This window comes from Eupeodes corollae, chromosome 2 (genome assembly GCF_945859685.1).
Source record: "Eupeodes corollae chromosome 2, idEupCoro1.1, whole genome shotgun sequence".
NCBI lineage: Eukaryota > Metazoa > Arthropoda > Insecta > Diptera > Syrphidae > Eupeodes > Eupeodes corollae.
The window spans coordinates 49,289,760-49,350,707 of NC_079148.1; the positions used below are offsets into that span (position 1 = coordinate 49,289,760).

At 33.1% G+C, this 60,948-nt stretch overlaps 1 protein-coding gene across 1 annotated transcript; it reads right to left on the bottom strand.

The window, feature by feature from the left end:
- Positions 1-5,671: 5,671 nt before the first annotated feature.
- On the bottom strand, positions 5,672-59,745 carry LOC129948088 (protein lozenge). The gene is made up of 5 exons (XM_056058909.1): positions 58,582-59,745; positions 46,755-46,994; positions 34,797-34,910; positions 28,740-28,961; positions 5,672-6,791 (listed from the first exon to the last, which is right to left on the bottom strand). The coding sequence occupies exons 1-5, from the start codon at positions 58,829-58,831 to the stop codon at positions 5,962-5,964; spliced, it is 1,656 nt and encodes a 551-aa protein (XP_055914884.1). The 5' UTR covers positions 58,832-59,745; the 3' UTR covers positions 5,672-5,961.
- Between the last annotated feature and the right edge of the window lie 1,203 nt (positions 59,746-60,948).

Sequence of the window (60,948 nt, forward strand, 5' to 3'; positions counted from 1 at the left end):
GAGGACGGGAATGTCTAGAGATACAAGTAGAGGTACGTGCTCCGATGCTGACGACTAACCTCCACTTTGAATATGATCGTTGATCGTGCGATCGAAAAATCTTCGTTCTCTGAGCTTTGCTACGACTCGACGACACACAGAACTACAACGACTAAAGTCGACGACAACGACGAACTTGATATCACGCCAACATTATAATGTCGCTGTCGATTTTGCGCTCGAATGATGATGCATGTCTGTCCGAGTGCGCAAGGCATGGCAGTTGGCAGTGGTGAGTGGTGTGTGCATGGCATGCACTTTCGGCTTTCGTTTGGCTTCAGTTGCTGCAGCTTTGACAAGGGGTTGTCTTACTGTCGCCATGCGACGACTTCGAGGCTTGTGTACCGATATTTGCGACAGATCGGTGCGTTAAGTGGCGCGTAATATGGTTCTATAATTGTATTTCATATTCATATACAAGCATAGATATACAAATACATTCATATGGAAGTAAATGAATTGAATTTCAGCTTTTCTATTCGTTTTTTTTTCTTCAAGATTTGATTGGGTCTAAAATATTGGGGCTTTGTGAACACAGACAAAAAACATCTTAATTCGAACAGTGGCGAAATAAATAGAAGATCATGAGGTTTTTCAATTTTTCCGGCTATACAAAATTTAATTTGAGCTATTGAAGTTTCCCATATTTAAAGGTTCCCTATGTACTAATCTATAAGTATTAAAAACTTAACTCATAAAAAAAAATCTCGGTTTCATAACGAATGCGCGCCGCCACTAAATGTCCACCTCTAAAATCAATATGGGAACGTAATGGTCCATTTTAGCCACAGAAAGTGGTTGAAAAAGAATTTGTATTAACTAAGGAAATCAAGTTTCATGCTAACTGAATTTTTGTTTTAAATGTGAATATCATATTTTATATTTTATCCACATATCAACCACAATACAATATGTGTTAAAGCAACAACTAAATACTTTAACAACAAAGATATACATTTAACTTAGTAATGCCTTATGCTTAACAAAAAGTAATTCACGTATTTGTAGCTACTGGTGTTTTTGGTAAAGCCTAAAACTAAATGTTCTTTTTTTAAAATAAACAGTATAAGGTATGTGCTATTAAAGAATTTTCAGAACAAACAATTTAGAAACTTCTGAACACTTCAAAATCAAGCGCACAAGTAGTGTATCACTTTAAAAATCTCTGGTAAATGACTGACTTACTTACTGGTTCATTAGTCATTCACTTCATAATGTTGATGATTTATCACTAATTGTCTAATTAGTTGAATGTTTTTGATAAAAAGTGTTATGATAAAGACTTAACTTTAACAAAGCATACTCAACCAACTGAAGAATTAATATCACAAACCGAAAAGTTGACTTCTTTTACAAGTAATGTTGATCAGATCGCCACAATACAACATTGTTTATAGAAAAACTAAGGAACTTAGCAGAAACTGATGAGTTTGTTGCTTAAAAGACTATCAAAGCTGAGATTTCTTCAATCGAAAGTAATAAACAATTATCAAACCTCTGCTAAATGACTGATAAGCAGGCATTTGAACTCAACAGTTCAACACCATCAACACTTCAAACTCAAGATTTATGATCTAAAAAGGTTAGTTTTAGTATTACTTCAGATTCAAGTAACAGTCTAGCAAATTTGATTGGAAAAGATCATTAACTTTTTCTTCACTTAAAACACTGGTAAAATCTCTAACACCGGTTGTAAATACTGAACTTATAATTATATAACAGAGTTAAATTGAGGAATCTTCTTTATTAACAACTCCGAGCTCTATTTTGAAAACAAAAAACTAAAACAACCTCAAGGAGAAAAATCAACTGGGAAAAACCCTCCTCAACAACAATTCAAACTTCTACATTAGGATTAGATTCCATAAATAATTCTGATCAGCCAGATGCAAGAAATTATTTGACTACTTCTTCTGTCAGTATCAATCTTACAATATTTCCACAAGTAGAAAATCAATCCAGTACTCTTTATACCAAACTCAAATCTTAACCAATATCTTCTTTAACTACAAACCAAGCTACTGATACTACTACCGATAACATTTGTACAGTCCAATTTTCAAAAACTGAAGATTCTACTGAAACAAAAACTACTAATGGAAATTATTACAATATTTACCACAACAAACAACCAGCCTTCAAAAACCATATATTTTTTTCACTTCCAAAACACGATTCTTCTTCCATTTTTCCATCACCAATCTCCACAGCAATACCGAATCTTAAAGTGTTTCCAACTTTATTTCCACGAACCACACAAAATAACGAACCCGCAGAAGCAAATATTTCTAACAAACAATTTAACTGACGTTCGGTTCATTTCGGTCCTGTTGAGAAGATATTGGGCGGGATTATTTCTACAAAAAGGTAATTCTAATTAATGACAGGACTTAACTGCTTGATCCTTGATTGATATCGAACAACGAGATCAACTTGTTTTTCACAGAACTTATTTAGAACCGAAACTCAACTAAGTTCAACTAACCTCAAAACTTTTCCAATATATACTTTACAATATCTTCCAAAGAAATCTAAAAACAATACCTTTCTTACGAAACAAATTGACTTTCCAAGTCCAAACATCAAAGTTACTTTAAATGACTTAAAGACTCTTACAATCTATTCTCAAAGCTTTGTAAGAAAACAATTCAGCAGTTTGTGGTTGCATAAGTTTCGTATCGTTTCCGATATTGGTGTTGGTATCGGTTTTGCTACTGGTATCGGAATTAATATTGGAATCAGTGTCGTAATTTATATCACTGTTAATATCGGTATAAATTTAAATATCGGTAAGGTTACTTTGAAATTGAAAACCTATGCTTAATTCAATATTGTAATATATTTTTATCAATTCATTGAACATATCTCTTTAATTATTATAATTGCTCTTCAAAAAGTTTTCGAGCAATGTTAGGAAAGAAGATTTTTTTAAGGAATTGTAAATTTATCCTAGAAAAAACATTAGTAACATCGTTCGGTTTTTTTAATAAAACTTACTAATTCTTTTATTTAGGTCATCAGACCTGTTAAGTCCGTTGGGTACCCCTTAAAGGGGATAGGGCGTCTATTACGCCTACGCTCCATCGTCTTAGGTTTCCGGAGATGTGTTTCAGTTTCAGCTCTTGCCAAGTGACGCTGATTTCTTCTTGACTGTCCTGCTCCATGTGCTTCTCGGTCGTCCAGCTCTTCTTTCTTCTTGTGTTAGCGGATTGCACTCTATTGCTTGGCCTACAATACAGTCGTTACCATTTCGAGGCGTATGTCCAATCCATTGCCACTTATAACGCCTTCGCATAAAAGAGTCTATAGGTTCCTGGCCTGTCCTTCTTTGAGAACCTCTGGAAATTGGGTTTGGCCAGAAAATTCCAAGGATGTTTTGAAGACATCTATATCGTATTCATAAAAGTTTGCAGCTTCCTTGTTATGGCGGATGTAACCTTCAAGGTGCTGAACCCATAAAGAAGCACAGATTCGACATTTGTGCGAAACAGTCGTAGCTTTGTTCTTTAGCTAATAGAATTATTCCTATTTGCGACAGCATACCGAACAGCGTCTTTGCTTTGCCGATGCGGCAGATGACATCTTGTTCGGTTCCGCTTTCGGTGCAGACGATACTCCTAAGGTATTGAAGGCTCTCCACTTTTTCCACGAGGACAATTTATTTCCGAGGCACATTTTTTTTTGCCGGAATTAATTTTTAGCCCTACGACTTCTGCTTCTCTCTCCACACTTGTTGTCATTTTATGGAGATCCATGATCCAAACGTGCATTGTCTGCGTAATCAAAGTGCTTTAATTAGGACGTCAATAAAAGGTTTCAGAAGATTGTAAGCAAAATATTGTTAAGGGTTTAAAAATGTACTAGAATTTGATAAACATTTATCAATTTAATAAGTGACTTCAAAATGTTAAACCTTTCTTTTCGTTTTGCTAACTAGTTCATTTCTTATTGCAGTCCTTGAAAATAAATAGAGCAAATACTCTTGAACGGACCTATTGTTGTTTATTGTACCATTCCATCCACTGTACTTATGTCACATGGATTTAGCCAATTGCTAAAAGTTAAAGTTAAGCAAAATGTTAAAAGACAGTAAGATGTTAAAATCGTTTAAAGTTAAGCTAACCATCTTTTAAGATAAGTAAATTGATGCAAATAGCTTTAACATTTTACTAGTTAGTTTAAAATTTTGCTCTAATATCTCTAATATCAAATAAAAAGTCTAATGGTATTTTGTCACACCATTTCAGTGGCCATATTCGTTCAGAAATCACACGGTTATGATTATTTGATTATTGATTATGATTATTTTGTGCCTTGTGTGCCTTGTATTGTTTAAACAAAATATCGTCAACGTCAATATCTTCCAATTCATGCCACAAAAATCATTTATTATACCACGGTATAATGCAATCCATTCACCGTAAGAGTTGCATTAATCCTATTCCCGAAATGAGGTCAAATCACATCACTCATCAGCCCAGAAACCTCACCAAACATAGAAAAGTTGGGAATGTATAGGTTTTTCAACAACCTTTCTTGGATTTTCTCAGCCTCAAACAGTGATAGATAAAAATGTGGATATTTTTGATATATTTCTAGTACCTAACAAATTTTTCTAGAAGAGTTCTCCTTCGAAGTATTTCAAAAGTGAATTAGTTTTCCGAGAACGTGACTGCAAATTTTTACCATTTTTGTATTGAATTATAACAATTTGAATGCAATGTTGACGCGTGTAGCGTTCCACTTGTAAAAATAACGCAGTATTAACTTTTCAAATGTCAAAAGATGACACTTTTAAAAGTGACAAAAACTCAAATATTGTCAAAGAAGTGAAAAGATTTCAAATTTCCTTTAAAAATTGATTTTTTTCGTGACGCATGGAACACGGTTTGGAATTGTTTCCTTGTTTTCCATTGTATTAGTTTTACTACGTAAACTATAATTGTAGAGTTGCAAATTCTGAGCTTATTATTTAAAAAAATTGAATTACTATTGGTGTAAAGAGAAGTAAATGTGCCGGAAAATCCAAATCTGAAAATTTGAACTTAAATCAAAAATAAATCCATTTATTTCGCCCCATGGAATGCAAAAACAAGGAAAATTTGTGTTTTGACAGATCTAGATCAAAAATAAACTGATTCAACTTCACCATTAAAACCCCATTATATATTAAGAACACTTTTTCATATTTTCTCCAGAAAAACTGATAGTAGCTACAAAAACAATCAAATGCTAAAACTTATGCTCATTTGGACCATTTTCAAGGCTCTTACGCCTAACACAATTATAGGAAAATTGTTTCGGATGTTTTTTCTCATTCTGAAAATATGATCAGAGAAAGAAGTACTAGAGGTGTAGATAAATGTCAAAATTGTCCAATGGCACCGTGTGTCATGCGGTGCTGTTTCTTTTTAGGGATTTTCCTTGTTCCTAAAATTAAAATATGTGCTCAGTGTTGGCGTGGTTCAATAGTCAGTTTCCTGCTTCCATTACAAAAATAAGATAGACAGCAAAACAACGTTGTTTAATATTTTATAAATTTTAATTTATAAATTTTCTTTATAAATCGATTATATTTTATTTTTGTAGGTATAAATAATATGAAAACTATTTACACTTTATCTTAAATAACTTATCAAATATTCGCAAAATACATATTCACATAAATTTGAATTAGGTATATATTAAAAAAAATTAACTAAAACATTTATAATTTTTTTTTTCATTTAATTTTAAACATTTAAATAATCTCTCCTAGCTACATTTTTAATTTTAAAAACTAAAAACTTAAAATTAAGTTTAAACTTATTACACTTCACACGAAATTCTTTATATCAGCAGCGGGCCAATTAAGGGACGTTCACACTTTCGCAAAGCACAAAAATCCTAATTCAGTTCGATCTCAAAATAATTCACTGACGGTCAGTAAGGTCGCCACACACTTCCTGGATCCACAACATCCTCATCGGTGCGATGTTCCTGCGGAACTTCAGTCTCCTGTTGTACTTGTACGTGTTGCGGGTGCGGGTGTGGGTGTTGTTGTTGGGATTGGGAATGCGTATGAGAATCAGTTCCTTCGTTACTCAACATCGCTGACTCATGATCTGATGTTCCGATGCCGATTTCAATGCCAGATCGACTGCCACCAATCGAGCTTATGGTTAGGGAATTCTCGGGGCCGAGATATTGTTCAAGCTTATCTGTGCTATGAAGATGCAGGTGGATTTGGTTTTGGTTTACAGTTGAGTAGAGCTGAGGATACAGAACCATTGTTGGTGCCGTATGCCCTGGATACTGAGGTTGTGCCGCACAGCTTCCGTACTGGTAGTTATTGTAGCCGTTCGACCAGTTGTTGTAGGATGGATAGGAGGGATTGAGAGAATCAATTTCAGGCTTTGTGGATCCGTAAGTTGGACTACAGATTGGCGGCTGGGTGTGAGACATGATTCCGCTTGTCGCTGCAGTTGGAGCGATTCCCGTGTGATGATACTCGGAGCCGGCACAAAAGGGTTGCATGTCCGTCAACACAGTTGGCAGATGGAAATTCCCGTGATGATCTGGTGCTGGCGGTGGCGGTGGTGGTCCTGGCGGAGGATTACCTGCTGTGTGACTATCATATCCATACGCTGCAGCCGCCGCCGCACTCGATGCATTCGTCTGCAGTTGCTGGTACGTATGATACGAACTCATACTTGGCGTCGTTGTGCTCGGCGTGTAGCCCGTCCAGTCGGCAGCGCCCATCAAATTGTTTTCTGCAAAGAAAAATTGAAAAATATTGATTCAAAAACATATAATTTTCCACAGCACGACAAGGTACTGTATTGGTAGGTATAGGTATCAATGGGGGCCAATATACTGTCGTGGACGTTAATAGAGCTATTATAACAGTGGGTATATCTTATTAGAGGTATAATTAATGGGTTTTGTCACCGAACGATGACAAGTCCTATGTATAGACCTTCGCAATTACCAAACGTCAATTGAGGGCAAATTAATGGCAATAGCGAGTGAAGTTGAAGAAGTTGTTTGTTGTGTTGCTCTAGCAAGTAATAGAGTCATTATACGAGTACTTACCTTTTCGCTTTGACTGACAAGAGGGTGGCTATGCGAAGGTAGACTGGACAGATATAGAAACGTTCTGTTTTGTGTTTAGAGAACTAGGGTGACTGATGAAAGGTAGCAAATAAATTGAAATACCAACTGACAATTTTGTTTGAGAAATTAATATGGAAGGGTTAATAAATTAAGATATTGATTTTAAAGATTTAAAACAATACAAAAGTGGTTTCATATAAATATTGGAAATAAATTTGAGTAGTTGCTTTGTTTTTAACAATTTTCGGATTGAAACCGTATGTAAATGTTTTAAAGGCTTAAATTGTTTTGATTACAGAACTCAAGGTAAAATATTTGCACTATTGTGAAAAATAAGCTTTGTTTGTGTGCAGTGAGTTCTTAAGTGTTTAAGCCTTTTTGTGTTCCATTTCTGTGTAAGAAAAAACTGTTAGAATGTCCAGACTTAAGCAATGTTTCAAAAATAGTTTAAAGTTTAATCAAAAGTAAGACCATAAAAAAGTAAGACATAATAAAAAATAGAGATCTGGTAATGTCATTGGGTCAAAGAATTCGACTTGAGAGTTCTTGATAATTTCTCAATTTGATAATATTAATAGACATGGTTAAAAACTAAAGAGTTCACTTCAAGTTCAATTGATTTATTTTTTCATAATTTATAATTACAATTTTTAGAAGATTTTTAGTCTGCTCAATCGACAAAGTTAGAAATTGTAGTTTTAAATTTGTAAAACACACCAAAAGATTATTATTTTTGAAAAGAAAAAGCAAAAATAAAGCCAAAGCTTTTCTATAGAAATGGTAAAGATTCATTTTATCTCGTTCACAGTTATGATGCGCTATTACATGTTTATCATGGATATCATTCCCGCCAAGAAATGTCTTTCTTAACTCTATTAATATTGGCCATTTATCGACATATTACACATTGAACAAATAATCGGCAGATCCTCACGAAGTTCAATCGTACTAGTTCGCCTCTTATTTTAAAAACTGCAAATATTAGCTTTTGAATAATATCAATTTTAAAATAATTTCTTTCAAAGATTGTGTTTCAGAGCGCTTTATGTGGCTCTATGTACTGAACAAGCTGCCTATGGGATACATTCGAGTCTCCATTTTTAGCGATGAGAATCTTTGACTTCCTTTCTATTGCAGGCTTGGACGTTAAAAATAAAATCTAGTCTGCAGTAATGTGGTAATTCTTTGAACTCCTTGAACCATAGACTTTTCTTTTAAATAATATTCATCGCAATTACTTTAGGTAATCTGTTATTATCTATATTAAAAACTCTTAAAAGTAAATCGATGTGCAGCCCCAGGGTTTTTTGGAAAAAAGGGTTAATGGCCCGGTTTCAATAATTATCATCTAGTTTGGTATATTTTTCAGGTAGAATCTTAACAAATTTTCTACCGATTCATATTCTCTGTAGCTCCAAACTTGTGCTGCAAACATCAATATACATTCTGCTATTGCAGTAAGCACTTTGTATTTTACGCCATCTAAAATAGACTCTTTAGCAAAACAGTTTTTCCATGAGAAACTTATGGCCCTTTTCGCTCTGATCAATTCGTCTTTAAAATGACTATCCTTATTCAGGTACCTAGTAATAAGTATAAATAAATAAATAAATTGGGTGGCGCAACAGTCCGTTGAGAACTAGGGCCTAGTGACTTACAACTCTCAACCATTCCTGTGTGCGAGTAATGTTGTCAGGAATGGAGGGGACCTACAGTTTATATGCCGAATCCGAACGGCTAATTTGAGAAAGCACTTTTTCATGACAAGAGTTACTCTTCGAGAATTTGTCAATTCCTCGCAAGAGGCAGTACCCGTGAAAAGACTTTAGATGACACAGGCAGGGATCGAACCCAAGACCTCTGGCATGACAGTCCACCGCACTAACCATCATGCCACGGGTACTTTGTAATAAGTATACCAATGTATTTAAATGTTGTCACAACTTCGATAGATTCAATGGTTGAAATGCCATTTTTCATTTCTATCCAATCTGAGAAAACCGTTTTTAAATACCATAGCCTTCGATTTTTTAAAAATTGACCATGAAATTCCACAACTTGCAGTATGCTTCGAGACGGTTGATCATTTTAATTGGAACGTTTTGGGTGATAGAGCTAAAAGAGCAACATGGTCTTCAAATAGGAGGGCTTTAATTGAATATTCATCAATAAACAAAGAATACAAATGAGGATTCAAGGGGCATCCCAGTTTTACACCAATTGTTATTTCAAAACAGTCTAATCTTTCATTGGCTTACTTCTAAAATAAAAATAAATGAAGTGAAAAATACAAATCTGTTTACAAACGTTTGTAATCGGTCCGATGTGTTAAGTTTCAAAATTTGACGTTTCTCGACGTTTCAAGGTCGAACCTAAATAAAAGGCTTCAAAAATGATGTCTGTAAGTGCGTGTGGACTTACGGTTGTACGTCCATACGTTCGGAAACCATTTTTTCTTCAGCATTATCAAACTGTCAAAGATATAGACAGCAAATATTTTAGTTTTCGAGACAATAAAACCAAAAGTAGCAGAAAAGTCAGCAAGAATTTTGTTTTTTTAATATAATAATTTTTAAAAAAGTGAACAATTTGGATGACCCCAAATATCCCTCGAACCAATAATGCTAACGTCTTTTTATATATCTTGACATGATATCAAATTTGTATAAGTTCAAACAACTTTCTACTAACGGTTATTTTTTAAACCAAAAACTTTCTCACCTCGAAAATTTTGCAAATAAAAAATGATATTATATTCAAAATAATTGTATGTACGTATTAAAGAATAACATTTTTGACATCTGGTAATTTTTTTTTTAGAAAAATTTAAGTGTTAGTTTTCTTACAAGAAAAAAAAAATACTACTAAAAGTTGGTAAAAATTGTTTAATTGAATTCGTTTCAAATTGCTTGGCAACAAAGCAAGATATTTTTTTATCCATTTTGGGTTTCAAATGCATGAGGCTGGAATTTGACATCTGTCAAGCTAAGTTGTTAAACCAGCTTTTTTTTCAGTTTTAATCCTAACATTTGTGAAAATAGATAGCTTAACTACCGCACAACGCATTAAAAGCGTTAAAACCTACTACAAAACTGCTGATTTTGCCACAGCCACATATCGTGCTTTAAAAGTAAAATTGTGAAAAAATTTGAAGAGACTGGTTAAAGATATTGTAGTTCCGTTCATCATCATCGTTTTGCTCATACCACTGAAAATATCGGAGCTGTAAGTCAAAGTGTTGCCGTAGACCCAGTCTCGATTCTTCGTCGTTCTCGGGAATTAGGACTGTTTTTCGGCGCATGGCATATTTTGCATAAACATCCACATACAGTCCGGCTCACACAACATCTGAAGCCAGCTGACCATTCACAACGTCTCGTAGATACGTGGAATGGGTGCTTGGACAACAGGCGGTGGACGGTGATTTTTCAAACAAAATTTTCTGCTTGAGGTACCTTTGTCACTGTTCGTCATTGTGCGCTCTCTGCTCTGGTGGTGTGATTGACCACCACTTCTTCAAAATGACTATGAAGACTGTCACCGACAATTCGGAGCGTTATAGTCATATGATAATCTACTGTTTTTTTTACTGCTATTGAAGTCTTAGAGGATATGCGGTTTCAACAAGACGGTGCCACACAACTCGAGCGACTATGGCTTTATTGCAAGAAACATTTTCTGGCAGCGTCATTTCTCGTCATGGCGATATCAACTGGCCACCAAGATTATACGATTTGACACCGCTGTACTATTTTTGTGGGGCAACGCGAAAGACCGTGCTTATGCAAATAAATCTTTAGTCATTGAGAACTTAAAAACCCCAACACTCGTCAAGTTATAGCTGAGATACCGCTAAATATGTTTGAAAAAGTGGTCAAAAAGTACCACGAAAGAATCGATGCTTGCAACAGTTCGCGTGTTGGCCTATCTACACAAAATTGGAGAGAACTGTTGTTCGATTCTAACATCATATTTTTTTAATAGAAAAATTAAATTTGTAATTTTTATAGGAAAATACAAATTAAAACAAAATTCTGCTAAAATTAATACAAATTGGTTTTCGACTAAAAATCTAAAAATATACTTTGCAATCAAACTTATGTTATCATATGGAAATTATTTTTGCTATGTTTTCGTAATTTTTTAAAACTGATAAGAAATGGTTTTCGACTCAAGTATTAGGAAAACAAGGAAAGATATTGACTTCAAATATTAATATTGTGATTAATATTTTGTTAAACTTTTATAAAAATCGATGAACGAGAATTCATTTAAATTGCTTTAGAAAAAACCACACGCCAAATTTTTTGAAAAGTCCTTTTTGCATCTTTTTAAGTTATTATCTGAAAAACAAAATTTACTTGAAAAGTAGATATATCTACTGGATCATGAGGCACAAAATAGTATCCCGAATGTAAGGACGTACGCATGCACACGCACATACCGATATCTCCCTAAAAATCTTTGATTTAGATTCTAGGAAGCGTCTTCAAACGAGATTTCAAAATAGTCAATACGACAAATTGGACCGACTACAATAACTTCCTATGCGAAGTTAATACAAAAAAAAAACACTTTCGAAATTCAGCATAGAAAAACCTATCTAAAATCAGTTTTAATCTAAAACTCCTTTTAGTCCTTTGACTCCACTAACACACAATTTTTGTTTTCTCTAATTTTTACAATATTGTTTGTTGTTCAAAGAATTTTCTTAATTAATATTTCAAAGACATAACATTGAAGATTGAACCCTTCCAAAAGATTTCATTATTTCTGTGCATTATTTCATAGATCCCGAAATAACACCGCGAATGTGAAGGTTTAAACTCTAATTAGCTTAAATATAATGAAAACATTCTCGTCTCTCTTCCAATGAAAAGGTATAATTAATCAAAATATGTTTGATGAAGAGTTTTTCTTTTTCCTTTTTCGTTGCTGTTGTGTTGTGTTGAAGAAAATGAATGACTTAGTTGAAAATATGACTTGTTTCGTACTTTGACTTTGGAAAATACTTCGATTTATTATGATACGAAATATTTTCTTGATAACAACTATAGGTACCTAAACAGCTTGTCATCAAAAAATATCTCCATCATCATTGGGGGGAAAATTCAACTTGTACGTAAATCTGTATCAAAAATATTTGTTCGTTAATTTTTTTTGTTTTCAAGTAATTAAGATTTCTAAACATGGAGCTGTTAAGTGTCACTGAAAGCCTTAACCAAAATGACATGTGTTTGGCACCATGCATAGGTAATATTTTCAATTAATTTCCCCTTTCTTCTTTATGATGTGTGGGCTATTTTGAAATACCTTTTATGTTCATAGGTATACAACACAAGTCTAAGATGTTAAATTTAACTTCATAGGGCAATTTAGAATAATGGTTTTTATTACATACATATTTGCGATAAAGACGTTATTGTCGAATAGTCTCGTAATTTTTGGGTAGTTGCAGTCAAAAAGTATATAAAACTTAGTCAAACATTGCAAGAATAATAAATTTGAGGAACTCCCTAACGCTAATGCTTTGTAACATGACAGTTCAAACGGTTCTATAGCAGATATTACATATGGGCTTTTTCATTAGTAAATAAATCAATTTGTTCTTTTGATCTAGATCTAGAAAAACATAAAAAACCCATATTTTTGAATTCCATGGGGCAAAACAAATTGATTTAAGAATAATTATGTAGATCTGGATTTTGTAGCAGCATATGATTAAATAAAATGCACCACGGAAAAAAAAATATTTGAAGGAAATCTGAATTTGCCCACAGAAAACCCCATTAGGTTACGTTTAACCTTTGCGGTACACATATTGACTCATTGTACTGAGGGCGTATCGGAGGTCTGTCAAGTCCCTCCTATTTTTGAAACGTGGACTTCTTGATTTGAGCTATATTTTCTTTTGTTTGCTTTAATAATCTAAGATTGAAAATATTAAGCACAAAGGAAAGAATTATTAAATTAAAAATTCCAACTTATTTCGAAGTATTGCGAAATTAGTATTTTCTGATATTTTAAAATATATTCTATTTAATTCCAAAATGATAATTTGATCCAATATAAAACCTAGATGCTGTGTCTTTTTTTGTCAACCTTCCTTGTACACCAGATTTATACCTGACTCATGTATCTTCTTCGTAGATGAAATCTTAACTTACTTAACTTGTTAATTTATTCAATCAATAAATTGGTTTGAGCTTTGAGCTTCTCCAAACCACATACTTCTATTCCTCCATTAACAATATTTGATGGCTGCTGGGGCTATAAACATTTGGCTACTTGTATACAATGATGGGATTATTCATAAAATCATTCAAAGCATTAGATTTTAGATTGAAAATATACATAGGTAGGTCGTATCGTCAATAAATGAGTAAACATTCCAAATATTAAAATTTTTTTTATAAATGTGATTGTCACCTTAAACTGTAACGTGTCTGCAAAGAAAAAGAAACATTATATTTATCAAACGACTAATGACCGGAAATACTTTAATCGAGTATCATCGACAACACTATGAGACAGGCGCTAAAATCAATATCGGGTTTTTGATCAAATTTAAATGCAGAAGGATGACAAAGACTTGCTTATCCAAAAGTTACACATGAAAAAAACAATAACTATGATGAGGCGACAAAAATATTAGGAAATTTTTGCTTTACTAAACAAAAAACCGTTTAAGGCGGATTGAAGATAATTCGATGAAATGTTTGACAGATTTCACAGTACCCGTGGCATGATGGTTAGTGCGTTGGACTGTCATGCAAGGGGTCTAGGGTTCAATCCCTGCCTGTGCCACCTTAATTTAAAAAAAGTTAATTTTCGCGGGTACTGCCTCTTGCGAGGAATTGACAAATCCTTCAAGAGTAATTCTTGTCATGAAAAAGTGCTTTCTCAAACTAGGCGTTCGGATTCGGCCTTAAATTGTAGGTCCCTTCCATTCCTGACAACAGTACTCGCACACAGGAATGGTTGAGAGTTGTAAGTCACTAGGCCCTGGTTCACAACGGACTGTTGCGCCACCCCATTTGATTTTTTTGTTTGACAGATTTCTAAAGTTTGGTTATTTTCGATGTTGCTTAACATGTTGCCCCTAATTAAGATGAAAAATCCTTTACTACGTTCAAAAATTTGTCGTTTTCAAGAGTAAATTTGAAAAATAGGTTGGAATGCAAGCCACACTGATAACTTTCTATCCATGCCCGTCTGTCAATGTTTTCTATGACTCTTACAAAAAATTAATAACAATATTTTAAGTGACACAAACGAATTATTCGAATCTTATCAGTTTTTTGTTATTTTTGTAGGTTTTCGAATGTTTTCTGAAAATTGTGGTACCTAACATGATTTGTCTAAAATATAACTAAAAATAATCAACAATATTTTGCATATAATAAAATAAGTTTAATTTCAATATATTTTTTCGTTCCCGATATTTGCAATTAAAAACCAATTTTTTCAATTTAAGCAGCATTTCTTGAAAGCCTTTATGGCTGAATCACAAACACGCTTCAGCTTTGGCTTCGCCTGACGTTTACGAGTTCAGCCATAGGAATTCAATGAATGCTATCACAATGGAGCTCCGACCTCACGTTTGTTTGACAATCGTAAGGAAAAGAACTTAATGTAACGTAATGTGACTCTAAACGGAAGTTCTAGTAAAATAATGTCAACAAACAAAATGTTTGCTCTTTGGAGGGAGGAAATAATAGAAATGTCATTCCAAGCAACCTCGAAGTAGGCTCAACGTAACGCAAACGAAGCCGAAACTGAAGCGTGTTTGTGATTCAGCCATTATTCCTTTAAAAAAAATCTTAGATTAACAAGAAAATTTTGCATAGAATGAAATAATTTTGAAGTCAAAAACTTAATTTACACTCGAAATATTTAAATGGAACATAACTTTTTAACAATTTTGAATTTTCTGTAGGTTCTTATTCATTATACACAAACTGCGGCTGGATTTTTATAAGACTATAGCTTGAATGCAATACCATTAATTTATGCTAAGATTTTCGAGTCGAAAATCAAGTCTTACGAACTTTTAATAGTGGTTGTTAGGTTCCTAGTAAACGTGATATGATGGTTAATAAGTTGGAGGTGTTGGGTTCGATCCCTGCCTGCGACATCTAAAGTTTTTTTCAAGGGTAATTCTTGTCATGAAAAGTGCTTTTTCAAATTAGCCGTTCGGATTCGGCTTAAAAGTGTAGGTCCCCTATCCCTGATAACAGTTTTCGCACACAGGAATGGTTGAGAGTTGCAAGTCACTAGGCCCTAGTTCTCAACGGACTGTTGTGTCATCCAATTTATTTCTTAGGTTTTTATTTTTTGTAAAAAAAAAAAATAATTATATTTAAATGCCAAAAAAACCTAATTTTTAATTTTTGGACACAATTTTTCTGGAGTTAATATAATTCTTGATTCTAGGTGACAAATATTTGTTTGCAGTTCTTTTGATTTTTAAGAACTAACCGAGTTTTAATTTTGTTTGTCAAAATTTTAAAATTTTATTTGTCAAAATTTAAAAAACTTGATATCACGTCATGTTTTGTATTATACACACAATTTAATATAAGTCGCTAGAACCGTTGTTGGTTCGTGGAATATTTATTTGGGTCAACCAAAATATTCAATTTTTTGAAACTGCTATAGTAAAAAATAAGCACTCACTAATTGTTTGAAAGTTCTTCCTGAATTTTTCGATGTTATTATCTTTGAAACAAAATTAATTTGAACTCGATACCTTTACTGGTTCTTGAAATTTGAACGACAAAAAATGGTATTTACGAAATTAACTTACGTACACTACACACGCACACACATACATCTCTCTAAAAATGTTGGTTTTAGATTCTAGTGACCTTGAAACGTAGTCGAGAATTAATTTCAAAAATATTTTAATAAGCACAGACAAAGTTTTGAACGGTTTTCAACGGTTTTAAATTTCATAATCATGGTGGTCAATCTCCGTTAACAGCACCAAAAAGTGAAGCTTCTTGACATAATTGGTAGTGCTGTCAGCTGTGGGCCTTGTCACCTCGTCTTGTTGGAACCACATCATGATCTCTAACTGTTGGCTAAAAAGATGATGTTTCTATGAATGTTTAGTAATTGATTTATTCGGATCGTCAGAAACACTGATGGCAGCAATATTTTCAGCTGAGCGTGCATTACAACATCAGTAACGCTTCCATTCTCTTGAAATTTCTTTACAATTTTACCGCTTTATTTACTAAAAGTGATTTCATTTTAATCACCATTTCTGTAGTAAATTTTCAGCTATAGGTTCTATATCTAATTTGGTTTTAAAAGCGACTAAATTAAATTGTTGTAGTACCCGTGACATGATGGTAAGTACGTTGGACTGTCATGCAAGGGGTCTTGGGTTCAATCCCTGCCTGTGCCACCTTAATTTAAAAAAAAAAATTTCGCGGGTACTGACTCTTGCGAGGAATTGACAATTTCTTCAAGAGTAATTCATGTCATGAAAAAGTGCTTTCTCAAATAAGCCGTTCGGATTCGGCCTAAAATTGTAGGTCCCTTCCATTCCTGACAACAATACTCGCACACAGGAATGGTTACGAGTTGTAAGTCACTAGGCCCTGGTTCACAACGGACTGTTGCGCTACCCAAGCTGGTTGAGGTCTTTATCCACTTTCATGTGCCACCTGAATCGGAGTCATTTTTACTGCGCGAAACGACGAAACATTGGAAACAAATTTTAAAATAGAGGACAAAACTATCAATGGAACTGGCAGAGTTTTTCTCTTCTCAGACAGAAAAAATAACACTGGTCAACAAAGTTTTAAACTTTTTTTTGCCACACGGACGTTTTTGATATTTTTAAAAAAATAAATAGTTAAACAAAATTTGTTGGCCAAAGATTTTATTTTATTGAGTAATTTAAAATATTGCGAAATATAACAGATCTTGTTAATCAAAACTGTATTTTTTTTTGATAAATGATTTAATAAATCTTAGATTTTCTTCCATGTTTCGCTTCTGGTTGGTCGCTTTTAATTGCCCAGCAGTAATCCGCTAACATATTTGGGTTCCATTTGCCCTAGTACGGCTTATAAATATTCCAAATGTGTTGATGAAACCTCTCACTGTGCTCGTTGCTGACAGGCACTAAATTGTCAGGAAAAAAATCCAATTGGAGTCTAAAAAGTGGATCTTAAGTGACATGTTGCAACCCAAAGCTTTAAATGTCATTAACAGCTCGCAAACCAACTCCCTGTAGCTGTCACTTTTGTGGTTACCCAAGAAATTTGCAACAACATTTTTAAAAGCCTTCCATGCAGATTTTTCTAAATCGCTTAGTTTTTAGACGTGGTCCTAATAGTTCTGATTTTTGTTTGGACAAATTTAGATTCCGAACTAAATCATTTAAGTCTCCTTGAGTTATGAAATGTGGCACGTTTGCGATTCTTTTAAACTCAAAGTCAACGTCCTCGTCAACACATTTAGCTGAAGTGGACGGGTGTGAATGGTCATTCTCAACAGACGTAGTTGCAACTAGTAATAGTTCTTGCAAGTTTTTACAATTACAGACTGGTCTTATAGCCGAAGATAAGTTAGGGTATATAACAGTATTTTTTCTCTTGTATTTTACCGTTTATGTCCGTGATCTCGCTGTTCAGTCCATATCATGGGTACTGCAAACTGCATAGGTCGTGCGCCTTTCTTCCAGTCGGTTGAATTTTTCCCACACGTTATGCAACAGACATAAGGAGCCCAGGGTTTGTCCTGATGGGCGACAGAAAAACCAAAACATTGGTGATAACACTCCAACACAAGATTCGTAAAGTTTCGTCTTTGTTTTTTGAATGTCAGTTCTCCGCAAACATAACATAAATAGATAGGATCATTGTTACACTTCCTCGCCATGTTCCCAGGGTTAAAAATGCTAAAACAATAAGGTGTTAAAATGCAACCCCAAATATTTTTAAAACGGTTTACTTGGAAGCGCTTCTATTAATTTGCTGCGTAGTACAAGTTTTGAGTTATACCGTATTATACAAAACTGAGGCTAATTGACATTTAATAATGAGACTAGATTGACAAAACAAAATAAGCTATCAAAGTTCGTGTGACAAAACCAGTGTTGACCAGTGTAATCCATAAATGTAATACTAAAACCTCAAACAACATTAATGACACAGTGGAGTTCAATATTTTCATATGCAACTAATGTTACTGAGATTGGAAACATTCTCAATATACTGGGAGAAAATAAGGATCCAGGATTTGATGGAATCAGAGCAATTGATATAAAGATCTTTAAGGATATCTTTGCTCTTATTCTATGCAAATTAATTAATTTGAGCATAACTCAATCAAAAATTCCATCTACTTTAAAAACAGCTGTTGTAAGGCCGCTTTAAAGAGGAGGAGCAAAGGACCAACTAAACAACTATAGGCCTATATCAATTCTTCCAGTTATTGAAAAATGTTTGGAAGGTGTGATTGCCAACAGGTTGCAAGGTTTTGTTGACAAACATGCATTGATTCATAGAAGCCAGTACGGTTTTCAGAAGGGTTAAAATACAGGAAAGTTACTTGAGTTTGAGTTTGCGAATTGTATCAACGAAAGTTTAGATAAGAGACATCACGTATTAGTAATATTCATGGTCATCAGTAAGGCGTTTTACACATTAAATCACTCAAATGTTATTGAAGCTCTAAGAAGAATTGGAATTCGTGGGTCTATGGCTGATTGGCTGACAGAATATCTGCAAAACAGAAAATTTTGTTTTAAAATCAAAGATGCTGTGGGTGAGAAAAAAGTGATGAGATATGGAGTTCCGCAGGGATCTAAACTGGGTCCAATTTTGTTTGTCTTTTACACTAAAGAATTGCTACGACTCTTCAAACAGAGTATTCCCCTCGCTTTTGCTGATGACATGGCTATTGTCGTTCACCATAGTTCTCTTGATACGGCAACAAAGATAATTCAAGAAGAATTCAACATCAAAAACAAAAATTATGCATATCAGAAGTCCACAGTCGGACAACCCAACAGATTTATTTATCGTCCTAACTAGATTTAAAAACAGTTTTGAGTGCTAAGCCTTTTAAAAATTTGTTTTAAATGTCAATCAATTAGAAATAGTCTTTGAATATAAAAACATTTTACTGACATTTAAATCAAATTCTTGAAAAACTTGAAATTCAAAACCATTTCGTTAAACTGGTTTCGTAGAAACTCTTTAATACTGGCATAAGACTTTTCTTTAAATACCAGCTTTTCAGATCTTCACATTTATAATTTATTTTTGCTAAAAGAATATATTTTTATCTGAAGTCAACTTAAACAAAAGGTAGTTTAAGCTCATAGATTCATTCCTTCAAAACTCACCGGAAACTCTAAAGATTTCCTTCTTCAAAACAATTGAAAAGATTTTGAATCTTGACATTCACTTTAAGATGAGATCTTAAACATCTTCTTGCATGTTTTGTATGTTATTCAGAAATGTATGCATTTTATTGAATTGCGGATATCCTTAAATCAATCAAAATGTGGTTTCACAGATGTTTATGTTTCTGTGCCTGTACGTAGTACGTCGCTGTCGGTCTTTCGTTTGGACTTAAACGTTATCTTAAGGTGCAATAGACATCATGAGGAGTTCTCTGACGGATGTTTAAAGTTATCATTCTTTAATTTAAGATTACAGTTAAAATATTAAAATTTAAATCCCACCATTATAGGTATACACCAAGCTTAGTATATGGCAAGTCCTTATACAATCCAGGTTATATATAGGTTTGCAAAATTTCTATACCATCAACCGACAAAAATAAATGCAAACCACATCGTTCTGGCCCCCGAAACGAAGTTGTGGTAAAGCCAAAACCACATCGACTTCCGTCTTCGTCATCGTCGTTGTAGTCGTCCTCGTCGATTGCCTTGCCGAAAACTTAATTTTCCAGGAGTTGTACATCAATGATATGGCAATGGCATTCATGTGTAAGTGCAACAAGTTGACCTCTCTCAATCTCCTAATTTTCTTATGGGCATCATCTTATCTGAGAACTGAAAATACTAAGGAGCTAATTTTATTCCTTTCTTTTGAGAGTGTCGAGTGTGAGAAAAAAAGTCAAGGAGTTCGTTGAAATTGTTACGTGAACTGTATCCATCAAACTATCACCAAAAGACTTATAAGGTTAGCAAACTGGCAACTGTGGCAACTGGCACGCATGATCTTTATCCAAAGATGCAAAAACAATCGAATCCCCTTTGAATCCCGATTGTAATCAAATACCTGAGCAAAGGAAAAAAGAACTCATTTGGATTCGACGACCCCTTCATTGCATGTCAATCTCTTTCTTTTTTGCCAAGTTCAGTTGATAGGTTGCCCACTCCTGTGTGTCTGTGGACTCGTGTATAGTGCTGGAGTCTGGTGGGTTGATATTGCTGCTAATGCCGCTGCTGCATTGTGCGTCAATAATAATTCTGCTGCTTTACTGCTCTGCTGCTGCCGCTGCTGCTATGCCAAAGAGTGAGACAGGCTTCTCGTGAAGCGATGGATTCCTTGTTTTCAGATCCAGGTTGCAATAGCTTGGTATGTAGTTGGAGTTCATGGAGGAACGTTTTTTTTTTGTTGCGTTTTTATTGTTTTCGCTCCAACGAGTATCGCTCCGATTTTGACTAGTTTCAAGAAAGAAGCAGCAGCAGGAGGAGCATTACGTTGGACACAGAAAAGGAAGAAGGGCTCCAGGGCAGCTATAGGTATAGGTTCTTATGGAGCTCGCGCAAGGAATCTCGCATGCTTTTGTTGAGCAGCACAATAAAAAGGTGAAATTAATATTACAACAAAATATTATTTTCCAATCGGTAAACATACACTTTATTGAACCGATTGAATTTCAATTGTTGTCGAGACGCGATGCGACGCAACGTTCTTGTTTTTTTTTTTTAATACCTATATAAAGTCTTTTATAAGAACTTTGTACCTACACCTATAGGTAAGGTAGGTATTAACTGTAGCTTATATTATAAGCTATGTACCTTTAACATCATCACTCAATTCAATGAGGATTGTTCTTATTTATTTAATAATTTTGTAGGCTTCACTTTGGCCAGACTTATTTTGCTGGGTTCTTGAGGTCTTTTTCGAATGAAAGAAGCGCGTGCTCCAATGCTTGAGCATCTTTATTTGCAGCTCTTGGACAAATAATGTAATTTGAAGACGTGCGTAAGTTTCGATGAGGCCATATCATGCCCGTTTTGTTATGCTATCTTATTTTCATTATTTGCACAATTTTGTTTCCTTTTTTTCCTAAGATACTGAAATGTCTATTTAGCGTGCTAAGCGATACAAGCTTTCTTTTAAACCTATGATTTTCCCTTTTCCGGTCCACTTACCTTGTAAAATGTTATCAAAAATATAAACAAAACTTCAAAGTGCAAAATTTCAAAGTGACGTTTGCTAAGCTAGATAAACAGATAAATCACTAAAAAATTACCCTGTTACCAAACCGACCTAGTGTAGTAGATTTCCTAAACCCTAGTAAACTTTATAATGGAAAAGTGACATTTGCTAAAAATCCGCGATATTTTAGCCCAATTATCTAGTAGTTCAGTTTATTTCAGCATTTCTAGTTTTTGACTTTCTCGCCCTCTTATGATTTGACTACATTTTCTTCTATGACTCAATAGATACCTGATTCCGCTAAGGAAGGATTGAGTTGTTTCCTCTTTTGCTAAGGAATCTGATACTTCATTAACGTGAAATCTAACTTATGTTAGTAACCAAAGAACTGTGAACTTATTGTCTATCAAATCACTGCTATACCAATTTTTAACTAATTAAATAGGAGATTATTGCATGAAATGTGTGGTTTGGCTATCTGACATGTCTTCGCATTATTCTATAAATAAATATTAACAGGAATGGAGGGGACGTACTATTTTAAGCCCCAGCATAACTGCTAATTCAAGAAAGCACTTTTCATGACAAGAATTACTCTTGGAGAATTTTTCAATTTTTTGCAAGATGCAGTACCCTTAAAAAAAAATTTGGATGGCACAGGCAGGGATCGAACCCAAGGCCTCTGGAATGACAGTCCAACGCACTAACCGTTATTCCAATGGCACTTCACATTATTCTATGGTGTTAATATCCGCCGGGAACAAAAAAATGTTATTGTCAATATCGGGCCAAGATGCTTTCTTTTTTGATAACATCTTAATTATTATGCCTCTTATCATTGAGAGAGTTGATGTGTCGGTAAACCAGTTTCCGAAAAGTTCTTTCTATGATTGCGACCAATTTTTACTTACTTTTTTTGACACACAATATGAGGAAGGGCCACACAAAATTTAAAGTTTGGAAATATAAGAGTATTTTTTTTTTCTTTGACCTGTCATCATTTGCAGTAAAAATTTAGCAGAACACAACCTTAACCTGAGGTTTCACTGAACACAGCTCAGCTGGGAAATTGAAAATGAATAAGAGCTGTATTATTAATTCCCTATGAATACGCCCCAAAGTCTTTAGACAATTAGCCTAAATTATAGACGGTTGGTAGATTATTTTGAAACTCAAAGGCTATTTTCCCCACACCAAAATGTGAAACTATCAATGTCGGCTTGTAAAAGAATACGATCATGGTAGGACTTTATTATTTTGAAAATCTTCATATCGTCAGCAAAAATGAGAAGTTCACTTAAGCGTAGACATGACGATACATCGTTAATAGACAGGATGAACAGAAAAGGGCCAAGATGGCTTCCCTGGGGAACACCAGATTGAGCAACAAAAGGTTCAGAATGACAATTTCTAAATTTTACCTCGTAGGATCTGTTTTTAAGGTATGACTTAATCCAAGCTAAGAAAAATGGTGGAAAACCAAGAGCCTTAAGTTTAAATAAAATAATTCCGTGGCTAAGTTGGTCAAAAGCTTTAGAAAAGTCAGTGTATACACAGTCAACTTCATAACCTTGTTCTAAAGCGTTTGAACATATGTTTGAGAATGTGAGGAGATTAGTAACGGTTGATCTTTTTTTCACAAAACCATGTTGCTACTCGCAAATGATATTTTTACTAAAATATGCTACGCTTTCACAAACAACTTGTTCAAATACTTTAGGAATGCAAGAAAGCTTTTCAATGGGCCTGTAGTTGCTTATATCCGACTTGTTACCTTTCTTGAAAATTGGTGTTAGAAATGACTTCTTCCATATACTGTGAAATTTGCCTGTTTTTAGAGAGAGTTTGAATAAAAACGTAAGGGGTTCAACTAAAGCATTACTACACTTTTTTAGTACTATCGGAGGAATACCATCAGGACCGGCTTAGCAGTCATCATTCAACGCAGATAAAAGATCAAGGACCATACTCTGTAGCACAGGTATGTGACCACAGCTAGTTTGCGAAAAAGTGTGAAGATTATGAAAATATACTTCATCAACTTCTTGAGGGCTATTAACAAATCTTCCAATTATGTCAATATCATCTTCGTATCCGAGTAATTGGATGGACCTTTGGAAGATTGTGCCTCTAGCGTTGACGGTTCTTGACAATTCTTTCCAGAACGATGTTGAAGAAGTCGCATGACAGTGCGTCGCTTTGTCTAAAACCTTTTTTGACATCAAATGCATCGGTAAGATTTTTTCCGACCTTGATAGAACAGCGTGCGTTCTCCATCGTCATTCTGCACAAACGGATAAGTTTGACAGGGATGCCAAAACTAGACATTGCTCTGTAGAGCTCTTCCTTATGGATGCTGTGATACGTGGCTTTAAAATCGATAAAGAGATGATTGGTATCGATTTGAAGCTCCTGGGTTTTTTCCAAGATCTGCCGTAGTGTTACCAAACAGAAATCGTATTTATTGTAGTAGATTTTCTTAAGGTATTTTTGGTAAACGTCACTTTACTTTACGAATATTTTGGTATTATTCATGGAACATTTTAACCCATAGTTTGACTCTTATTTTTTTGTTTAGTAAACTTGCGGAATAAAGATGGAATAAGCGTTTCTTACTAATTTGGCTGATAGTGTCTTTAACATAAACAATTGTGCAAACATAAATGGACTGACATAAGAATGAAGCATAAAAAGCTTGTTTAATAAACCATGTTAGACTTGTTCTGTTCGAAGTGAAACAAACTGGCAACAATAATATTAGTAATGTGCGAATGCTTAACAAAATTTATCTTACTCCAAATTTTAAGAGTTACAAATACCTTAATAATTAAGATGTAAATATTTTGTTTTAATTGTACAAATATTTGTTAATAAAATTATAACTTTTATTAATTTTTTTTGTCAACCGCCTTATAAAAGTTTTAAACTCCAGAGAAAATTGAAAAAAATCTTAATGCCGGTAAAAACAAGTAGTATAAGTTTGAGTACACATTTTATACTGTTGTCCAATTATGATGTGAGTTAATTTATTTTCTTATTTGCTTAATTGCTTAGAAAAGGAGGGTCTTGTTTAAATAGTTGACACCCTTAAAAATACATTTATATATAGAAATATTATTTTTATATTTACAAACATATGAACATTCAATTTATGAACGTACCTACTTGTTTAGATAGTGAGTATTATCGCAAAACGTGTCAATTTTTTTTTTGTTTTTATTATTATTTTCTGCTTTGGCAAAGTATTATTAAATTAAGCTTATCTTCTATTTTGTGGTTGGTTTTTAATTTCAAGTGTTTTATTTCATATTGGAATAGGTCATAAAAGAATAAAATATTATTATAAAATAATGAAAACACTCCCATTTTGGAATGGATTAAGTACAAAAAAAATAATATTTTTTTTTACTTAAAAAAGTGATAAACCTAATGGAATTGTTTTATTATTCATATTTACATACATTTGAGTTTATTATAATAATTAATTGCGATTAGAAACATTGCAAATTTTTAGTAGTTTATAGAGATTCAAGATTTGACATATTCCAACACATTGTCCGACAATTGGAAAAAAAGTATTGAATGCATCTATGATGTTTGCTTGCTGGTAGTTTTAATAGCTCTTCTCTGAATTCATCCATTTGTTCAGAATTACTAAAGTCTTATTTATCAAAGATCTGCTCAAAAAGATTGCTATATACGGTTAAAAGTTGGACAAATTCTTATTTATAAACTCAATCTACATATGCCTCATTTTTTTTTTGTGTCCAAAAATTTAGATTTATTAGAAAAAGTCGATAGGTACAATTTTCGACCATTTGCCGTATGGGGCTACTTTGAGGCCGTATGTCAGCAATAACGCAACGAACATTGTCTTCCAATCGTCTGTGCATATTTGTGTGAACAAGGTACTTAATAACCCCACAAAATATTGTTCATCGTTGTTAAGCGATACGATATTCGAGGCTAAGCCACAGGTCCACAGCACGTGGAGATAATGTGCTTATCAAAGTATTCCTCTAATAAAAACTAATTTTTTCAACTATATTTGTTGGACCCATTATTTTGGTAAAAAATCTGAACGATTTAAGAACGTTGTTCAGGAGTAAGTCTATTTGTTATGAATTGACCAACAAAAATGAGCACAAATCAAGTGACAGCTGTCAAAAATACACCCGTAAACTTAGAGGCATATTCGAGATTCTATTGATGTACCACGTTTTTTACGGAAACTGTCTCTTGCGATTAACCAACAAATTCTTCTAGAGTTTTTTTTATTTTAACAAAAACCAAAGCACCCACTCTTGAGAACTTTTTGGACAACAAGAATTATTTAGGGGGTTCTAGCAGAAGCACACATTTTGTAAAATCAGTTTTTGGATTGGCAGTACTGTCTAGTTTTTGAAATACGTAGTCATGGAGAGATTCCTAGTTGAGCAACTCTAAACAATAGTGGAAACAAAAATAAAGTATGGAGAGTATGGCGTTGAATCACGGTCACGGTAGTCGTTCACAGCACTGGAATGTCACAAAATTACGTTCATCGCATTTTAGAAAACAAGATTCATTTGTATCTTTGTACATTGGATTTAGTTAAAACAATAATAGAAGCCAACAGATCATGGCAAATGAAAATCTGCAGAGACACATCTGTGATCGCGTAGTTGGACATTTACTCGACAATCATTCCTATTATAGAATTCAGCGAATGAGCTAATGTGACAATTTCAATTATATTTCAAACTTTTACTATTACCAAATTCGACAAAAGAAAGATGAACGAATGTCGGTAACATGCCCTGACCCACCGACGACACGAAACATTGAACTTATCTGGATTTGCAATCATTTCGCATTCCGCACAATTTCTATACTCTGTCATTCGCACCAGTTTCGAGACGAATCTGAATAGAATTGTTAGTTAAATGAAAATATAAATGAAGATACATTTTTGGAATTAGCAGGCAACACTATTTAAAGTGCATTCAAATCTTAGAAAGGCTTAAAAGATAATTCAAACAAGAAGCATTTAATTAGGATTCTCTACTTTCTATACCTTAAAATGATTTTGATTAACACAACATAGGCAAAGTTATAGACTCAGAAAACGAGAGAACACAGAAACATGTAGGTACTTACAGAGCACCGTTAATATCGTATATGTTTTGGCAGGCAGAAACTGACAGAGCCGGTAGGGAAGTTCAGAAATGATAAGATAAAGGGAGTCTAAGGAATGGACTTACAGTTGGGGGCGAATTTCATAAATTAGTTTTCCAACGAATGCGAAAGTTCAGTGGATCGAATTGGCTCGCCGGAAGTAAAATTTTTAGAATTCCTTAATTGGCATAAATAGAAAAAGATCTTTCCGATGCATTTGATGTCAAAAAAGGTTTTAGACAAGGCGATGCACTGTCATGCGACTTTTTCAACATCGTTCTGGAAAGAATTGTGCAAAACTCAACCGTCAACACTAGAGGCACAATCTTCCAAAGGTACATCCAATTACTCGGATACGCAGATGATATTGACATAATTGGAAGATCAAAGCGTGATGTCAGTGGAGCGTTTGTGAGCATTGCGACGGAAGCGAAGAAGATGGGTTTAGTGGTCAATGAGGGCAAGACCAAGTATATGCTGTCATAAAAAAAGGACACTGAACAACGATGTCTTGGACAAAACGTCACCATGGACAGCTATAACTTTTAGGTAGTTAAGGACTTTGTGTTCCTAGGCGCCGTTATTAATACAGACAACGACACCAGCGCTGAAATCAAACGAAGAATAATTCTTGCAAATCGCTGCTTCTTTAGACTTAGAAGGCAATTGAGAAGTAAAGTCCTCTCTCGAGCATGTAAAATCACCATCTATAAGACACTCATCATCCCGGTTCTCATTTATGGCGCTGAGGCGAGGCCTGGACCCTGTCAAAGAAAGATGAGAGCGTCTTAGGATGCTTCGAGATAAAAATTCTTCGGGTGATTTTTGGTCCCAAAGATGGAGAATGTACCCGTGGCATGATGGTTAGTGCGTTGGACTGTCATGCAAGGGGTCTTGGGTTCAATCCCTGCCTGTGCCACCTTAATTAAAAAAAATAATAATTTTCGCGGGTACTACCTCTTGCGAGGAATTGACAAATCCTTCAAGAGTAATTCTTGTCATGAAAAAGTGCTTTCTCAAATTAGCCGTTCGGATTCGGCCTTAAATTGTAGGTCCCTTCCATTCCTGACAACAGTACTCGCACACAGGAATGGTTGAGAGTTGTAAGTCACTAGGCCCTGGTTCACAACGGACTGTTGCGCCACCCCAAAGAAAGCAAAGAAGATGGAGAATGGAGGAATGGAGGAAAAGCGACACTGACCTAGTTAGCAGAATTAAAGTCTAACGGCTTAGATGGCTAGGTCATGTAGAGCGGATGGACATCAACGCCCCAGCCCAGAAGGTCTTTGAATCCAATCCCGAGGGACGGCGCAGTAGAGGAAGACCGCGACTCAGGTGAAGCACCCAGGTGGGATAGGACCTCAACCAACTTGGCGTGCGAAACTGGAGACAGCTAGCTAGGGACCGAGCTGGCCGGAGACGCATGTTGGTTGAGGCCCAGGTCCGCCCGGACTGTAGCGCCACCTTAAGTAAGTAAGTAAGTAATTGACATAAAATATTTCATCTAGAGTTATTGAGTTTTTAGAATGTTCGATTCTGCTGGGACTATAAAAATTAAAAATTATCGAAAAGAATTATAAAATCCATACTACATTCTTAAATTCAATTCCTTCATTTCACATCCTTCAAAAACAACATCAAGTTCACTCAAAAAGTAGCCAAATTTTAAAATACGGCAGCATTTTAAACTTCGTTCTTATTAAATCTCTTAAAAATCAAAATAACATAACTTTTTTAAAGAACAGTTAAGGTTTTATGAGCTATATTTGTTAAAAATATTTTCTAACTTAAATCCCTTGTAGACCTTAAATTTTGTTTTTTTTATTTTCAAGATTCAACATTCAACAACATAAATTAAGAATTAAGAACGCCGATTATCCATTCCGTCAAAAATATTTTACTACTATTTTTAAAAACAAAAAGAAATTAATCAAATAAAAAGAAGGTTGGTACTTTACAATTGCTCTATTAACGAAATACTATGATTTCAAAGAATGAAATATAAAAAAAGACCAAGAAATTGTATATCTTAATTTTCAAAAAATATGTAATTTCGTATCTTACCTTGTATGTGCGGTGCATTAGGTTTATAACCCTGTCCGTCGGGGGAATTCATTGTACTATTGGAGGATGAGTGATTACTGGCTAATGGTGCTAGCGATGAACCAGTAGTAGGAGCCTTACGTCTTAATGTCTCTAATTCACGAACATGACTATAGAATGGAGGATCTAGGTAGGGACGTTGACCCAAACCGACAGCCCGATATTGATGACCTCCAGGCGGACCTATATGATGAAATAAAATCAAAGTAAGAAAAAAAAACAAAAACCGTAAATAAATGTGAAAAATTAGATCAATTTATTGTGCTTAGCATCATCCAGAGGATAAGTCATAAGTGCGAGTATAATTATGTTATAACTTCAAAAAACTTCTCAAATTTACTCAGTTTTTGACTTGGATTTTCATTAAACCTTTTCACAAGTCTTATCGGGAATTAAAAAAAGGTACTCAAACATAATTTATTCATTCTTAGTCCATTAAAGAGTGAATTTTCCCTAGCACTCGCAGGAATTATCTAGACCTACCCACTTGTGGACTAGCCATGCATATTTTATCCATTGTTTTCTTTTTAAATGATGCAACTTGTAATTTTTTTTTCAAAACCGCAAAAAATAACAAACAATGAAGTTCTGCTTCAGTTTCAATACAAAATTAAAAAAGGTGCCACAAAAAACCAAGTAGTAAGAATAATGCAAAGAAGTATAATATTTTCTTTTATGTTATCCTGACACACTAACCCACAACATGCCGCATATACCCAGTAACATTACAGGGATGCATATAATAGTGCTTAAAGGATAAGGAGAAACAAAAAAACTAGGGTAGGTATAGACGTTATGCCAATTGTGACGAACAAAAGGTCACATAATGGTTGGGGTATCTAATTACACAAAACATTTAACATTTTCTCTCATTCTAGAGCTATAGACACAATCTAATGTTTTGACATGGAAGTTAATGAAGAAGGCGGGTCCATTCTCCTTTATTTTTATATATTTTCGGCATAAAATACCTTCTCATAATTTGCAGTTATGACATGCTAAAGAAAATGAAAGCAACATTTTTTAAGGATCGATCTGCATCAAACACATGCTATGGAAGGATGTCAAGAAAAGGACGAAGGATATGTTAATTTAAGTTCATTATAAAAACAGCAGGAAAAATTGGCTGGCCTCTTAGCACTCTATAAGAATACTGCCCAGAAAAAGGAGCAGTCATGATATTTTTGAGTGCGAACGGAGAAATAATTACCTCTAGTGAGTTTATTTGTGATTAGATTTTTATCTGTCTCAAACAGAATTTCCCAATTAGAAAGAAGAAGTTATGACGTATTAACAACAAATAACGATATCAGCCAAATTAACTCCACCGCTAAGGTTTTGCAGCACTGTATTCTTTTAATGGAGCCTCGCTAACTTCACAAATTTAATCTTTAAGAACTTTTTTTTAGAGGTATTAAACTTTAAGTTGGCAACAATATTTTAATTTGAGGTCATTTTGTCAGCTGTCGAGTGATTTATTTTTTAGTTTGGTTTGATTTAACAACATTAATAGATGCTGACCAGAACGTTACAGTCAATGGTGACCGCTATAAAGCCTAATGGCGGATCCAGAGAGGGGTCGTATTGGTCATGACCTCACCCTGGGAGACAATTTGTTTGTATTTTTGTAGGAATTTTCTTCAATTAAAAACTAATCGTATTGAGTTAATGGATATGACCCCTATTATATTTTGAATTATTAATTTTTTGTATATGAAAACAAAATTTGTATTTTACTTCCTAAAACTTTGTTGTCAAAAGTACCACTTTTAACTAAGGGCTGGACCAAGAACATAATATGAATTCAACATTCAGCCTTGTTTCAAAAACTTAGCACAAATTCATCAAATTTTGACCAATGGACGATCCAGGGGGGAGGGTCATATGAGCCATAAAGCTTATGCAGTTAAGTTGTGTAAGTAAAGATTTGTTAGTAATTTAAAGACATTCATTAAAAAGTGGTTTGTTGTCAAAAACTATTAAAATTTTTGTAACTTGAGTAATGATTTAAATTATGTTCATAAAATTCATTTTCAAGAAAAAAGAGCAAAGATTCAAGTTTTTAAGAAGAAACCTTGAATAAGAGATCTTCAATTTTATATTAACTTTCCTTTAAATTCCTGAAACAAGCTTTCAATTCCATCTTATGCACATAAACAGTGAAAATTTAATTGATTTTTACTTGCAACACATAGGAACTATGTATATGGCGAGTATTGCATTCGTTAAAAAATTTGAATAAAACATGACAAACGATGTTTGGGTCCCCCATTCCATCCGTCTGTCTGTCTGTCCTGGCCCCTAAAGCATAAACCACTGTGCCGATTGAAACCAAGCCGATTAGCTTAAGGCATTTTTTAATGTTTTAATACTGAAAATTACAGCAGTCCCCAGCTGTAAATTCGAAAAGTCGATTTTTTTCAGAAATGAACCGAAAGATTTTTTTAGAATTTTCTATTTTTTTTCTTAATTCGGCTTGTTTCTACAAGAAAAACATAATTTGGTATTGCTCCAGAAGGGTACCCCTTATAAAGCTGTTATTTTGTTTTTAAATTTCTAAAGAACTTAATCAGATTTCAATAATCTTGTCTTTCAATGCAAGGTCTTGTCGATGGTCAAATTTTAAAAATTGATTATGATTTTTAATGATCGAAAATGTTATTGATTTTTTTCTTAATCGCATTTAAATTTTTGCGAAATTTTTTTTTGCAGGTATTGCATACATTGAATAAAACTTTTAGATGTTCTAAAACTGAGATTTAAACACGAATTTCAAGAACATAAATGTCTCAAAAACAGTGACACTTTTGTTAAACTAATGGCGAATTAAGAAAACACAATGGACGTTTCATATCTTTCAATATAAAAGCTTTGAATCTCTTCCGAACTGAAGTGAAAAGAGATTCTGAAACGTGTAATTTGTGACTGCCAGAGTTTTCAAAGTTTCTTCCCAGCTTATTTGTTTACCTTAGTTTGTTTTTATTTAATATTCAGAGAAATTACGAGTATGTACTTTAATGCACTTATTTCCTTAAATTCAAGGCATTTGATAGAGTAAGTCACTCTATTTTAATTAAGAAATTAAAAAACTTTGGATTTCATTCTATGTTTTTGAAATGGTTGGAATCTTATCTTAAGGGTCGAGTTCAATTTGTTTGCATTGACGAAGTTCTCTCAAAACCAATTTTGGTTTCATCTGGTGTGCCCCAAGGTAGCCATCTTGGACCACTTCTTTTCCTAATTTTTATAAATGACTTACCTAGTATTTTCCTTAATTCTAGTCAACTTCTTTTCGCCGATGACCTAAAGTTTTTTCGTTGCATAAAATCTATTAATGACTGTCATCTCTTACAAGACGATATTTTGAAATTATCCCAATGGTGCAAGAAAAACCAATTATATTTAAATGTAGCTAAATGTCAATGTTTCTCTTTTTGCCGCAACTTTTCTGAAATCATCTTTGAATATAATATTGAAAATCAAGTTCTAGAAAGAGTAGGGGAGAAGAAAGATCTTGGTGTTGATTTTGACCCTAAACTTAACTTTGTTAAGCACATTGAATTTAGTGTAACCAAAGCTAATTCCATGCTCGGTTTTATCAAACGCAATAGCATAGACTTTAAAGACCCTTTTACTCTCAAATCGCTTTTTACCTCTTATCTGGAACCCTTTTTATAACGTTCAATCTAAAAGAATTGAAATGGTCCAAAAAAAATTTACAAGATTCACTATTCAAAAATTTGGGTGGAACATCGAAACTCCATCATACAAAACTAGATGCCAACTTTTAGGTATTCAATCACTTGAAAATAGACGTAAAATGTTTTCTGTGATGTTTATAAGTGACATTTTATCATACCATATCAAATGCCCTTTTTTTGTTGTCTTTAATAAATTTGTATGCTCCATCGCGACAACTTCGAATACGTTGTTTGTTTCGAGAAGATGTACACAGAGTTAATTACGCGAAAAATGAACCTTTAACCCGCTGTGTCAAAGAAACAAACTTAATTTTAAATTGTATTGATTTTGATTTTCACTTAAGTAGATCTTCTTTAAAAAGTAAACTATTATTGTATTTTCATTTTAATTGATTTTATATTTTGATCATGTATGAACGACTTAACTACATATATATTTTTATTTATATTTTATTTTTATATACTTCTTATATTAATTATATTTTAAGTATTAAGTCAGTTAAAATTTATTTAATAAATGTTAAACATGTAAATATTTATCTAGTAGTCTAATTGTAGATTTTTAAATCTTATATTGATGAATAAATAAATAAATAAATTAAATTAAATTTTGTTAGCCTTCTGAAAGAACATATTTAAGCGGTTTGTAAAAACTCGTCTATATGTTAAGTACGCGACCCCCCCCCCCCCCCTCAACTGATTAAAAATCTGGATCCGCCCTTGATAAAGCCATGACTACTGACTAAATTGATTTATTGAAGGAAACGTTTGGTAAACGAATAGTTCCACGTTACAGATTTAACGCTACACAACTATTTTCTGTGGATATATTTGAAGTCAATATAGTTTGAACTGATAAGTTTCAAACAATTGGACAAATCAAGTGCAATAACGTCAAAACATTCGAAGTGTTCTTGAACGGCCACAAATTTTGAAAAGTCATTGAGCATTAAATCTAGGGATTGGACTACGTCCGAGCCAGCAGTGGCGGGCATATGCCTGAAATTGTATTTAAATTACAGTGCCCGAAAATTATCTTTTGAATAAAAAAAGTTTCATGTCAAATTCAAAAAATAATCTTTGTTTTATTCCATTTCAAACTTCTCAAAAAAAACATCCTTTGCCTTATATTTAAAATGTTGTTAAAAAAAAGTCGAAATAACCCTAGTAGCGAAAACACGACGTTGCTTGTGATCGAACGGCTTCTTTAGTTTTTGTTATTAATTGGACTTTCAAAGCATAATAATACCTAAAACGGATGAGTTTTATTTGGTTTGTTCTAAAGATACTGAAAATAGGAGACCCATTTAACTTCACCAATTAAAGAGGAATCAGTCTACTTAACATCGCTCATAAGATCTTCTGTCGTAATATGTGAACGTTTAAAGTCCATCGTCAACAATCTAGGTTCTTATCAGTGTGGTTTTAGAACATGAAAGTCCACAGTCGATCAAATATTGACACTAAGGCAGATCGATTTTAGGGCCGCATATGAATGTATCCACAGTGACCAACTCTATAAAGCCATGTCTAGTTTTGGCATCCCTGCCAAACGCGCTCGATGATGAGGAAGAACTTGCGCTGGACCATAAAGTTGGAAACAACTTAACCGAACCTTTGATGCCAAAAGAGCCTTTAGGCAAGGTGATTAGCAGACATGGAATTTCTTAAACATCGTCCTTGAAAGAATTGTGCAGAGCTTCCACGTCAACATTAGAGGCACTATCTTTCAAAAGTCTGTGAAATTACTGGCATATGACATTGAAATAATCGAAAGAACTCAGCGTGTTGTCTATGTTCACACAGAATTGTAGCGCCATAATCGACGAACTATTGGTTTTCATCAACACTACGGGCTAAATTTGGAAAACACTTTGTTGTGTCTTGAGCAAGGCACAAAGGTTGAATTCCATCACAACTATTGTCGGCCTAGAAGGTGCTTCACAACGAACCAAAAGTGCTTTAGTTTTAAAATTTGTATGAATTTTTGTGAATTTTACCAATTTCCAAATGTTGGCATATCCTGATTTTTCTATTCTGAGTAATGGCGTTGTTTTTACTTTTCAAATGTTAAAAAATGATAGCTTCAAATAGTATGAACTATATTCATAATGAAACCTCTTATTGCAACGTCTAAAATTGTAAAGGAGAAATTTGACAACAGATTTAACAAAACAATTCGAAAAACTCAAAAAATAAAGGCCCCTATCTTAAAGATATTTTATTTAATGTAAATGTAACATCAAAACTGTTTTCTATTATCCCCATTAAATCACTCTAAACGGAAAAATAATGTTGATAAAAATCTTAAGCTTACTTGTCTTAGACCTTGGCTCCCGCGGTCCGTCAACTGTCACTTTGATGGCTTTGCCATATGTGGCTACTTGTGGTGGGCTCGTTGACACGGTTATCGTCAGCGTGAAGCTCTTCCCTGCAAAAAAAATGTAAAAAAACAATAAATTTTGATATGAGCTACACTTTAAAGTAGAAGATAAATCATGATTTTCGAACCAATAAAAGACCACCAAAAGTGTTTTTAAATGCCGATCGTAAAATAAAGAAGAACTTCTGCCGTGTCTGATGTTGAATCTTTCATCAGTCATTTCGCATCATGCATCATACTCGTACATCAACTGTGCCATTCAAATTAATATAAAATTCTGTGTTTCAAGAAAATGAGTGGCAAAGATTTGGAAAACACGCGCGCTTGGAATTGCGGTCCGCCAAACGGATCTTTGCATCGTTCTGTCCTGACATTAACTGCAACAAATTATGTGATCATTCAAAGGATTTATGTCAGAACGATACGTTACGCTACGTAAAAAAGCCTATCCTTGAGTTATTATTAGCTGAAAGTAGGTAGGTAGGTATTAAGCCAATATACATTGTTGCAGAAGTTCGGTCGTCCTTTTGTAGGTATAGACATATAGATATCCCTTTTATGATAATTAACAACCGCTTTTTGCAACATTTCCTTCAGGGAAGTTAAATATTTTTTAATGAGCTTTTCATTGCCTCAAACAAACAGACACAAGGACATCATTATCCTCTTTATGGTATGACAATGCAGACACAATGCACTGTATAATGTTACATTACATAGTTAACAGTAAAAAAGGGCTTTCTTTCCCTTTCTTCTTGAAAAATTTTAAAGGACATTAATTCCAGTATTTACAAATAATAAAACCACAAAACGTTTCGCCAAACTACATAAATATTCAAACGAGGGGGAGGTTCCACAATTGCTGCTTTTTGCTGTATATACCACCCGCCCAGTGTCATATACCTCCTACCTGCTCACTGCTCACCTCACACTACCGAGCGATGACAAAAGTCCGCACAAAACCGCAAAAGCCTCAGTCAGAGAGAAAAACAAAATATACAAAACTGCAATGGAGCGCGCGCAAGGATATCAAAAAAGTTGGAATTTGTAGGTGGAGTGGTTGGCCAGTACATACATATACCTAAAGCTACTCCTGCAAAAAAGAATCATGAGGACATAAATTACTCTTGTCCACGGCCGGCGCGGTGGTGGCGGTAGTGGTGCGGCGGTGGGGCAATTACACACGTTTAAAACAATCCAACAAAGGACTCTCCCTAAAACTCCACCGGAGGAAGACGAGAATTCTGATGAATGAATGAACCAAAAGCAAGCTCTAATATCAAATCATACCTATAACGTATACATTCATAATAACTCCGCGGAAGGATAAACGTCTCGTAGAATAGACTTTTGTGATATGTATATTATACGAGTATCAAACCAGGAACAGTTCATTAAAAGTGTCCTTTTATTTAAGGACCACGTATTAACTGATTCTCCAGCTGTCAGTTACAGGGAACCATTTGTGAATCTGATCGCTTGCTGACGAGAAAATTGAAAAAACTGGGCGGACAAACGGTTCGTTCGTTGGTGGGCTATAATTGTTTTACGTTTTCAAATTTGAGCAGCGGCGCGATGGAGGGCCGGCGCGGCGGCGGTGGCTCGGCGGTGATGGACATATATTAGCGGGTTTGAATTTAGGATGATTGAATTTTTTTAAACAAGCGATGACATTTTATTAAAGCGTTGGTGAAGAATACAGCCGAGTGTAAATGGATTTTAGCTTCCTCCTTATATTCGCATGTTCGAATTATTTTTTTTTGTAAACAAATGCTTGTTCACAAAAAATCCAATCAACGTTTTTTCCATTAAAACATTTTATTAAAACTCAGATGTATTTGGAAAAAATGCCTCCAACGCTGAACCAATGTGAGTTTTAAATTTATATCAAATTTTAATGATACTGAGTTTTTTTTTTAAAGAGTTTAATTTTCTTAACATTTCTTTAAAATTATTAAAATTATCATTCGTAAAAAAAAAAAGGTGAACAGAAGATGCGTTTTAAATAACCAGATTAGAAGAACGGTACAATATTACCCGTGTTTTTTTGGCTATCCATAAATAGTATAATAGATAATTCCCAAGAAAACGCATCGAAAGTAGCCAGATTTTTGTATTTATAAATTGGTAGGTACAACTGAAAGAAGATCTGTCAGAGTAATAATAAAAAAACACGAAAGTTTCGTGAACATCAAAAGGTCAAATTAAATTCATCAAAAAAAAAAACTAAATAAAACTAATAAAATTTACAATTTTCAAAATTGGTAAGAAAACATCTCGAAACTGATATTCTATAAAAATAGTTCATTTAACAATTGCAGCTTTGACATAAAACAAAAACTTCAAGAAGGGGGTTTGTTCGTAGACTACTACATTAACATGTCTTATTGAAGCGAGCTTGTAACTCGTCTCAATTCTTTATATAAAAAAAATCGAGTAGAAATGAGCTTGATTTGACTCTATTCCGTCGGCGTCCATTCAAAATTTATGAAGAAAAACCTGTGTAAAGGAGTTGGTTTATTTGCATGTTGTGTACAAAAAATATAGTTTTGTTTTAATCAAATTAAAAAAAAAATTGCACATGGTGTAGGTAGCGTATTCTTTCTGAACTATTCAGTTCTTCATTGTTTAACACGAATCAAACTATCTCACTTGCAGTTCATAAGAAACATCGAAACACCATTTGCATGTTAGTGTGCGGTGGAAACACCAAAACCATTCATTTAATTTAAACTGAGATAAACCTTTAGCAGAAACATAGCAAAACTTAATAATTATTATCTCTTAATTTCATTAACAAAGCTAAATAATATCAACAGTTACATATTGATTTTTTTCGCCGATGGAAAACACATGATTCCAAATGCAAAACTACTCAACGAACACTGCCATCGAGATACGAATTTAATATCAATCGTACCAACATTTGATAACTCGTATAAATGTCAAAAGCCCATCTTTAGTAAGATTCTACTTGAACTTTTATCGGTAGTATTCATACTAAGGATATTGTTTTTTTTGTTCGTTTAAAATCCTTTTATACTTTTAATAGATTTTTCAACAAAACATGGGTATTGATACTAAACCTTAATTTATTCATCATGCATTCATAGCCCCAGATTTCCTGGCAGTTTTTTCAAGCAGAAGAGATTAACTCCTAAATATTGGCCTCAGCGTTGTTCATAAGTAGCTAGCCTTAAAGACAACTTAATTAAAAAAACGTAGGCTCATAAAAAAATGAATTATCGAAGCTGTCAAATGCTCATAATTCGTGATCGATCCCTGTAAGATTTAAATAAATTATAAAAGACTGTAAGATTTTAACAGTTCTTAATCGGTCCCTTTAAGATGACCCGGCCTTTTTAATGTCCCCATTTAAAAATTGCGGACACAGAATTTTTTTGTAATGAAGTTTCCATTGGTAAATTTCGATTTCCTGCAAAAATTGAGTTTTTCGTGGCTCATGGATTAAAACAGTTTTTTTTTGTTATACTAGTGTAACTTCGTGTTGATGTTAACGAGTTTGGTTGAGCTTGAGCTGCCAAACTTTCAGCTTAACATTTTTTTAAAGCTGCCGAAAAATGTAGATATATATGTAGATTTGATCTTAAATCAATTTATTTTGCTCCTTGGAACTCAAAAATAGGGAACGCTTTTATTTTGGCAGATCTAGATAAAAAATAAATTGTTTTATTTTACCCATTGAAAACCTCATTAGTCTTGTTAAAACCGCATTTCAAAGAAATTGGTTATATCAAGCTCTAGTAAGGGAAAGTCAATTTTCTTAAAATTTGAGATAGTTGTATTAACGGCCAGTCTCTAATTTATGACATAAAGCTCTTTATCAATGCACTGACGATTAATTGGTCGAACATTTGTGGATTGCGATTCTTCTAATTACTTCCACTTTTTATATTTTGACTAAGGATATTTAATTGGTTAGTTCGAAATGAAAATTCTGGCAAAAATTTTCATGGCAATTTCTCCGAAATCTCAAAGAGATTTATATCTTTTTTGACAGCTGGATGTCATTGGTAACTTTAACAGATGCTGAAAAGTCACAAATGGTAAAACTAAACTCTGATATATTAAACTACAAATCTCAGGAAAAGTCAATTTTATTCCGTAAAAGTCTAGACTTATATAATTTTACACTCCACATATATTTAAGGTTTGCCATATTGAAACACATTCTTAAGACAGCTGAGAGGTTGGTATGAATAGAAGGTGACTATAGAAGTGACAAAATTCTTCAATTAAAAGCTATTAAATAAAATGTCCTTCAATTTAAACGCGTAGTTTTTCTATGACCATGACTCTCTAATATCTTAAAAATTATTATAAGATTTTATTTCCTTCAATTCAGAATTTCAGTAAGTAGTAAGCTTAAAGCAAGCGTCAAACTATGACCAGAGGCTCATCATAATGAATGAAGGTATGACAAGTCCTTTAATTTAATATGAAGTATATTGAGCTCATCAATTAGACTACCTTTATTCGTAATTTTCTAAGACCCAAGCTTTAGACTTTGGCTGTTGACACTATACAATAAAGAACACTTATATGCTCTAAATTATATCACATTCTAGGAAATTAGGTTAAATTTTAACACCTAGAATGTTACGGTTAGAGTGTTTGCCTGAGTCTGGCCAGAGAATAACTTCATTTCATTTATTAAATGTAAAATATTCACAACTCAAAACAACACCCTAATATTTTTTTCTTAGAATTAAAAATGGTTATTCGAAAATTTTATAAGATTTTTGAATAAAAGTCATATTTTTTTTCCTATTTTTATCCGAAAGGCTTAAGTTTAGAGACAGTGCGCAAGCCACAAATAATTTTAAACAGTGTATGGGAAAAATAAACAACTATTTAAAAAAAAATACTTGATTCTAAATAACCAAACCAATACATTTTTCTAAACAAAACAAACTTGTGACTTTCCTATTTGACCAAAACTTTGCACGACTTAAACCTTTTCAATGTAAATAAACATTTGATAATAGTTAAGACATAATTAGGTCCATAACTTGGATCTTCCTTTTACAGTTTGTACTTTTCAAAAAAAAAAATGTACAAATACAAAACATGTAGAAACATTAAGATATTAACGAGGGCGGCTTCCCTTTGAAAGTCCAAAGAAATCAAACGAGCTTCACTTCATTAAAGAAAAAAGGTAGCATACAGCCTGGATCACTTGCTTAGACGGAAAAGATTAAAAAAATCAAGGTTTTTCCCGAAATTACATATAAAGCAGTCGATGAATATATTCAAAGTCAGTGAAAATGAAAAATGAACAACTTCACAATTTAATTTAAAAACATTACTTGAACTTTCTAGAAAATATTAACTGTCAACAATTATTAAAGTAAAATTAATTCTTTTTAAGCCTTGTACGCTGATGATGCGAAACGAAAATTCCCATACAAAAATGACATGACGAAATCATAAACGAAAACTTTTGCTGTGCTTTTCGTTTTTCAGTACGCTGCTGAACGACAAAATGTGTACTAGATTTCATAGTACAATTCTCCACTCTTTTCGGTTTCAATTTTATTGCCCGGCATATTAATTGCTTGCGAAATTTTGACGTTTAATTTTTTTATTGAGAAAAAACAAAATAAAAATTGTTTACTCGAGACTTTCGTTGTTTTGAGTTTGATTTATATTTGATTTAAAATAAAATGGATTAGTCTTATGTGTTCCAACAATACATTTCTAAATCGGAAACTCAGGATGTTGAAGATGTTATTGGTGATGTGCAAGAAGTGATGAAGACGAGCAATGAACTCCAATTTCCAAAAAACAAACCGAAGAAAAAGAAATTGAATTCTCTTCAGAGGAAAAAAAGAAACTGGCTTCGTTTTTATTTGGAAGTTGGATCATAGGCTTCACACGAATAATTTAGCCGTTCCGAGCCTCTGGAGTAATATAGCCGTAGAAATGAAAAAACTATGTACTAATTCTTTTCCACTTGTTTACCAGCAGCTGAATGCCAGAACATGTCGATTGTTTTTGACAGCTGACAGAACTCTCCACAACTATTTTTCCGATGTGGTTTTCGTTTTCATTTTGCTCTGCACTTGGAGACCGCCGAAAAAATTCGTTTCACTTCAGCTGCGTACTAGGCTCAAAATAAACCATTTCAATGCGTGAAGTATTGACTATTCTTCGGACTTATTCAATTTATACTTAGCACATAAAGATATCTTAAGGATTATTTTTTTTCTCAAATATGTTATGATTTTTTTAAAGGTGCGTCTAAGCAATTGAACTAGACTGTTCAAACGTGGTCTTTGTGCGGTCGTTTTGGTTTACTATTTTCTTCCTCCCCCGTACCAAAACCAAAAACAGAAAAAAAAACAGATTGAAATGACCGACACTGACACGCGTCATCAATAAGCGCCTTTCATTCATACCCCTACTTAGGAACAACTTACTTAACTTATATTATGCGCCTTGAACAAAAACTGATGATGACTAATTTAGATTAACTGCGAGCGCATAAGAAAAGGTATAGGTAGATATAATATGGCCTCATCAAAAGAAATGTCTTCAAAAAAAAGAAGAAATTTGTCGAAAAAAATCCATTGATTTAAAAAAAGCACAAAAGCGATGAAAATCTTTTTCGTATAACAATTGTTTTTGATGTAAAATTTATAGCAGGTCACTTTTGAAAGAGCGCACGAACCAAACAAACCTCGTACATCGATTATAATAATATGTTTTGACGAAAAGAAGGACCGATGCGATGTTTTTCGGTGTTGATAATGGTGTCGGTAAAGTATGGGATGTTAAGTTGTCAGAAGAGTCGATAATGCAACAACTATATCAAGTCAATGGGCTTCAAATACTATGCGGAGCTCGATACTGCAAGGTATGATTTAAGTTCTTAAAGAAGGAATTCCGAAACTGAATTGTATAAACAAATTGAAAGTTTTTAAATTTTCCTCTGATATTTTTATCAACATCGAAAGCTTAAGAATCTGCTAACTCAAGTTTCTTAATACATCGGATAAGTCATAAATTCCATACGAAAACCAACATCAATGTTACCCACAAGTTCCCTTAAATAGTTTTCATGAAAAATGCAACCTTACCTCTCTTACTATCAAACTTAACCCTTTCTTCCATCACTAACTTGACTGACAATCTCGGGTATTTAAGATTTGGAATACCTTAATAAAGTGATTTATCAGCGCTGCTTGATATTAATCATAACCACGCTCACCATTCACGATTCACCACCGCTTCGCGGACGCACCGCTTGGTTTGTGTGATGAGGACGTTAATGCTGATGTCGATGCTGATGATTCCATTATAAAAGAAAAACGACAACACAACACCGAACGTTGAGATATTTATTTGATTAACGAATAAGTAGTTTTGAGATTTTAGATAAAGTGAGGTCCATATTATTTTTTGAGTAAAGCTTATTAAATGTTGATATAAGAAGATTAGAACTAACTTAATTAAATATTTTTTTTTATATTAATAATATCGTTAAAGAATTGGAATACATTGAGTGACAAATTCCTTGCTGCCTGCCCAAATGTTGTAGTTTTTGAGAACGAAATAAATTTGATTTCAAATGTGTTTGACACATTCTTAAACTAGTGTCAAAGAAAATAAAATACACAAGGTACTTTATGGCAAAACATAATTTTCTTTCAAGCTCGGCTGGTAACAATTTAAAAACCAATCTATTCCTCGGTTCAAGTTTAAGGTTTCACTTTACCTTAAGACACGACTACATAGTCAAAATAACTTTGAATGTTAAGCCTATAAGGTATCAATTTATAGGATTTTGTGATATTTAAGAAAAAATATGGTCCATTTCGTTGTAAAGAGGAAGGTATGGTAACCGACATCATCTAAAAGGTTGCCAGATCCTGTAAGTTTATTCTCATGAACCTTTCCAGGATCAAGTCGCACGTTTTCGGCTCAACAACTTCACGAATTCCATTTTTAGATTTTGAATCTATTGTGGAACATTGGCATAGACCATAGAAAAAAATTTAAACTGTGCTAAGGCACAATATCCCGGCAGCCAATTTTGATCTACCCTTTGAGAAGTAACTGGTGACCATTGTTCACAATTTTTGAAATAAATTTTCTAACAGTTTTAATGCTTTGTTAAAGAGTGTATCGTTACATTTTTAGTAATAGTGTAGTTTTTGTCATTTCAAAACATCAAAAGTTGAAAGCCTCAAAGGTGATTTAAAATTAAACTTTTGGTTGACATCAGAATAACTTAATACTACGGAAAATTACGTTTTTGACAATTGGTAAAGTTGTAAGAAAAAATCAATTGATAGTTTGCTTACAAGTGCTTAAAAATGCTTCGTTTCCCGATTGAAGAATCACAAATTCCATCGTAGTAGATTCGGAGTGAAAAAATCATTTACGATTTTTAAAGTTCGTATAAATTGGAATCACTGAATTCAAATGGAATGGAATGAAAACAACTTCCCTCCCCCCCCTGAAATAACATGTGTCAGACGCTGATAGAAAACGTTTATTTTAAGGAAAAATGTAAGTAATTTTACAAAATCTATTGTTTTATAAATAATTGTTTGATTTTAAAGGGAAAAACGACAAACAAGCACAATATGAAAGGCTCTATGAGCTAATGATCGAAAGAGCAGATCTGGCGCAAGGCTACACAAAACTGGCAAAAGAAGAAGTAAAAAACTTTTGGGAAGAAGTAAAAGGCGAACTCAACAGTCTTGGGCCACCTCTAAAAGATGCCTCAATACGGAGAAAAGTAAGTGGAACATTGAAAAGCATTTAACACGTAAAATAATATTGCATTTTATATATAAGGTTTGGTTTGATTGGAAGTCCTACGTATGTATTAAAAGGAAGCTTGTGGACAACAAAAAAGAAATAAAAGCAACTGGTGGTGGGGAGTATAGACAGCATTCCTTCTCAAAACTTGAAGAAGCTGTTATAGAGCTCACGGGACTAAAAACATCAACAGTAGAAATCAAGAACACTTATTCTTATGGAACTGAAATCACTCGCCAGTGTCCCAAGGTTGAAACCAATACACAAACGGAGAAGCAAAGTCCTAGACATCTTATAATATGGCCAAGCAAATAGATGTTTTGATGGAGCAGTACATCGGAAAAACGTCCCTCGAAAAGTTGAGGATTCGGCAAATCTTTTGAGGCAGCAGATTGAACTTCAAAAAAGTTCAAAAAAACTGAAAAGTTTTATGAAAACCAATCAAAATTGGCAGAAGATGTGGTATATAATACTAAACGGATGTATAGAGCTCTAGATAAGCTTTCTGCTTGTCGCGTTTTCTGTCTTGGTCATCTGAAGCTGAATCCACAAATGACATAGACGTCTTTCGAGAGCCTTCAAAACATTTGTCAAATTTGAGGAAAAAGTGGACTGTGCCATACCAATATCGTAATCATTTCCAACACCAAGTTAATATTCACCTTCTCCCAAGAATCTTAGGACAGCTGCGAGCTGCTGGCAATAATTGCAAAGGCCAATGAATCCATTTTGTAATGAAAAATGATCAAGTTTATGTTAATTTATATATGTACTTAAGAAGTTTGATTTGAGTTTTAGCACCATATATTTGTTACTTTTATTGAAAATCAAAATAGCGACGGTTTTGTAATAAGAATTGAATTGAATTTAATTTCATTTTGACATAAAACATCAAAATGAAAGCTTTCAGTGCGGAAATACTTGATTTGAATCCACTTGAGCTGTCCGTATGAGGAATTATTACGATGGAATTTGTGATGGGTCTGATTGTTGATATTCAAATTAAATATAAGAATAAGACAAATATTGGCGAAAAAAACATATTGTTTAGGGCTTAACATTTCATTAAGTAGCACTTTACTAAGCCACTCTAAAATTGTAAACCATTCTTTTCGTTTTGCTAACTAGTAAATTTTCAATAGCCTTTTACTAAAATTAAAAAAAAAAAACTGAAATCCGAACATGTCCAAATACTGACAGTTCGTGAAAATAAACAAAGCTAAAAAGCTTAAACGGACCTATAATTGTTAGTAAATTGATAAAGGTGGCTTTAAGATTTTACTTAATCGTTTAAATTATTGTGCGCCATTGACTAATAACTTATTTCATCTACTTATTTCGGTACAAGTCCAATATTATACTTATTCAAATTAAAGTTCAGCAAAAATACGACACAAAACAGTTTAAATTTAAATTTTTGATTGAATTCTTTTTGAAGCTTTTTAATGAAAATTTGACTTATTTAATAAAATACAATTTGAAATTTTGTAATGAAACCAGTTCACAGCTACTCTTTTGAGTAACTGAAGCTTATGATACTGTCAAAGTTGAAAAATAGGAAAACGACACACAGCGCTACAATGCTAAGTTGAAGGCGAAGCTGAAGGGAAAGCTCCATGCTGCGCTGATTTTTAAAATTGAAATGGTTTATATTGATAGTTGAGTGATCAAGTTAAAAACTTTTGACGTGATGCTAAGCAGATTTGACATATGAACTGTTTTTTTTCTTGTGACAATTTTAAACTTCAATTCTTGCCGCGCTTTACTATTGTGGATATCCTTTGCTTCAAAATGCGCGTTTCTTATGACAGCTTCTGCTTAAAGCGGATGGATAATGAGATTTATTTACAAGCTGACTTCACAGTAAATTATATCCTGCTTTGGACAAATGATCTTGGCTACTTTTAAAATTTGACGGTTGATAGCGGATATTATTTTGAAGCCATATCTGTCAAATCGGCAGTAACTTATTCAGTCTGTTATGTCAATTCACCATTCAGTAGGGTGCTCTGTGGCAGCAATGCTAAGCGTGCTTGGTACATTGTACCGTTGTCATATTGACTGTTCGTAAGAAAGTTCAACGGATTTTGGGTCATTCACATAGAACTAGACCTTTTGTGAACCAAAAATTGGCTAATCTTACATCGTGCTAGTGACGTTTGAGCTTTTTAAAAACTGTGACGTATGTTCGTTGAATTTTCTCTATATAGAATTTGAATGAATTGTCGAATTTTGGTCGATACAAATATCTAACAAAATGCAGTTAAACAGGTCTTAAGAACAATCCTACAAACTATAGACTCCCTCTGTTCCTGTATAATCCATGCCTCACATTAGAACAAATATTAATTTAAAAAGGAATAGTTTGCTGTGGTCATATTTGGAATTTGATTGTTAAGTTCTTCAATATTTGCAGTGACATACAGGATGGCGTTCGAATGTTATTTAGTTTCAGATCACTTTCCCAATGTGTTTTAAATTAACAAAGTGATATAACAGAATGCTTTAAAGTGCGTGCGAAGCAGCAAGCTCAGATTAGGGTGCGCAGCAATTTAACGCCCACCTCGTTTATAATACCAAAGTACTTTTTGGAAGTAAGCAATTTTTTGTTTTCCACACAAAAATTATTATGTAGTGTCGTTTGCGTGTCCAAAACATACGAACTGCTGTTTCATTCGTTTCATTTCGCCAAGAAGAGCAAGAAATCGCATGATCGCCAGAAGCAGTGCGTCGAGCAAATGTGGCGATGACTTCTGGTGTGCAATTACATATGCCTTATAGTAGTTAGTTCTTAACTTACCTAAAATATATTCTTTAGTTTAGCTTCAGATCAGATGCCAACAAATGTCTCGAAGTCAGAATGGGTGTAGGTACTTAAGCGCCAAAACAATACAAATATAAAAATAAGTAGATAATTATAACCATATGAGCATCAGAGAGCAGAGTGAATGATGATGACGAAGATGATGATCTTGGCGCATGCCATTCCTTTGGGTCACATATGGCAATCAATTATTATCATCATTATTATTTTATTCTTTTTTGAATGTCTTTAATTTTTTATGAAGTAGAAGAAGATATTTTTGTGTTTAGACTTACCTCGGCCACTTCGTCCGACGAAACGCAGGTCATTGAATTTGGCAACTTGATTCTTCATCACCGCTGTGCAATTTCTCAGTTCGGCACAATGGTTTTCGTCGTTACCAGCACGTATCGTCACAATTGTGCCGTCACCGACATCGACTAGGGCAACCACTTTGAAGGCCAGCGGAAGTGTTTTATTTGATCTCCAGTGGTTTGGCAAGGCTGAGCAGAGGAAATAAGGACTACCCGTTCGAACTGAAAATAAGAATAAAATTTATAACATTTAAAATATCGAAATGATGTTAAACAATCAAAAGAGAAAATATAATTTTAAATAAAATAATAAAATTAATGAAAATGCACCACGGTAGCTTTTTCGATTTCATTTTTGAACTTTTTTGATTTGATTTTTTAAAACAATTGTATGCTTGGACGAATATGCATTTTTCATATTTTATTTATTTGGTTTTAGGACCCAGTTACATAACTGCACTGGTGATAGAGGCGTGTGCTTCGACGGACTAAATCTATGACTCACGTTTGTTCTTTTCAATCACTGCAGCGTCTTAGAGGCAGAACTTCAGATAATCAAGTTTCCATCAAATCATTGTACTCTGTCTCAATAAACTCTCTAATAGCCTTTAACTGCCGATCATCTCTTGCGGTGATCGGCACCTTATTTGGGTGCCGGGTCATAGAGACATTCCAGGAAATTGTAAAGCTGACGAACTTGCAAACAAATTTAACCTTTTTTGAGCAACTAGTAAACTTGATGCTAAATGCTCTAAGCAACTCATTTCGGGTGGTAGATTGCACATCATTGCACTACATTGCATCAGTTTCACCAAGAAACTGCTTAACGGGTAGGCATGTTTTTCGACTTGGAGCTTTTGCAAACGATTTTTGCAGAAGTTGCAAGGATAAAGAGAAAGAGGAGACAGTGTCTCACTTGTTCATATTCATGTTCATGTGCTCCCCTGTCACAAAGACGAAGACTCCACCTTAGAGACTTTTACTACAATAATCCAAGTGATCTAAGAAATTCCTAGCTAGCTCTTACTAGTTCAACGAGTAAGTTAGACCTTAATGGCTGAAACACAAACACGCTTCCGTTTCGGCTTCGCCTGACGTTTACGGGTTCAGCCATAGGAATTCAATGCATGCTATCACAATTAAGCTTTGACCTCACGTTTCGTTTTACAATCTTAAGGAAAAGAACGCAATGGGACTCCAATTGGAAGCTCTAGTTCAAATAAGCTGAACATTTGCTTTGTCTGACAGCTCAACAGCTATAAAAAAAAACAAACAAAATGCACACATAACCATTGTTTATAAGAATAACTATACAATTTTTTCTTGAAAACGTTTTATTTTTGTAAAACAGAAAATAACTTTCCAATAACTCATCATAGATTGAAGAACTCCGTAGATACTTCTTGCTCCATGAGCTGAACATACACACGATAGGCTGTGTTAGCTACTTCTGCAATAAATTCAATCTTTTACTGCACGAAAAATTAAAACCATCTATTAGTCTATGCGTGTTGGTTTTGCTTACAATAGGGTTAATGAAGATTTCCTAGCCAATTTTTCGGGTTCTCCGGATTGAAAAGACTCAATAATGCAATATTAACTTTTGGAATTTATTTCACTGGGTCTATATTTTATATCTTGACCATTCGTATTTAAAAGTTAGTGAATGAGTTTAGAATTTTTAAAAGATTTAAAAGAAGCTTTTGACAAAAAATAAGCCCAAAATAACGATTGATGATTTAAGGTTATAACCAAAGTATCCTGATATTATTTTTCAGTAGGCGATGCACTAAAATAGAGGTAGAAATCACTTCAAGCTCAGATCAAATATCACACAAAAATGCCAAACGAAGTATGAAAAGGAATTTTTAAAAAGTTCCCAAATAAAATATCAGATTCTAAAATTATTTTAATGCAAATTTGTGTTCAAGGGAAAGGAAAATAGCACAATATATTTACACACCACCATCGAATATAAGCGGGCTGCCAGGCAGGAGAATTTATAATGCTTGAGAAAAATATTAATGAAGCCATATAAGATAACACGTATAAAGGATCAATAACAGTATCATATCAATATCAATTTCGTGTCGTGTGATCAACAACCAGCAACCAGCTTATGTTTGGTTCACGCGCCAGATTATCAATGGCTAAAAAGTTGAAGCAGTTGTTAAAGAAGAAAAAATTCTTATGGTGAAAGGAATACACAATAAAATTTAATGTAGCAGTAAGTTGCAGGAACTTGATTTTGTCGAGAATTATTAAAGTTTGTAATTGTATTTAACTTCAAAAAGTTATTCTTTGTATATATTTAATAAAAATCCATCAAGGTGACTAATAATTTGAAAATTATAAATTACCTTAAGCATACCAAAGAACACGGATAATTTTGAGAGGGAGTCAAATCTAAACTCATCTTGCTTATTTGTTCTTTCAATATCTTTTATATCTCGAATTCATTCATCAAAGTGTTAACGAATTTTTAACCAATCACGTACATTTCTTAAAGATAGGAACTTTAAGAAGCCTAAAAATGTAAAATAGTAGTTTATATAGTTTTAAAAAAAATAAGTTTTTAGCCCTTTTTGTCTTCAAACTACACTTGATCTCAATCCTAATTGATTAAATACAAAAAAAAAGAGGGGAAACGTATTTCTCTTGGGAAAAGACTAAGTAAACGGAATAAAAGATGTTTTTTCACAGGCAAAGAACTTTGAGTTGGCAATATAATTTTAAATGGCCGTCATTTTGACAGCTGTCAATTGATTTCTTTTTAAGTTTGGTTTGGCATTTTAACACAAATAGACTGATGCATGAACAACGCATCCAAATACGTCCAAAACAATATATCCGTTGATTTCAATTTGTATAAGCAAGTTTTGTTTAACAATGAAGCTCACTCTTTGGATTGATAATAAACCTCAAGTATATATTGACACACCGTTACACCCATTAAAATTAATTGTTTGGAGTTGGTGGAATAATTGGCTGTACCTCTTTTAAAACGATGCAGTTAATGGTGACACTATAGAGCGATGATAAATACTTATTCGTTCATCAATACCATGGAGATGCGGCTTCAACAAGACTGTGGCAACACATTTTCTAAATATCTCGTGATAAAATTCATATATTGGAAAAAAGTTAGGTAAATTCACAGTTTCAATTTACAGACCCGTGAATTGGTCTCCAAGATTAAGCAACTTAACGCCGTTCGACTTTTTTTATAGGGAAATATGTAAAGTCACTAGTCTACTCCGCGCCGCCGCCGTTAAGATCGAAAAGATTAGCTACTTCGAGGACAACATTCGCCCCGTTATTGAAGATATACAGCTACAAATCTTGGAAAACCTATCGAAATTTAGACCAATAGATTATAGTAAGACTGCTTTATCTATTAATTTTGAATTTTTCGAGTATTCTAAATGTAATAATAATAATAATTTCATATTCAATTATAAAAAAGATAATTTTCAAAACATAGTGAGTTATATGTCGATTTCATGGCAATCAATTGATTTATTGAATTGTGTTTTTGGTATGTTTGTGCCTGAAACTAAAGTTCACAATAACTTAAAACCTGCATGGTTTAAGAAAAGGCTTTGTAATTTGAGTAACAAAAAAAAAAAAAAACTTATAAGCTTCTTCAAAAGTTACCTAATAACTCTTTGGTTAAAGACCAGTATATTCGTCTTGAAAGGGAATTCTAAATTCTTAACAAGTTTCTATATAAAATTTTTATTATCTCTGTTGGAAGTATTTTAAAAGAAAATAGAAAAATGCTTTTGGACGTTCATAAAAAAAACAAAAAAAAAATACAGTAGAATTCCAAAAAATATGCAGTATATTCCGATTTTACTACGATTTGTAATTTGTTTGCTGAATACTTTGAATCAAACTATGCAAGTACCATAGGTCACCAACAATCTGTTTATGGCAACGACAATTCGGTTACCGTGATCAATTCGGAAGAGTAGTTATTAGCAAGTCCGAAGTTGAGGAAGCACTTTTAAATGAGAATAATGACTATCGTCCGGGTCCAAATGGTGTGGATGCAATTGTCTTAAAAATGTGTGCTGCAGTACTCTCTGAACCTCTTTCTTTTATTTTTTAACTCTCTCTTTCTAAAGGTAAATATTTTTCTAAATGGACATAATCTTTCATAATTCCTATTTATAAAGCAGGACCTAAACAGGAAATGTCTAACTACCGTCCAATCTGAAAACTGTCCACCATTCTAAACTTTTTGAAAAACTTGTGTGTGCTAAGTTTTCATTTTTGCTTAAGGAGTAATATCGCCTTTCCAGCATGGCTTTGTGTCGGGCAGGTCGACAACTGCTAACATTTCCATTTTCACAAACTACGTTCTCAATAAAATTGAGGCAGGGTATCAGGTTGACGTCATCTATACTGACTTCGCCAAAGCCTTTGATAGAGTTAGCCACACTATTCTACTGAACAAACTATCAAGTATTGGTTTTCATTCAAATATTTTGCAATGGTTGAAATCTTATCTTATAGGATGCATTCAATTTCTTTCCATTGGAAATATTCTCTCTACTCCTGTACATGTGTCATCAGGAGTCCCTCAAGGTAGTCACCTGGGACCATTACTATTTCTTATTGGTATTAATGACATGCCAGATATTTTTCATAACTCTCTCAGACTTTTATTTGCTGACGATCTTAAGTTTTATAGATGCATACAAGAAACTGATGATTGCCTCCGCTTGCAAGAAGACCTTAACAAGATTATTGAATGGTGCAAGAAAAATCAATTATCTTTAAACGTTTCAAAATGTCAATGTTTTTCATTCTACTTTCTTTGAATATAAAATTGAAAGTAGTGTTCTTGAAAGAGTCAATGAAAAGAAAGATCTTGGTGTTGTTTTTGACCTCAAACTCAATTTTATTAAAGATGTTGAATATATTGCTGCCAAAGCTAACTCCATGCTTGGTTTTATTAAGAAAAAATTCAACAGACTTTTCAGAGCCTTATACTATTAAATCTTTTTTTTGTGCATACGTAAGATCTATTTTAGAATATTGTTGTGTGGTTTATAACTCATACTATAGAATTCATTCATTAAGAATTGAAAGAGTCCTAAAGAATTTCACTAACTTTGTTGTATGGAAACTTGGATGGAATATTGAAGTTCCTCCATATGCTACGAGATGCAAACTTTTCGGTTTACAGTCACTTCAAAATCGAAGTTAAATCTTCTCTGTTTTATTTATTCGTGATATTCTTTCACATCATATCAACTGCCCATACCTTCCATACCTTCTATCTCTAATTGAGTTAAATATACCTTCTCGTCAACTTAGAGATTATGATCTGTTCCACGTAAGTTACCATAGGGTTAATTACGCAGTTAATGAACCTCTGACTTTGCCACTAATGTAATAAACTTTGACTTCCATTTAAATTTAGTCACTTTAAAATATAAATTTGTGTTCCTTTTCCTAAATATTAATTGAAATTTATTCATTCATTTATTATTTATTTATTTTTTGCTTTGTTTGAATATTAATTTAATTTTAATTTAAAGTAGTCTGTAAGATGATTAATGTAATTTCTGTTTGATGAATAAACTAAACTAAACCCTATTCAAACTCCTTGTCAATTTAGGGAGATAAATATGGGAGCATCACGTGAATTTTTTTTTGATGACTTTTTCAATGTTCTTTGGAAACATTTAGTATCTTTACAACTCTTATAAAATATTAAGAAACACCTACAATTAATAGTGAATAGAAAATTGTACCACTCCACATTAAATTAACATCTTTGCAAGTTTTCATGTGATGAAATTTCTTCTAAGATCTTGCGTTTTTTAGGACTTGACCAGTCATTAGTCTAACATTTTTAGTAAAGATTCATTGATTTCTTTTAAAAAATCGAATAACAGTTGATGATTTTAACATAATCTACTCGAACAGAGAAACCGAAATTTGATTTCTTAGGGATAAATATTTTTTGATCCAGTATATAAAATTTAATATTATTAACTTAAGTGTAATAATGTAAATGAGTACCATGGAATAATAATATTGAAATATTTAAAACAACGAATTAAATGGATAACATATTCAGTAAAATTTACATACGTTGTAAGAAAATGGCGGAATTGAACGAATTTTTTAAAGTAAGTGTTGTGATGATATTTCATAAAAAAAATAGATCAATATTTTAGAAGAATATTTAATATTTTTTTTTAAATTAAAACAAGAAATTATAAACGATTTAAAACGTCATTTGATATGTGCCAATCCTTTTAAAATATACACAAAATAGGTAAATACATCTTATACAGTTTTCTAAGCTTTTCCTTCGATATTGAGCTACTCTATAAGGGTTTAAAAGGGTTATCTGCTTTAACATTTCTTGTGGTTCGGAAAATGTGCTGGTAACATTTTCAAATGGAATTTTGCCGCAACGTTTAGCATGTCAGAGTCTTGTTGTTTGAATTGAATAGAGTATAGGTACGTATAAGTCGATTATTTCCTACTCAACAAAAAGTAGCCTTTAAACGTGCTATAACGTCAAAATTTGGACACGTTCCGAAAAATGTTGTTATATTTAAAAAAAAAAGAAGAATGTATTTTACAATATTTTAGCATTCGTAGCGTGATGGTTTGTGCATACGACTGTCACATCAGAGGTAAGGGTTTAATTACTGCCTGTGTAACGGATTGACAAATCCAAAACAAGAGTAATTCTTATCATGATAAGTGCTTTCTCAAATTGGTCATTCAGATTCGGCATATAAACTGTAGGTGACCTCCATCTTTGACATTAACCGCACACAGGAATATTAGAGAGTTGTTGTGCCACTTAATTTATTTATTTTATATACAAATATATTAAATTTTGAAGACCAGGGCTATAAAGTCAGACTTTTAACTCACTTTTCTCTCTATAATTGTAAAGCAGATTGATGAAAAGCAAGGGAAACAGGTAGATTCCTTAATGAATAAAAAGGCACAGTGATTATTTTTATATTTAAAGATAAATTTAATTGTTGTATAACTTTACATCTCGAAAGATCAAAGCAGAAGAAAGAATACAAAAGTTGAATTGACAGATTAGAAATAAGTTAGTTTGCTACGTTTTAGGTTGGCAGCTATGTTTGAGCAAAGAATTGCCAGGAATGTCTAACAAATTTCCCGAAACAAATAAAAACTGGGCAACAATTTTAGAAATTATTCCTGAAATTCTATTGAAAAATTCACCCAAAATATGTACATCCACAATATTAATAAAAAAATATCTAATCCTAAACAAAATCGATTTAATTTTAAGTAATTAGATTAAAAAAGTTATAACTTATAATAATAATACCAACTTATAGATAAGTTATGTATTTTAAAATAGGCTAGTCTTGATCTTTTTATATATACAATTTGAATTTAAAGCGTGCCATTTTAGTTTAGAATCAGTATTAAAAACCGAAGGAGGAGCAATTTACCCAACTGCATTATATCTAGGAAGATATGGCCCACCTATAATAAAACCCGTACAAACGATCTTCTATGCAGGCCAAGGCAAGACATAGCCAGGATTGTTGCGGTTTGTACCGGACATTAGCCTATAGGAGTTCATGCAGAGAAGTTGTGTAACACCTTTTGCCGTAGCTGTAGTGACCAAAGAGAAAGTGAAACAATAGTCCATTTCCTCTGCAAATGTCCTGCTTTGGCAAACACTAGAATGAAATACTTTTGAAAAGCATTCTTTCACGAACTTGATGAGCTATCTAAGAAAAAGATTAGAGACCTAATCTTTTTTCTCAATGCTACAAAATGGCTCTAACATAATCGCTATGAAGCTTCTCTATAAATCTGTACCTTTCAATCACAGGTCAAACGAGTTTTTGGTATCAAAACGGGGCACTACAGCGCTATTTGGATCTCAGGCTAGGTTGCCTTGAGATCGCCATTTCTACCTACCTACCTACCTACCTAGTTTTAGAACGCGAGAATGATTGTCGCGGAACAGACCACTTCGTATTAAAGGTGCAAACTTGTAAACGATTTACTAAAATGTTAAAACCATTTTAAGCAATTTACTAACCCTTAAAGTTTTTCAAATAAATTTTAAACAATTTTAACATCGAACTATCTCTTAATGATTTGCTAAATTTAAAATCATGGAATGACATCTTCTACTTTTAACAATTTGCTAAATTCATATGACATCTGTTTAAAAATCTTATAAAATCAGTGAATGGAATGAATAAATAGGTCCGTTTAAGCTTGTTAACTTTTTTTATTTTCACGAACTGCCACCATTAAGACATTGTTTGGATGTAAGTTTTCTAAAGAAAAGAGAATTAACAATTTATTCGCTAGAAAAGCAAACATTTTGTAGTCGCTTAGAAAATTGTTGTAAATTGTTCTTTAAAATTTTGCACCTATATTTTTAAAAATTTAATTTATTAAACATGAACAAAATTGAAATTTGAGTACGTTATCCATTTGTTTTAGGTACTTGACCAACAGTAACACTATCATTAAAAAAAATCCCTAAAGTTTTGAGACATGATTTCAAAAATCTCATAGTTCAATTTTATTGAGTCAAGGTCATTAAGAATTTTATGACCTACTCGTATCATTCTTCTTTTTCATAATTTTTTCTTTGAATTGAGAATTTACACAATGGTTATTTTAAATATATTAATATCAATTTGTAGTTTAGTATTGAATTTAACTTTTTTTTAAGACGTCATTATAATTTTATGAGCTATAAATATTAAATTACCGATTTTAAATAAAGCATATTATGTCTTCTTAAAAAAAAATGGATTTAGTGAAAGCGTTCAAGAGGTTCCTAATATCACAAAATATAAAGCACAAGAACAAACTTTTTGAAATTTGGGTTTAAATATTAGTTAATTGTTTAATATTCACTTAGTTCAGTATTGAATAAAATAACTATAACCGATTTATTGAAAAAAGAACGCGCACTTCATAAAATGATCCGTGAATTTGAAATATTTTTGTTCTAATCTTTTTTTTTGACCGCTCTTATGAAACAATACCAAAACAATGAATGCTCTTTATAGCATCAAGAATTCTATAGCTAGATTTTGGACACACAAAATACTGATATCAACTTAACCTATATATCTAGCGAGTACTATTGTAATAGTTCAGTAGCGGTTCATATGCAACAAATGACAAACAAAATATATTTACAATGAATATGACTTCTAGTTTTAAAAAGTTTTAAACAATCGAATTCAGAAGACTTAAATTTTATTCAGTTTTTAAATTTTATGACAAAGTTGTTAGTTTTTATATTTAATTTGGTAAAAACATAAAAAAGACATTCTGTTTTTATAGATAAATATCTGAATGTTAACTTCGAAATGCATTTAGCTATTTTTTAATGTGCGGAATTTGGTTCCTTGAACTCAAATATTGTTTGATTTCTTCCAAAGTCATATTATTCCAAAGTCATGTCAATATCATGAAAATGGATGAATTTTCTACTTTATCCTGTCGCATATTGAAGGAAGCTATTTTTTGAAGGTGACAAAAATTCCTATAAACTAATTTTCTTGAAAATAACGTTTCAATGTGCTATCAATCACGAGTCCGAAGATGTAGAAATGCAATAACTCTTTTCGGGAATCAAAAATCAACAATACAATTTTTACTTAAAACTAAATTAATCCAATGTCATAACATTCAAGAATTTCCTTGGTAGGTAAGATAGTAATGTTTTTAAATAATAATTTTGCTGTTAGAAAAACTGCTCCAGCAAAAAAACAAAGGTCAACTTTAGACTTTAGACTCCTGCGTTGTTCAAATACATATTGAAGTGCAATAACGTTTTTATTAACATCACCATCACAATAAGTAACTTTAACAGGATTTGGTCTTATAGCTTTTTATCGGTTTAGAAGTACATATTTAAGCTAAGCGACAAATCTATGCTTTGAAAAGATTAGTTTATACCCTAATTATAGATTCAAACGGCCTGAAAGGAAAAAGTCAGTGGTAGTCTCAATATAAGAATTTCGGGCTTCGATAATTTTCTTTAAGATGAAGCAACAAGTGTTTTATAGAAAGTTGATTCATGTATTTTGATATCCTCATAAATGAAAAAATTTCATTTGAAGAAATTTATGAAAATTATTGGTGGCGAATTAAATGTTTTTGTTATTTTCATCCTTGGAGAATATCAAGAGTTTTTTAAACTATGTTTTAGGTTTTGCCGACAATCCCTTAAGAAAAGATGGAGCAAAATATCATTCCTATAAATCTTCAAAGAGGTTTGAAGAATGTTAGATGTTAGATACGTTTTTGCTAATTTATTTTTTGATTATACAGATTAAAGCTTCAATTTAAATAGGTACCCCAAAAGATTTGCAATAATATAAATTGGGTGTTCCTGCTCCTAATGATCATATAACTGAACCGCCACTGAGTGGGAATATATATACCATTTGAATTTTGTTATTTTAGTATCCAAAATAATTTCATAACTTAAAATAACCAACAAATTATAAAATTTGGCTGGTGTGGAGCGTTGACAATCATCAAAGCCTAAGGTTTCAAGCAGTCTTATCTTACAAGCGTTCTAATGCTATATCTGTAAGCAAATATGGAACTAACCGGATGTTTAATTTTTATACATATATAATATTTATATAAAACAATAATTAGATCAGCTAATGCTTTGAGGTTTATTTTTTGTTTTGTTCTAGAAAAATGACTGGTTTATGAGGTTTTGCTTATTTTGATGGCCACATAAAGTTGTGAAAAATTTAATAGAAAGCATATTTTTTAAGGAGATTATTGTCGGCATGTTTTATTAATAAACTTCAATTAATTACACAAAAGCATCACTTAAGTTGTTTGAAAATTGAAGAACAATATTGGCATAAAGCTAAAATTCAATAATAATTAGAAGGAATTTTGTACATTACAAATCATCTGATAATGAAATATCTTCATTGGGGTGTTTCTTTAAAGCCTTAAACAATCATCAACGCTTCTTACACAGAGATAAAGCCTAGACCTCCTTCAATAAAGCCCTTAACCTAAAACTGATCATCATAATTTACACATTCGTCTAATATACATCTTTTTTTGTATTTTATTTATAAGCGATTTAACCTAAACTTTATTAAAATTAACTACTATAAGTTTTTGGAAACAAATCGGATGAACAATTCTTCGAAGAAATAATAAACCTGCGGTTAAAATTACACTTTCAAAAAAGACAAACAACTTTTAGTATCGAAAAGTTGGTCTAAATGTCTCACTTTAAATGCTCGAAGCTTCAAATCTGTCAGATTCATACAAATTATCGCTGTCACTACTTGTACTTTAAATTTAAACTGTCCCGATTTATTCGTTGAACTTTTAACGTAAAATGACCTGATTATATATTACAGTAAGTTTAATGTAGTTTAATAACTTAGAGTTAAAACCAAATTGAAACGATCTTTGGACAGGAATTTATCCGTCGGAAGAATAAACTTTGTAGTGGATCAAATAATTTTTTGATTATTAACATAACAAGAAATTTATTGCCGTTGACTTTCCAAAAATAAAAAAACTTGACTTAAAACATTACACCATTTAGTCTTGATTCTATAACACCATTATTAGACTTTGACCACTGACTGATTTGACTTTCAAATTAGGTTTCACAATAGATAGGTATAGTACCTACGTAAATTAACTAATTTGAAAGTTTATTAATTTTAAACTTTTATTTTTCACTTTGCGTTTCTCACTTGTATTTATACGAATATACTTTAGCACAATTAGAAGTTTTTATTTTATTACTTACCCAACTCTCCAGGATATTCCTGTTGAGCATCACAGATCAATCTTTCCGTCCACCAAAGCTCCTGCGATGATGGCGGTGAACTGCTACCACTATTATTGCTTGGGGGGTCAATCATTCCCCCCTTATTGTATATACCACCGCCACTGGACTGGCCCCAATCTGCCGCCGATGATACGGACGATGTCGAAGTTACCGGTCCGGCGGTGGAGCCAGTGTAGACAGCCGTCGTTGTACCGGTGGGCAGATGCATTCGATGAAAGGAATTTTTGGGAGCTATTTTGACGGTTTTATTTTAAATCCAATTGTATAATTTAATTTAAGCCACTGTCACACTTGCACCACACTTTTGTCTTAGCTTTTGAATTCTTTTATTCTTTGTTCAACTTTAAAATTTGTCGTCTTACTTTGGTTATTGCTCAAAACAATTTAGATAATTTATCAATGGGTCACTTTCTTCAACGAAACACTGTTATTTTTTCACTTTTTGTTAACCCCATGAAACACTTTCATTTTACGTTTTGAATTGACATACATTTTGACAGTTGGAAATAAATGATATAATTTTGACACTTTGTAATTTTAAATATAACTCTTCTTTTGTTGAATTAAATCTCAAACAGATAAATAATGTATTTAAAACTTCCCGGTGTTAGAGTGGTTTGTCATCGCATCCAACAAGTTCTCTTCGTTTAAAATAAAACAATATAAAATACAATAACAAAAACAAACGTCAATAACACTCATCATAGCATAACACACGGTATTTATTTTTATTGAGACCTCGCTATAACGACTGATTCATGAAAAATTCGCGGAACCGGTGACACCAAACAAGTATATTACGCGGCGGCGACGGGCGGCGTGTATTTTACTTTTTGGCCAGACACAAATCCGTCAATAGAAAAAACCTGCATCAAAACAATTTGATCAGCTGTTCGAGTTCCGAGTTCGACGAGGCCATTCAAAAATAAACGGAACTAGAATTTGCAAACTAAAACATCAAAAATTTGGATTTTCCCGCAAATTTTGACGTAACTACTGTCACTGTCAAACTATATGTACCTGCTATAAGATGAATGATTCACAAAATTTACTGTTAAACTACCGTCGGACTCCAATTTCAACTGTAAGCTGCTGTTTCGTTCGGCTCACAGTTCTAACTGGAAATTCGAATCACTACGAGTGGCTTCGGGAGGTCGCCTTCAACGTTGTCGAGTCGTCTTGGAGAAGTCATGATCATGATTGTGTGTGAAACGCAAACGCCTCTTTGGATGAATATTCTGAAGTTCAAAGCATGAACAAGAGAATAAACACGTATTCAGCGATTGCCCATACGTACAAAATACAATTCCCCACTTTACTCGGCTTCGGCTGTCACTGTCACTGACAGCTTGTGCTGGTTATGCCTGAAAGAGCGGTTGTTTTGTGAGTAGTCCTCCACCACGATTTTCAAAGACGACATACGAGAGGTATCGAGTGCAACGCGTCGAGTAGAGTCGACGATGAGGGTTGGTCGATGATTTTAAGACGGAATGGTTGGCCTCTTGCTCTTACCGAACTATTTGTGGTTCACTTTTGTGGATTTGGTTGTGTAGATTTCTTGGTTGATTCGGCTTTGTTGTTGTTTTTAATATTTCTTTTTTTGTGGAATAACAAAAAAATATGAGTGGTGGAGGTAGTGGTTGTCTAATTTATATGTTTGTGAGGGGATTACATGCGCAGTGATTGGTGGAAGACGTTTAACGGTTATTTTGTTTACCCTTCATGGAGGCGGGATTGTGTTAAGAGAGGGTAAATGGTAGAAGTTGCAAGGGAACCACAATATAAACATGAGGAATTCTTTTTTGAATTTGGTGTCGGACTTTTTGTTTTAACATCATTAGTACTCGGATTACGGAAATGTAGGGAAAATGAAGTCAATAAATATGTCTAATCATTGCTATATATATATTTTAGCCTGAACCAATATAACTATAACGTTGGTAAAGTGGATCAAATTATTTCAAGGTCAAAATTGGAGAAGAGTTTTTTAAAAATAAGTATCTATAAAGATATAGCTACTTTGGTTTATTTCTTCTGTTGTATTACGGAAAGCTGTTAAATTAGTTAATAGCTAAAACCTACCAAAATTGAAATAGGTAGGGAATTGTAGGTAGTTATTTTTTAAACTAAAATTAAATGATTTGTTAAACACATTCTCAAGAAGTATAAAAATATGGTTTTACCTATTTCAAACTTTCCCTTTTTAGGGAGCACTAAGTAGGTACACCATATGGAATACAAATGTTTCTGGGTTCAAATTAAAGGTTAGTGTTTCATTTAAGTCTTGGATGGGGTTGTTGTTGCTTCCTGAACACGGGACCGGGA

What these genes read in the sequence shown, in the direction of transcription:
- LOC129948088 (XM_056058909.1), bottom strand. Translation starts at nt 58,831, where the DNA reads ATGCATCTGCCCACCGGTACAACGACGGCTGTCTACACTGGCTCCACC. An exon ending in GGAGCCAAGGTCTAAGACAA is followed by an intron (nt 28,962 to 34,796) that starts GTAAGCTTAAGA and finishes TTCATCATATAG; the next exon opens with GTCCGCCTGGAGGTCATCAA. An exon ending in TAATGCACCGCACATACAAG is followed by an intron (nt 6,792 to 28,739) that starts GTAAGATACGAA and finishes TTTTCTTTGCAG; the next exon opens with AAAACAATTTGATGGGCGCT.